The sequence below is a fragment of the Oncorhynchus gorbuscha genome, linkage group LG15, assembly GCF_021184085.1.
Source record: "Oncorhynchus gorbuscha isolate QuinsamMale2020 ecotype Even-year linkage group LG15, OgorEven_v1.0, whole genome shotgun sequence".
NCBI lineage: Eukaryota > Metazoa > Chordata > Actinopteri > Salmoniformes > Salmonidae > Oncorhynchus > Oncorhynchus gorbuscha.
Window position 1 is genome coordinate 44,963,890 of NC_060187.1, and position 54,159 is coordinate 45,018,048.

The following is a 54,159-nucleotide window of genomic DNA, read 5'->3' on the forward strand; positions in this document are numbered from 1 at the left end:
TTGATTATACTGTAAAGGGTAATGCATTGGGTTGGTGGTATGAAGGGGGTTTGGTTTATCGCTTGGGGTCATTTGCAAGGCCAAAGGTTGATTTGTTAATTGCTTTTGATAATGTGAAAAAGGGTTACTTCACAATAACCACTATATCATTTTCATTATTAAAGTACATTCTCTTCAAAGGAAATAAAGCACTTTAAGTGTTACTGTGATTGGCTGGTTTTATTTTTAGTAAGGTCAGATTTAGCAGTTTGTGTACATGTGACAGGATGAGTACATGTGTGAATGGATGTGTACCTGTATGTAGAGGTCGACCGATTATGATTTTTCAACGCCGATACCGATTATTGGAGGACAAAAAAGGCCGATACTGATTAATCGGACAATTTTTTAAATGTATTTGTAATAATGACAATTACAACAATACTGAATGAACACTTATTTTAACTTAAAATAATACATCAATAAAATCAATTTAGCGTCAAATAAATAATGAAACATGTTCAATTTGGTTTATATAATGCAAAAACAAAGTGTTGGAGAAGAAAGTAAAAGTGCAATATGTAAGAAAGCTAAGGTTTAAGTTCCTTGCTCAGAACATGAGAACATATGAAAGCTGGTTGTTCCTTTTAACATGAGTCTTCAATATTCCCAGGTAAGAAGTTTAAGGTTGTAGTTATTATAGGACAATTTATCTCTATACCATTTGTATTTCATGTACCTTTGACTATTGGATGTTCTTATAGGCACTTTAGTATTGCCAGTGTAACAGTATAGCTTCCTTCCCTCTCCTCGCTCCTACCTGGGCTCGAACCAGGAACACATCGACAACAGCCACCCTCGAAGCAGCGTTACCCATGCAGAGCAAGGGGAACAACTACTCCAAGTCTCAGAGCGAGTGACGTTTGAAACGCTATTAGCGCGCACCCCGCTAACTTGCTAGCCATTTCACATCACATCGTTACACCAGCCTAATCTCGGGAGTTGATAGGCTTGAATTCATAAACAGCAGAGCTGCTGGCAAAATGCACTAAAGTGCTGTTTGAATGAATGCTTATGAGCCTGGTGCCTACCATCGCTCAGTCAGACTGCTCTATCAAATCATAGACTTAGTTATAACATAGTAACACACAGAAATACAAGTCTTAGTTCATTAATATGGTCGAATCTGGAAACTATCTCGAAAACAATTTTTTTTTCTTCCAGTGAAATACGGAACCGTTCCGTATTTCATCTAACGGGTGGCATCCATCTGTCTAAATATTCCTGTTACATTGCACAACCTTCAATGTTATGTCATAATTACATAAGATTCTGGCAAATTAGTTCGCAATGAGCCAGGCGGCCTAAACTGTTGCATATACCCTGACTCTACGTGCAATGAACGCAAATGAAGTGACACAATTTCACCTGGTTAATATTGCCTGCTAACCTGGATTTCTTTTAGCTAAATATATACTTCTGTGTATTGATTTTAAGAAAGGCATTGGTGTTTATGGTTAGGTACACGTTGGAGCAACGACAGTCCTTTTTCGCGAATGCGCACTGCATCGATTATATGCAACGCAGGACACGCTAGATAAACTAGTAATATCATTAACCATGTATAGTTATAACTAGTGATTATGATTGATTAAGTTTAATGCTAGCTAGCAACTTACCTTGGCTTCTTACTGCATTCGCGTAACAGGCGGGCTTTAACCGTAAGGTTGCAAGATTGAATCCATGTGCAGACAAGGTAAAAATCTGTCGTTCTGTCCCTGAACAAGGCAGTTAACCCACCGTTCCTAAGCCATCATTGAAAATAAGAATGTGTTCTTAACTGACTTGCCTAGTTAAATAAAGAAATTTGCGTCCAAAATGACCGATTTCCGATTGTTATGAAAACTTGAAATCGGCCCTAATTAATCGGCCATTCCGATTAATCGGTCGACCTCTACCTGTATGTATACCTTTTGAGTGTTTGTTTAAAAGTGTAATTTTAAGGACAGTCCTTTCACCAATCTACAGATACTTATTCAATTACTCATTTGACAGATTTACATAAAAAAGTACTCACTTTAAAAAAAGTGGTCCACTGTCCATCCGATTTGGTTTATTTTACATTGATACAGAGATCAGAAATTGGCTGTTACATGACATGAATGACAAATCCGAGGTTGGTGTGTGTGATCAGGGGTCACAGGGGTCAGCCACCCGGCCGGTGAACACCATGGTGTTGATGGTGGACTCTCGGATGAGCAGGAGGAAGGGCCGGTTGGCCATAAACACCTCCTGGTTTAAGTTGATGGAGCGGCCGATGGCCACCACAGCTGTGGCAGCAACCACCTCACTGCCTTCCTCATTCACCTGCAACATTTGTTTATTTGTTAAAAATAGTTTTGAAAGTTTATGATCATTGATTTAATGAAGTTAAACAACTATATTTTATGCTTGTTAATTGTTCAATTAGGCATAGTGCCCCACCTGATGCACATTTGATCTGTTAGCAAATCGTTTTTTCCCCAGCTACTTTAAGTAATGATCCTAATGGATTTCATATGATTCTTATGGATCCTGTACATACCTCTATGAATGCTTTATGGAATGCATCTGAAATGTACAGATTATTTGCCTCGTCTTCCAGGATGCCTGAGAGGCTGGCGTCCCTGGGGCTGAAGAGGTCCTCGAGCCCCATGGCCTGAAGTTGCTCCTTCAGACTGAAGCTGTCTTCGATGCGGAAGCGTGGCAGATGCACTGACACCGCGGTCTCCCTCATGTTATCCAGCCAGCCAGTCAGCTTCTTCAAGTCCAGGTTCTCCTCCACCTTACAACAACAGCAGATGTTCAGTGTGATTGGTGGTATGGAGGATGAGTTGAAATTATCTAAATGTGTCATGAATAGCAAATTACTAAAACATGAATAACCTTGGGAGTACAATATAATTGTCAGTGAACAGTAACTGACGACAGTAGGCACCCGGGACCCACCTCAGACAAGGGTGTTCCTTTCAGTGGTAGGATCAGCACCATGGTGATGCCCTCTCCGCGGTACGGCAGCTCCAGCAGCTGCACCTTATCTTCAGTGAACCTGCCGTAGCGAAACTTGGTCTCCTGGTACATCATGGACACTGGGCATGTCTTGGACTTACTCACGTAGAAGTCGGCCTTGAAGACTTTGTCTTTGTCGAATTGGCTTTTCCACTGACCCTGTGAGACAGCAAAAAATAAGGCGACAGTTGAATGAAAGGCAATGGGTTCCTGGGTGGTGGCCAAAATGAGACTTGTTTTGGCCTGTCCATCCATAGGCAGTGCAGAACACAAAATGTGTGAGAAAAATATACTCAACACACCTTGAAATAGATGGTGTTGACCAGGACCAGCACAGTGTTGGAGTTCAGTGATCCCTCCGGCAAAGTGTTCTGAATCCTTTTTTCCGTCTTGTTTGAGATCCAATCGTTGATGGTCACCCGGGACAGCTCTGGCTTCTCCTGAAAGACCCATGTTCACAGAATTGCACTTCTACCATGTCACATGCCTTGAACTACTTTGGTAACTCTGGAATTGAATTACTCAACAAAAATAACATGTAGTAAGTAATAACTCAGTACATCTAATTCAGTTGTTCCCACCTCTGGTCCTTGACTACCCCCAACAGTACACATTTTTATTGTACCCCTGGACACGCACACCTGATTCAACTTGTCAACTAATCATCAGGCCCTCAATGAGTTGAATCAGATTTGTCTGAGGCAACAACAACAATGTGTGTTGTTGGGGGTACTCGAGGACTGGAGTTAGGAACCACTTCTCTAATTGATTACTCAACTCTGGTCCATAATAGTAACAAGTGACTTAATTAACTCTTGTACACACAGTAATTGTTATTAAAGAGTGCATAATAACACATGCAATTTGTGATGTGTGAAAGGGTCAAATTAAGCAGTAGGCTATGAAAAATGCAAGAGGGAATGACCTTGAAATTGAGTGGCATGAGTTTGGCGCCATACACCAGCTCACTGATATTCTGGTAATTCTCACTGAATGCCAGAGACTTTTCCCCGAAAAGACGGTTGGCTGAGATCAGCTCTGTCGTCTTGTCTTTCTTGCGGTACAGACGACAGTTTAGCTTGGCGAAGAAGAAATGCACTTGGTCCGACGTCTTCTCTTTGATCGTGTCAAACTCAAACACCTGAATTGAGATTGAGACAGAGGTCAGACATTGGGAGGCCTGAGCTGTTATTGGTTGTGGCTATAAATAAATAAATAAAAATCATTGAAGAAGAGCAAGACAGACTGAGTCAACACATTAACTGACATCAAACCCACATTTCTAAGTTCCTCCTGCCTAATGTGTATGAAACAAATGCTGAGTGGGTCATGCATGTAATTGTAAATGTATAGTAACAGTCTCAATCTTGATGGTTTTATACACGGAGTGTAGGAACACTTGCTCTTTCCATGACATAGACTGACCAGGTGAAAGCTATGATCCCTTATTGAGGTCACTTGTTAAATCCACTTCAATCAGTGAAGGGAGGAGACAGGTTAAAGACGGATTTTTAAGCCTTGAGACATGGATTGTATGTGTGCCATTCAGAGGCTGAATGGGCAAGGCAAAATATTTAAGTGCCTTTGAACGGGGTATGGCAGTAGGTGCCGGGCACACAGGTTTGAGTGTGTCAAGAACTGCAACACTGCTGGGTTTTTCACACAACAGTTTCCCGTTTGTATTATGAATGGTCGACCACTCAAAGCACATCCAGCCAAAAGGGGGTGCAACAAAACATTAGGAAGGTGTTCTTAATGTTTTGTACACTGTATTTTGGCCTTTTAATGCGGGTTACCAAGACCATTTAAAGAGTGACTGCCCCTAAAAACCAACTTCTCATTTTGAAAGCGGACTATGTGGCAATAATATGAGTCAGACACATTTATTCTAGTGTCCACAAAGCATAAAAAGGAGAATTTTGTCATAAAGTCGGTCTAGTCCAAAACAAGAGTTGCGAGATGATAGGAAAACTCATTGTCATGGAATGAAGGGTACCTTAACAGTTTTCCTTGGGTTGGGTTTATTTCAATCCCGCCCACAGCTGGAAGCACCCAAATAATCATCCATTTGGAGTGCAGCTGCACACGACCCGATCGTAATGCCCATGGTAAATTTGTACACAATATTTCAAAAGGACAATAGCTCCACACCTCAATGACTTACAAACTTCAAATCAACTATATATATTGTCAAAATTCATAATTCATATACAAATATTGAAAGCATTTAATGAGACAACTAAAAGATGTGCAACATGAAAATATTGTCCCATTTACATTGTGTAATTTATTGATTGTCCCTAACTAGCCCCAGAGATAGGTTTGACATCGGATAGCCTATTTTTCCACGGTCGCACACCAGCCGGCTGAAGCTAATTGGCTAGCACTACCTAGCCAACGTCAAGACACTAGACCTGGTTCGACTATTTCAAGTTATCTAAAAGGGTGAGTGACTAACTGTGTAGTGTTTTGGCAGAAGTGAATGTACAAAAGCTTGCCACGTGCGAACACACGAGACACCAACATTTCGCTTCAGACCTCTTACGTTCATAATCTGTTTGAGCGTGTTGTTGCAGGCGCCTAGTTTGGTCATGGCGAAGGCTGTGGATATGCTGATAGGGGACATGAAGATGTTGGCCTCGCTGGGTTTACCCTGGGATAGCTGCTTGAACAGGGACAAGGCGAAGCGACTGTTCGCCTTGGACAGCTCCCACACCCGGGGATTGGTGTTCTCAGGGACTTTCTCTGGTTTAGCATCCGCTGTCAAGGCTTCATCATCGGGGCTGCGGTAGACACACTTGGGCTCCAGGGGCACGTCTTTGGGCTTGACATGGCAGAAGTCTTTGAACGCCTGGGAGGTTGATAGCAAGGCGAGGAGCAGCCCCAGAATCCACACAAACTCGGACAACCTCATCCTGAGGGAGAGAAAGGGGTCTGGGTCAGGTTATATGAGGTTTATTCAATCCCTTTGGTCATTGGTCACCGGATAATTTAGATTTGGGAAACCAGCTGTCTCTGGCCAACTGATGGCATGTAAGGATCAATGAAGCACCGGGGGAAGGGGAAACTAGCAGACACTGCAGCTCACAAGGACTAGCGTTGGTATAGGCCTCAGTATGGTACTGTATACACATCTATTGTTTTAAGCTACCTTGAAATACTGGTACAAACCAGAGGAGGCTCCTTCAGGGAGGAGAGGGATGTCCTCATTTTTTTTTATAGGATGTCCTACATTAAGCCAAACCATTGGCTTAACTAGAACATATTGAAAATAACTTTCAACCTACCTCCCTTACTTTTTTAAGTCACCAGATGCCACTACAGCACACATTCTAACCAACATAACACCACTCAAAGTAACTTCCAAAGTTCAACTGTCTCTTTGCCTAGTGGGAGGTCGTTGTAATGTAGGGAAACACAAAAAATAACAAAGCACACACCGGGGCTATCTCAATGGGGAAATTCATCATTTTAAAGAGTTTCCACTCAGTTTGCTATCCGAATACGTGATATTTGAATAAAGCTTAGGGTATGTTGTGTTATCACCTTATTAGAAGCACCTTTTTTTCTTTAAATTAGTTAGTCGTTTTATTCAGCACCTGTAAAAAAAAACATTGGATGCAAGTAAAACCTCTACTTTAATGGAATTCATAACTCAAGAGTGGCCATCTAAGTATGTACAGTGGGGTCCAAAATGATTGACACCCTTGATTAATATAAGCAATAAAATAATTTAAATACTTAGCTATATTGTATGCTAACATTTTTGAAATTGTATTATTTTATACTAATACTGTACATGCTAACCTCGTTATTGGTAATCTGTAACTTTCTCACTCATTATTCATGATTCATTCAGGATGATACTTAATCATGGTAGCATCCACATTTTTATAAACATATTCTATTCTTATTTACAATTAAAGTGACTGCAAAATGAAAATACATTATTTACCATTTCATTTGGGCACAAAATAATCAGAAACACAACCAAAATTAACTACAAATGCATCCAACAAGTTTGTAGAGTCACAAGCTTGATGTAGTCATTACGTGCTAGGAATATGGGACCAAATACAAAACCTTTGACTACTTCATATGAACCTTTAGGGGTGTCAATTTTGACCCCTAGCTTTTAGAGAAAGAAAAGTATTACTTGTGACACACAATCTTTCCCGGCGCAATTGTATCAGTATAAAATAATTTGCCAATTATTTTAGGATAGAACATAGCTCAATATTTGAGATGTAATACAGTCATTATTGATCATCTTTATCAAGGGTGTCAATAACTTTGAATCCCACTGGATATGAAAGGGATTAAAATAGCAACTAGGAACCACACAATGCTAAAAGAAAATATGTTTTAAGTGCGAAGACTTACAATAGAACAACCATTTCTGTTGAGAAGCTTTGAATTTACCCGTCTGTTTATTCAGCGAGCCATTGACAAATACCTGTTGCTAAATACGTGCCATCTTTGAACATAGCATCGCCTCTTTCAACCAAACTAAACCCTATGTAACAATATTATGAATTGACAATGCCTTACCTGAGGTCTATTTTCCTTGTAAATGACTGTGTGTGTGGAACCTAAGTATCGGCGGCGAGTTGAGCTCATGAGTTCCTCATAGGGGTCAGTGTCCTGTAGCGCAAGTGGGGGGCTGGAGAAAGGAAGATTTACTCAGCTCAAACTTTGAAGTTTTGACTTTGAAGTATTGATCCGATTCAGTTGAGTTGGTCCCACGTGTTGATTGATCCAATGTTCTAAACACATCTTTAATAGTATTTGTTTATATGAAATAATACAATAATGCATCATGCCAATACACAGAGAATGGTCACAGTGAAGAATAAATAAGTACAGGCTCATTTGTACAATTGTACAGAAATACCACATACATGGTGCAATATTGATAATGAGAAGGATTTTTATTGATTTATTTCACCTTCATTTAACCAGGTAGGCCAGTTGAGAACGAGTTCTCATTTACAACTGCGACCTGGCCAAGAAAAAGCGAAGCAGTGCGACAAAAAACAACAGAGTTACACATGGAATAAACAAAAGTACAGTCAATAACACAATAGAAAAATCTATATACAGCGTGTGCAAATGGAGTAAGGAGGTAAGGCAATAAATAGGCCAATAGTAGCGAAGTAATTACAATCTAGCAAATTAACACCGGGGTGATAGATGTGCAGATGATGATGTGCAAGAAGAAATACTGGTGTGCAAAAAAAGTTAATAAAACAATATGGGGATGAGGTAGGTAGTTGGATGGGCTATTTACAGATGGGCTGTGTACAGCTGCTGCTCAGATAGCTGATGCTTAAAGTTAGTACATCTAAGAGAAAGATGTTGCTCTACATCACATTAACAGCTGTCTGCGTTATTTTTTGATCAGCTTTAATATTGCAGATTGTAGCTTCCATCAATGTAATTGTCTGCATCACTTCCAATCTCCCATTAAATACATTGTAAATACACAGTACCAGTCAAAAGTTTGGACACCTACTCATTCAAGGGTTTTTCTTTATTTTTTACTATTTTCTACAGTGCAGAATAATAGCGAACATATCAAAACTATGAAATAACATGTATGGAATCATGTAGGAACCAGAAAGTGTTAAACAAATGAAAATATATTTTAGATTTGAGATTCTTCAAAGTAGCCACCCTTTGCCTCTGACAGCTTTGCACACTCTTGGCATTCTCTCAACCAGCTTCACCTGGAATGCTTTTCCAACAGTCTTGAAGGATTTCCCACATATGCTGAGCACTTGTTGGCTGCTTTTCCTTCACTCTGCGGTCTGACTCATTCCAAACCATCTTGATTTGGTTGAGGTCAGGGGATTGTGGAGGCCAGGGCATCTGATGCAGCACTCCATCACTCTCCTTCTTGGTAAAATAGCCCTTACACAGCCTGGAGGTGGGTTTAGAGTCATTGTCCTGTTGAAAAACAAATGATAGTCCCACTAAGCCCAAACCAGATGGCTTGGCGTATCTCTGCAGAATTCTGTTGTAGCCATGCTGGTTAAGTGTACCTTGAATTCTAAATAAATCACTGACAATGTCACCAGCAAAGCACCCCCACACCATAACACCTCCTCCATGCTTTACGGTGGGAAATACACAGGCGGAGATAATCCATTCACCCACAAAGACACGGCGGTTGGATCCAAAAATCTCAAATTTGGACACCAGACCAAATGACACATTTTCACCGGTCTAATGTCCATTGCTCATGTTTCTTGGCACAAGCAAGTCTCTTCTTATTATTGGTGTATTTTAGTAGTGGCTTCTTTGCAGCAAATCGACCATGAAGGCCTGATTCACAGTCTCCTCTGAACAGTTGATGTTGAGATGTGTCTGTTAAAATCTGTGTAGCATTTATTTGGGCTGCAATTTCTGAGGCTGGTAACTCTAATGAACTTAACTTCTGCAGCAGAGGTAACTCTGGGTCTTCCATTCCAGTGGCGGTCCTCAGAATCAGTTTCATCACAGAGCTTGATGTTTTTTGTGACTGCAATTGAAGAACCTTTCAAAGTTCTTGAAATGTTCCATATTGACTGACCTACATGTCTTAAAGTAATTATGTCATTTCTGACTGTCGTTTCTCTTTGCTTATTTGAGCTGTTCTTGCCATAATATAGACTTGGTCTTTCACCAAATAGGGCTTACTTCTGTGTAAAACACCTAACTTGTCACAACTCAACTGATTGGCCCAAACGCATTAAGAAGGAAATAAATTCCACAAATTAACTTTTAAGAAGGCACACCTGTTAATTGAAATGCATTCCAAGTGACTACCTCATGAAGCTGGTTGAGAGAATGCCAAGATTGCCTTGATGACCGCTTTGCACAAAGAATCTCAAATATAAATTATATTTTGATTTAACACTTTTTTGGTAACTACATGATTCCATATGTGTTATTTTGATGTCTTCATTATTCTGCAATGTAGAAAATAGTAAAAATAAAGAATACCCATTGAATGAGTAGGTGTTCTTAAACTGTTGACCGGTAGTGTATGTAAACAAGATATTTTTACATTTGCAAAAATGTATAAAAACCTGTTTTCGCTTTCATTATGGGGTATTGTGTGTAGACTGATGTTTTATTTAATCAATTTTAGAGTAAGGCTGTAACGTAACAAAATGTGGAAAAAGGGGTCTGTATACTTTCCCGAATGCACTGTATATATACATTTTACAGACAATGTATTCTACAATAGTTGTCTTTCCTTATTTTATTTTTTTCATCCTTCAACTACCCTCAACCCCTCCCATCTACAGTTGCAAGACAAAGTATGTGAACCCTTTGGAATTACCTGGATTTCTGCATAAATTGGTCATAAAATTTAATCGGATCAAAACAATAGTCTACTTAAACTAATAACACACACAATTATACGTTTTCATGTCTTCATTGAACACACTGTGTAGATATTCACAGTGTAGGGTGAATAATTGTTTATGGTTCATTGAACAAGCATGGGAAACAGTGTTTTAAACCCTTTACAATGAAGATCTGAAGTTATGGATTTTTACAAATTATCTTTGAAAGACAGGGTCGTGAAAAAGGGACGTTTCTTTTTTTGCTGATATACAGTGGGGAGAACAAGTATTTGATAACCTGCAAAATTGGCAGTGTTTCCTACATACAAAGCAAGTAGAGGTCTGTCATTTTTATCATAGGTACACTTCAACTGTGATAGACTGAATCTAAAACAAATCACATTGTACGATTTTTAAGTAATTCATTAGCATTTTATTGCAGGACATAAGTATTTGATGCATCATTAATATTTGGTACAGAAACCTTTGTTTGCAATTAGAGATCATATGTTTCCTGTAGTTCTTGACCAGGTTTGCACACACTGCAGCAGGGATTTTGGCCCACTCCTCCATACAGACCTTCTCCAGATCCTTCAGGTTTCGGGGCTGTCACTGGGCAATACGGACTTTCAGCTCCCTCCAAAGATTTTCTACTGGGTTCAGGTCTGGAGACTGGCTAGGCTACTCCAGGACCTTGAGATGCTTACGGAGCCACTCCTTAGTTGCCCTGGCTGTGTATTTCGGGTCGTTGTCATGCTGGAAGACTCAGCCACGACCCATCTTTAATGCTCTTACTGAGGGAAGGAGGTTGTTGGCCAAGATCTCGCGATACATGGCCCCATCCATCCTCCCCTCAATACGGTGCAGTCATCCTGTCCCCTTTGCAGAAAAGCATCCCCAAAGAAGGATGTTTCCACCTCCATGCTTCACAGTTGGGATAGTGTTCTTGGGGTTGTACTCATCCTTCTTCTTCCTCCAAACACAGCAAGTGGAGTTTAGACCAAAAAGCTCAATTTTTGTCTCATCAGACCACATTACCTTCTCCCATTCCTCCTCTGGATCATCCAGATGGTCATTGGCAAACTTCAGACGGGCCTGGACATGCACTTGCTTGAGCAGGGGGACCTTGTGTGCGCTGCAGGATTTTAATCCATGACGGCGCAGTGTGTTACTAATGGTTTTCTTTGAGACTGTGGTCCCAGCTCTCTTCAGGTCATTGACCAGGTCCTGCCATGTAGTTCCGGGGTGATCCCTCACCTTCCTCATGATCATTGATGCCCCACAAGGTGAGATCTTGCATGGAGCCCCAGACAGAGGGTGATTGACCATCATCTTGAACTTCTTCCATTTTCTAATAATTGCGCCAACAGTTGTTGCCTTCTCACCAAGCTGCTTGCCTATTGTCCTGTAGCCCATCCCATCCTTGTGCAGGTCTACAATTTTATCCCTGATGTCCTTACACAGCTTTCTGGTATTGGCCATTGTGGAGAGGTTGAGGTCTGTTTGATTGAGTGTGTGGACAGGTGTCTTTTCTACAGGTAACGAGTTCAAACAGGCGCAGTTAATACAGGTAATGAGTGGAGAACAGGAGGGCTTCTCTTAGAAAATGTAACAGGTCTGTGAGAGCTGGAATTCTTACTGGTTGGTAGGTGATCAAATACTTATGTCATGCAATACAATGCTAATTAATTACTTAAATCATACAATGTGATTTTCTGGATTTTTATTTTAGATTCCGCCTCTCACAGTTGAAGTGTACCTATGATAAAAATTACAGACCTCTACATGCTTTGTAAGTAGGAAAACCTGCAAAATAGGCAGTGTATCAAATACTTGTTCTCCCCACTGCATTTATGGGACATATTGGTTGCAAGAATTTTGTATAATAATTTTAATTGAAAAAGTTTTGAATACGGTGTCGTTTTGTGTATCAGTTCATAAACCATCTGCCATGGAATCGTTACAATAGTCTTTAACCAATTTTGGTCTTTACAGTTTTTGCCGATTGCTTACACACTGGAAGTGAATGCTTTGACAAAAGCATCAAAACCTTAACTTTTGTAACCATGCCGTAAACAAAATGGCACCTAAAGTACAAACACATTTTCTGCTTTGCACTTTGTTTGCAATTAAGCAAAACACTTTCTTACATTCGACACTTCGTTCAAGAATGAAATCTCTTGCAAACATTGGGAAAACATGAAAAACATACCTGAAATTGGCAACACCCACACACAAAAACACTTATACTGTAATTGAACACCAATAAGTCTGAGCCTTAGCACTACAAATAGAACAGGTATGTCTTCAACTTTCTACACTAGACTGTACATATGTAATTGCTGCACATCATTCTGCATCACAGTACAATACAATGTAGTCCTACAATATTAGGTCTATGATCCTCAGTGAACAAAAAAACATATTGTGCTGTGAAGTACATGCAATATAGTTTTGATGTTAGTATGTAAAAAAAATAACCAAACCAATGACTGCATATTCTTGTATTTTCTACAGAACTGCCAGACGACCTCCTGTGGGTGAACGGCAACACCTGTTCACCCATGAACAGGAACTGGCCATTGTCAATCTAGTGTTGGCGAACAACACCATCCGCCTACATCAACTACGAGGGTAAATCATTACCGATCCCACAACATTCCATAATATCAAGCGTGTCAGTATGTCGATACTGTCGCATCTTGGGTCAACACCAACTTACGATGAAGCAGCTGTACAGGGTTCCATTTGAGAGGAACCGTTTCATTTTGACATAGAAGTGAGATGTTAATGTCCAAGTGTTGCTTCTTATTTGGCTTGTGTGTAGAGTTAACACAATGAGACAAATTCCACAAGTGTGTAAGCAATCGCAAAAAACTAATGCAGGGCCAACAGACAAGTTCCTTACGGTTTCCCCCTCCCACTTGCCTCTTCCATGTTTGCGGTAATGCTGCCCATTAGTTGTGTGTTTGTAGAAATACAAAATGACAGCTAAAAAAAGCATCAGTTTCACAATATTATTTAATTACAGTCCCTGCCAGTAAAGAATCACTGTTGCACATAAGTTACATTTACTTCAAACTTCCAGTTAGTTTACCCCCCCAAAGCAATTGTATTATACAAAAATGCAATCCAATTTTCACACAGTGAATTCTTTAACAAAAGAGAAATGGTATAACAGCTACATCCACATTGGAAAAATATTCTAAACATTCCTTAAGGGAGTAGAATATAAAAACAAACATGGTCTTCATCATGTTGAAGTTAAACATGTACCTTCACTTAATTAAGCAAATTCTTACAAGACAACTTGGGTCGTAGTAATCAAAAGCAATTACATTTCCCAAAGCAATTACATGTCCCAATTACAGTTCCCAAACCAATGAGTGTGTTCAGCGTGAACAAGAGAAAAAGAAAAAGAAAAGCGGTCTCTCCCATTGGGACATGGCCGCTCACATGGAAATCAACTCCCAATAATACCCATCGCCTGTCAGTGTGTGAGGTGTTACAATGTGGGTTAATGGTACATTTCATATCCACTTAAAAGTTAAGTGGTCCTGTGCTACTTGTTTGCAGCGGTGGCAACAATTAAGCAGAGGTGGGCCACCGCTTTGTAATGAATATAGGGGGAACACTGATAGGATTTGCTAATAAGGACAACTAAATCCAAAGAAGTAATTCATTCTGCAGTATTTAGTAAAAACACAATGAATAACTGAAGACATTTCCTGGACAAGAAAGTAACATTCTTGGAAAATAATTAAGTTACTCGTGTTGTCTTGGTGTATGGCTATCCTACTATCAAAATGTTACTGCGTTTACCCAATACGAGTCAATCATCATCACACACACACACTTAATTTAAATTAGGAAGCATAAAATAAAAAAAGACTACCGGGATCTTCTCTCCACAACTTCAAAAAACGGACAACCTTCTAGAAGGGTTGGAAAAATAAAAGCCCCTTGGAAACGGCAGATGTCTTTCCTCTAATCAAACACAGACCAGACAATGCTACGACAGCCCAAAATAGTTTCTTGTTTGGATGAAAGACACAAAATGGCTATGTAAACAAACAGGTGAGTTTCCCCGGTATCAATGGATCTTAAATATTAACTTGCGTTGCAATTTTACAAGTGTAGATTCTGGCACTGAACTCCTTTGTCTCAAAGGATAAAAGCGGTTCCTCGGCTCTGCATTGGCAATCAGCTGATTGACTCATCTTTGCACAGCTGATTTGTAGAGACCATTTAATATAAATGCTGACTCTTGAAGGAGTTTAATTAACAGCGGGAAGTTGATGTACTGTATAGACAAGCCTGTAGGTTTGAATCTTAAACTTTGAAATAGTCAACCTGCTGGAAAGCTCGTCACATTTCTTAAGCCTCAATCAGTGCGCTCAACAATAGAACGACTGAGAACAGACAGTATTCAAAAGATAGCAGTGGAGGTATGGAGTGAAGAGAATTCCCATTCAGACACATTAAAAGGATACATTTTCCCACCAATTTGTTTTTCGAAAGAAGCGAATACGTACATTTATAAGGACATATTTAAACATACATGTTTAAATTTTAATATTATATTAATTTGCACTGGTGCAAAATGTTCACCTTTTTTCAAACACTTAAATATGAAAAAATCATTGAGCAACAGACAGGGCTTTGAACCACAGTAGTTAACTTAAGAGGTAATTCACTTTCCCAGTGCGGGCAATGGCAGTTCCTTCTGGTTAATACCTCGGATCGAAAGCAGTTCTTAGAAACCACCACATGCTAAATGGACAAACTCCACCACTTCTCTACCTCATTTTCATCATCTCCAGCACAATACCATTGTCAACATATGTGTAAATGGTGCATTTCTACATTTTATTTTTATTTTTTAAAGTTACATTCTACCCGAATGACATCAAAAGCTACATTTTAAAAAGTGATTTTCAAACACTATGCGAGTCGCGGTGACACAGGGACCATGAAAATATCCTCCCTTGGGCTATAAACTCATTGCCGGTTTTAAAAATCAATGTTTATTTTGTTGTTGTTGTAAAAAAAAAAAAACTTTTAATCCTGCTCTGATGTCCCAGAGAAGCATTTTTTAAAGGACCTTTGTCATTTAACCACAGGTCATAGAAACGTGCTGTTTACACAATGTAGACACTGGTTTGGTAATGATCAATGAGGTAAAAAAAAAAAAAAATTAAAAGTGGTGGAATTGCCCTTTAAGAAGTAGCCTAACCCATGAAGCATGGCAATATAACAAACCATTACATTCTTTTGAACCTTCCACAAATTCTGTCTCTACAATGCATTACAGCAAGGGTTTTGTATCCAATCTTTACGATTGTTCAAATGTCAATAGCGCTTTCCCAAGAAATAGTAACACCAAAAATCAACAATAGTATAATGTTACATAGCGATTATACATAAAAAAAAAAGGTCCCACCAAAATTGGTGTTTTTAAGATGTCTCAGTTTATATTGGTCTACAAAATAGTAACAAACACATCAAATAAAAGAGGTGAATAACTGAATAAATGTACAAAGAACGTACATTATTAGTCCAATTCCTCAATAGGGAGTCAAGGCATGGTAAAGATGTACGTTGACCCACGTTCAGAGTGATCCCACAAGTTGGTAAATTAGCATCCCCTAGCGGCTAACACACCGACAACTCTCAACCAGGTCCTCAGAGGACTTTGACGTTCTCTGTAAAAAGGTGTCTGCACACCTTCAAGACAAAAAAGTGTGCATTATTAATCCACATTCAGAGAGCAATGACTCAGCCTTTTATGAGGAGACATGTTGCCTTGATGATGACGCTGATGGGAGGAACATGCAGCATGTCCAAATACATCAAGCCGTCTGATACAACCGTACGTCCAAATGCAATTGGAAGGATTGTTGGAGTTGAATTTTACTCAATGGTTTGACAGATATTAGTAAGCACTGCTCTTCAGATGACAGAAGTGACGCTCCTGGCATTAATGCAGGCTTAGTGGTACCAGTGTATTCTTGGTACGTCTCAGGGCTGTCAAAGCCACAGAGGTCAAACAGTTCAGTGTGATTTAGACCCAACTAAGCACATACATTATCAGTGTTTCCCCTGTGATTTTTTTTGCGCAGTTGTGCCAAAGTTGGGAGGGGGAGGCGATGGTATGGGACGGTCTCCGACCAAATGTTGAGGCCGTCCTCTTGGTCACAGAGATAAAAAATAATAAAAAGGTATGTTTTAACGCAAATTTCCTGCAATTCTACACATTTTGCCTTGGCTTATGCCGTATTAAATTAACATAGGGGAAACACTGCATGAATCATATATAATAGTCTTGTGATTACGCCAATGGTTGTCACTGACCACAATTTCCCCAGACATTTAAATATTTGTGTCTGTAGTTCTGTTCAGCCCCCAAACTACAGGTGCACATTTTCCACAATGATACATACTTTCTATTTTCCTATGAACTTCTATAACTACTACAACCACCACCACAATGGCTCTACACTACAACGCAATTCATTTCCCACTATGACAATAGTTTGAAGTCACATTCGTGCCAAAAACCCGATGATACAGGTGACTAAAGCGAGATAACCTAGTCATTGATAACAAACATGCATGATGCCATGCCAACTTATCATAACGATTCACAAAGGGATTGTGTCATCATATCCTTGAAAATCTGTTTTAATTTATAAAAAATACGATGAGGTATGAAGGGACCATTGGTTATGGTTAGCATGAAGAGTAACGCAAACCGCATTGAGTATTCTACATTATGGTCTGATTAACAGTCGTTTTCCGTAATATTGCTAGCTAGAATGCTAACAAACAAATCTAATGCTCTGAAATTAGTACAGAAAACGGTTAAACGAGTGAATGCTCAAAAAGATCGCAACCATTGAGGTCCAATGAATATTTCAATGTCATGTGCACAGAACGTCTATAAGAGAAAAATGGACTGAAGTCAATGTCATTGTCTGGCTTTGCAAAAAGCCAACACAGTATAGGTTGTGCACATACAGTGTAAGCTGTTTCACATCTCAAATAAAAACCTCAAAAAGTGAGATGTAACTTAAAAACATGTATAACATACTTAAATATTTCCATGAAGACAAAGACTTGATTAAAACAAGTGACTATTCCAGTCGTTGGATATCTTGTGAATTCAAATGGAATAGCCCAGCCATCATTTCACAATGAAACTTGAATTCATTTTTACCTAGAAGGCAAGCAAACTTGTTGTTCTTAATTTCATAGTCTGCGTGTATTTGACAGTAACATTATCCTCCTGACTTATTTATTGTTAAGTTCCATTTTTTAGGGATACATAAGCGGTGAATACCATTCAGTACCAGGTAGTTAACTAAAGATGTTGACTTACTTGAAATAAATGCAATAACTGGTTAGTACTATTTAATATTTCTGACGAAATTGGATTGTAGGAGAGGTGTAACCGACAACACAAAAAGGTGACTGCTAGTGTCAAACGTGACGGCACTATTCCAAATAGTTAAATATTTCGAAATATCAATTCAAATTGCAACATCAATGCAAGGGGTGCATCATAATGCACATTATCCAACTGCAAAACTTGCTGCACTTTGAATTCGTTCATATTTAGAAAAAAAACAACACTTATTTGGCAGCGACAAAATGTCACTTTGTCTCCTCCCACCCTGCTGAGGTGGTTCTGCGGTTGTTGATCCAGTGATACGAACTGCTTAGCTACCCCTAGCTCTGCCATAGCCCAGTTCAGTGGCCTGTCCCCACCTACGCACTGACCCCCCCCCATCCAGAAATGATTAACCCCTCCAGGAAAATAACAGAAACCCTTTCACTAGAGCAACTTCTTGGAAGTTAAAATAAAAACGACACAAATGTCCGCTGCGGTTGGTGGAAAAAGGTGATCAGAGGAGTGGAGTTGAGGAACTGAAATAGGAATTAGCCTTTCCTGTCATTCACCGTGTTATGGGTATGTGATATAGCATACCGTGACACATTGGTGGAGGTGAACCTCCACCCAATTCTATATTTTTTTAACTAGGAGGTATACAGTAGATTGATGAATAAAAACAGTGGCTGTTTTAACCCTGCTCTGTACATGATCAACTCTATTATGGCCTTAGGGAGCAGCCATGGCTATCTTCGACTACACATTCTTAAAACAGAATGTGGGTTGTAAGTTTTACCTTTCAATGTTATATCCATCCTCAGGATGAAAATACATATGAATAAATACATATCCCCAGTACAAACAATCCTTAAAGCTATGAAAGTGCAAAAAATACGCTTTGTAGATCAATGTCTCAAATTCTAGCCATGGTTAATGTCTGGCTTCATTCCTCTGTTTCTTTTTACTCCATCTTCCCATCTCTGGCCACCCAATCAACAGCAGACGAATGCTTGACACGTGACTCCCTCCCACCCAATCCCTTGCTGCATTTAAAATACCCCCCAAAAAGAAAAGGAAAACTGCTTGAATGCCAAGCCTAAATGTACACCGAGTATACCAAACATTAGGAACAGCTTCCTGATATTGAGTTGCAACCGGTTAAGCCCTCAGAACACCTTCAATTTGTCCGGGGACGGACTCTACAAGGTGTCGAAAGCGTTCCACAGGGATGCTGACCCATGTCGACTCCAATGCTTCCCACAGTTGTGTCAAGTTGGCTGGATGTCCTTTGGGTGTTGGACCATTCTTGATACACACGGGAAAATGTTGAGCGTGAAAAACCCAGCAGAGGTGCAGTTTTTTGACACAAACCGGTGCGACAGGCACCTACTACCATACCCTGTTCAAAGGCACATAATTTGTTTTGCCCATTCACCCTCTGAATGCCACACATACACAATCCATGTCTCAATTGTCTCAAGGCTTAAAAACCCTCATTTAACCGGTCTCCTCCCCTTCAGCTAAATTGATTGAAGTGGATTTAAGAAGTGACATCAATAAGGGATCATGGCTTGTCATGATCATGTCATGGAAAGAGCAGGTGTTCTTAATGTTTGTGTACTCAGCGCATATCCTTTTCCCTGTTTCACATCAGCCTCATCCCAAAGCATGGATGGCAGAGGCTGTAGTAAATCTCCTTTTCCAGAGTCTGAAGGCGGTTGTGGTGGTGGTGAGGGGGGGGATACCAAAAGAGGTCCAGGCCACTGAACTAACAAAGGGACGCCTTTGTCTCGTCTAGTTTGTTACAGTTTCAGCAAAATCTCAATACTTCCCAGTTGAAAAGTGATAACTCAATATCTTCAATTTGTAGCGTCTTGGCTTTATAAAACTTATTCAAAGCCAGTTGTCAACAAGTATTGTTTCTATTAAATGGAGAGCTTTTGACCAGATGTGAAAGTGCTCCTTCAACAGAGCACCAAGTATGAAATCCTCAAGTGGCAAAAGTGTGAAACTTAACGAAACGCTCTACATGTTTTGTCTGAGAATAACATTGCGACTCAGCTACAAGAACTTACAATTAATTCCAAATAGAAAGTCTGCATTTTAGAACTTGTATATACGCTAAGCACGAAGATTGTTGTTAGGGATGCTACTAAAAATGTAGCACATTGTGAAGCTAACGACAGATGTTATGTCAATGCGATTATGGGGGCCTTGTCTATTTGAAACCAAGGAACTGGCCTCGTCTTTATATTCTTCTTCTAATCAGTATTGGGTTCACGGAGCATAAATCTCAAAACCCTTGGTTTCCAAGGCAGTGAGAGATTGTATATGACAAAACATTCATCCACAGAATAACAAAAATGAACAAATGAAAAAAAATATCAAATTCACGGCAGATACTGCTTAGTTGTAGACAAACTAAAGTTGCGAGTGTGCAATTTGTGTTGTATCAAATGAAGCGCCGTTGTCTATGCAGGCACTACGTCCACATTTGCATATCAGTGGCTTTTTCAGTTACTTAAGATATTAATAGCCCTTATATCCCAAATCCCTGTAAGAAACCTAGAACGGTCTCTCACCATTGTAAGCGAGGAGAGAGACTACGCCTCTCTCCACATGTTTTGTGATGGGAGGTCAAATGCTCATAGTGGCTTCAACCAGATCTTGCAAATGTGGATTTAGGTAGGGCATACCAGACAGTTTGGAGGACCTGGTTGTGTGTTCCACTCTAAATGTTGGAAAGGTTTAAGCGTTCAGAGGATGAGGGGTTCCCCAAGGCTCTGTGTGGTTAACTGACTGGTTGGTTGTAGCAGTGGTTGTAGTACCAGACTCCAGTTGTGTGGCTAGGAACATGGGAGGACCGCGATGTTCTCCTGTCGGTCAGTTCCCCCGGTGGTGGGGAGGTCTGAGGACAGGCTGAGGGACGAGGTATTGCTGGTCAGGCAGGACAAAATGCTGCCGGCCGCACTGCCATCCAGCAGAACACAACTGGAACCGTTATAGCCCTCACTGCAGGGAATAAAAGGTCAGAGAGACAACATTATGAACAAAACATTTTGTATTATTGTACAGTATCAGTCAAACGTTTGGACACATCTACTCATTCAAAAGGTTTTAATTTATTTGTTACTATTTTCTACATTGTAGAATAATAGCGAAGACATCAAAATCATGAAATAACACATATGGAATCATGTAGTAACCAAAAGGTGTGTTAAACAAATCTAAATATTTTCTATAATAAAGAAAAACCCTTGAATGAGTAGGCTAAAACTTTTGACTGGTAGTGTCTGTGCAGCAAAGCTCCCCAATCTGACAGAGCTTGAGAGAATCTGCAGAGAAGAACGGGAGACCTAACCTAACAAAATGAGCAGGGGAAAAAAATCAAGGGGTCTGAATACTTTCTGAATGCACTGTATACTTCCATTCATTTTTGGTAACGGGGACCTTCAGACAAGTCTTGTGGGAGTCCTAGAGCAAAACAACCGACATGTTCTGTACGTGTAGCCCAAATTGTTTCCGACGCTACAGACAGAAGTTGGCAGACCGGCAGAGAACACCATCGTGTGTTTGTGAGAGTCTCACCTTTCCACAGATTGGTCATAATAGTTTCTAGGCCAAACCGTTCAGATGCTACAGACGTCGTTGTGAGAAGACTGACTTTTGGGATGTCTCATGGTCCGACAGACACGGCTCTAGCTCTGCCACCTTTCACTGCAGATGCGGAAGTGCGACATTGGCGGATGCGATGGTTTGAGACACATCCAAAGCAAAAAACTGGTTCTAGCTTAAACTGCCAGATTTTGAGGGGGATTTTTTTATTTATTATGCTAAGTAGATAGGGGGTTACGGGAGATTTATGCGGCACACTAAACGGTTCCTTATGGCACAGCAGTTGAAATAAATGACTACTAGTCTCCCAATGTGCGGTTTACCTGAGAACCAACGAGTGCTCCTCTCTCTGCATTTTGTTCTCAGTGGGCTTCAGCTTGTATGCCCCGCTCCCATCATGAGACACATGGTTCTCCTGCAAGGGGACAATGGCACCACTGTCAGTTCACCACAATAGTGACTGGGAGACTGGAAGCTTGTATGTTTTGGAGTCTACATCAATATTGTCTTGGTAGAAAAGCTTTCAGGCTTGCACCTGTTCGGCTCGCTTGTGTTTCACTCTTTGTCTTATAAGTGGGATAGCAGTAGGTGACATTAGCCCAGGGCTCGTTCTGCCCTGCTCGCAAAGCCTTTTTTTAGAGATCAAAGCAGGCTGTGTGTCTCCCTCTCCTGCTTCAGTCTGTCGCTCTTTCTATCTACATTTGGCCATTTCTGTGCCCCCTTCTCTCTCTCTCACCAGGGCTATCTGGCGGGTCCTCTTGCCAATCTCCCTCTCCACATGGTGGAGCTCCAGGCTCAGCTGTTGGCTGGAGACGCTCCCCGACGACCACTCCCCCGGGCTGGGTTGGGCCGCCTGGGCAGTCTGCTTGTTGATCTGCCGATTGACCTGCTGGAGCTCCATCGTCAGCTGCTCCCTCTCCTGGACTGGCCTTTCACTGAGGTGGGCCTGAGGGGGCTGGGTGTACGGGGCAACACCCCACCCTGCACCGTTCCCATAGGGGTAGTCTGCTGTGGTGGACAACAAGAGCAGGTCAGACTCTGACAAAAATGGAGTAAACAGAGCAAAACCCCTAAAAGGTGTGTATGTGTTCTCCCTGTACCTGTTGCAGCGGTGTGTTTGGGGTTGTTGGTCCCCTGTGGGGGGGTCACGGCCTGCCCTGGCCCGGCCATCTGGTAGCCCGTCTTGGGGGTGCGGGAGATCACCCCGAAGCGCGACACAGTGGGCAGGGAGCCGAAGGGGATGATAGGGTCGTCGTCTCTGGCCTCGGCCGACCTGCGCTGGCCCTCCGCACCTTTCCCCTCAGTGTTCTACAACACCCAGAGTTATTATGGTACCATTATAAGACGTACAGACCCACTCCACTGAAACTAGGAAAACTGTAGTTGAAAGACTTTTGTGAGCTTAACCGTGTTCTGAGTAAGTCACAGCAGTAAATGCAAGATAACCATCTTGTCCAACAACAAAAATGAAATATCACATTTTGGCCTATTACAAGCTTTTGGAAACTGTTTTGAGCTTCGTCGAGATTTGGACGGATTTGGAACTTTATTAAGTGGTCAAGATTTACACCAACAGAACATAGATTGACTCACCATCCTCTCCATGGTGTCTTTTGACTTCCCCTCCTTGCTGCCAATGTAGGAGCCAATGGTGTCACATGACCAAGGAGAGTACTGGCTAGCGTAGTCTGGCTCACGGTACTTTGCAAACACTTGGGAGTTCTCCATGTACTGGTGTTGCTGACACACACAAACACACATTATTATTAGCTAACTCTTCCTTTAAGTGACTAACTGCTGCGGTAGTACGTGGGCAAGATGCCACTGCGTACTACCATAGAAACACTAGACGAGTGTAGCCTCTTACCTCCTGTGTGTAATTGGACTCGTAGGTGTGTGGCAGCGTGGGCGAGGGGGCAAAGGGTGGGGGAGTGACCTGCTTCCTGTCCTCCAACTGGGCCATGATCTCCTGGCGTCGGCGGTGCAGGTAGTCCAGAGTGGGAGGGGGCTGGGGCCGACTGTAATCCTCCTGTACAACAGGACATGTGGACACCTTTACTGTAGTGCACTTTTTGCAGCTTTGGAAATACATTTTTTTGCAGTGGATTTATCCTGGACAGTCTTATGAGGATTTTGACCGGTGAATGTTTTTAATTTGCTGTTTTATACTCTTGTGAATTCAATGGTTTTTTCTAGATTACTTGTAGTTGTTCATGTTGTCTGTCTGTAATTTATTTTGTAATAACTTGGTGCTGCCTATCTTGGCCAGGGCGCTCTTGAAAAAGAGATTTTAAATCTCAATGAGCCCTTTCCTGGTTAAATAAAAAGTAAAAAATGATACATTCTTGACACTTCCCGATATGTAAATGTGTTTTTATTACACACGCAAGACTGTATGCTAAATGGCATATCTTGTGATAATCGGCTGAGTAATGTCACTACTCAATCTGGATAACGCTGATGACTAAACTCTTAAAAGGTAATTGCATAGGTGTTTAGAGTTATGGATATTGTGAAAGAGCCTAGTACTGCAGACGTGTTCTTACCCGTGTGGAGTAGGGCCTCATGTGGGAGCCAGCGGGCTGGTAACCCTCAGGAGGGTATCTTTCTCTGGAGGCCTCGTCCGTAGGCATGGAGGAGAGTTCCTCCCGGTGGGGATAGGTTTGTGGAGGTGGCGGCGGGTAGGAGGGGTGTCGACGGCCGTCGTAATGAGGGGGAGGTGGGTAACCATGGGGGTTGGCGTTGGAGAAGTGGGGACCCGAGGGCTGTGGGGGAGGGGGACACTCATGCTCCTGTGGGTAGGTGCCGGGGTAGGGGGACTCCGGGTAGGCAGGCGTGGCCAGGTCGTTAGGGGAAGGGGGGTTCCGAACGTAGCGGGGCTGGGGAAGGTACTGGGAGGACTGGTAGGGGTAGGGGGGGTTACCTGAGAGGACATAGAAGAGCGTGGCAACAGGATTGGTATTAGATAAGCACAATAGAACCACACTGGGAGATTTACAAGACTAATTGCTCCCAGAGAGAAACACTTCCTTTCGTCAGCAGACGCGTCATAAGCTTGAGATGCATAGGAAATCACGGGAGAAAGAGTGGTCTTTTATGCCTTACCTGGGGGGTACTGGGTTGACTCGTACTGCATTGCTGATGGTGGTGCCCTGGGCTCAGGGGGGTAGAAATGTTCACCCTGCTGTGAGGGGTACATGGGGGGCCCCCTGGGCACTGGCTTATGCATGGCCAGGTGGTCCACTGCCATCCTGGGGTGGGCCATGGACCGATTGGGCACGGGATCCAGTCTGGAAAAGACAGGGAATTTCAGTGTGTGTGTGAGTATGTGTAACAGACGCTGTGTGTGTCCATCTACTCACAAGTCAGGGGGAGAGCCGGGGGCACTGTGGCTTCCCTGGGACTGGGGCTTCCGCATAATGGGCTCATAAGAGGGGTCAGCACCGCGGGAGATGAGCTGGGGCAGGGCGGAGCCTGTGACTGATGCCACCATGCCATTGGTTAGGCCCTTGTGGGCCAGCCCCTCCATCATCCCCACCTCCTCGGGCAATAGACCCACCTCGTTGAGCTGCGTCAAGGATAGGCTGAGGGGCCGTCGGGCGGCCAGACGCTTGTTCATCTTACGATACCTTCAGAAAGGAGGAGAAATACATGGTTAGTGAGAGGTTGACATGATTGTTGACACACTATCAGAGCGGATCTGTGCAATGAACAGTCAACGTCTCATTGACATCAAAACATTAACTGTTAAGTAAAGTTGGGAATATGCCCAACGATCCCCATTGGGAGTGGCTCACGGTGGAATACTCACTTCTCTAGCTCGTCCTGAGAGTGGGCGAAGGTGCAACTGGCTCCTCGAGGACAGCCCCCCTTCTGCTTCATGTCCCGACACATGTACGTCTTGTATTTACTGTGCTGGGGAGGCTGGGGAGAAGCCACCACAAGGGCATGTTAATAATGGAAAATACAAAAGGTGCTATTACTGTTAAGATCACGAACCAGCAGACAGTCATTGACTGATATTATTAGCTTTAACAAGTATCAATCAAGATTCAAACATTGGTCATATGCATTAGGCACCAAACAGAAGGAAAAGAACCTGAAACAGGAAGGGACTACCTGGACTTGTCTAATAAGAAAAACACTCCTTACATTTTATGTCGCAAAACATTTTCAGTTGCGTTGCCCTAATGAACACGACCCTGGGATTATCAATAATTTCAGCCCTATTCCACTGATATGCTTTGGGGGGGATTGAGTATCTAGAATCAGACCTGTTGCGTGTCGCTCCCCTTCTTGCTGTGGTTCTGGATGAAGTCCACCAGGCCGTGCACCACCGTTTTCACCGCCACCAAGCCTGTGTCCAGCAGCTCCCACGTGGGGGGAGGGGAGTCTAAGATGGAGGACAGACAGGGTATTTTGTGGGGTCAAATGCATTATACTTGGAAGAGCACTGGGGACCCGGTCTAATAGGCCCTGTGAAAGTGATGGCGACTTGCTTGCACGGCAGTGTCGCTTACATTTGAAAAAACGCATACAATTTGGATTCCTTTTATTGATACATAACTTTTAAAGTGAGTGCGTTGAGGGCCAAACAAAACTGTACTGAGTGGACATTGTGCACAGACGACATCCAGGCCACCACAGTTTGGTACGGGTCGGAACGGTAGTTTGAAAAGGGTATTGATGTACTGTGAATGGACCAACCTGGGCTGGGGTCGATGTTGGCAAGCAGCTCCAGGTGTGGTCGCAGACGGTTCAGGTTGGCCGGGTCGCCTGTCCTCTGCAGGGCGATGGTCAGCTCCTGAACGCTCTGAGCAAACGACGCTGGCGTCTGCAACTGACACACACACACACACACACACACACACACACACACACACACACACACACACACACACACACACACACACACACACACACACACACACACACACACACACACACACACACACACACACTCTGTTCAAATACACAGCAACACCACTAGGGCTCACATTTAAGTTACATCAAAATACACACACACACACACCTCCTACATACCTTGTCGATGATGGACTGCATGTGGGACTTGTGCGACTGGTCCCCATAGAGCAGAGAGGACCACTGGTCAGGGGCGATGCGGAGGCCACCCTCCATGGCGATCTGGACAATCTGGGAGTCATGTTCGCGCCGCAGTGCCTCGTATGTCCGGAACTCCTCCTTCAGCTGCATCAGGGACGAGTCCTCGTCTCGCTTGGTCACCTGAAGACACGGTGACAGACAGGACATCACGGTTGTGTTCATTAGGCACCAATATGAAGAACATGCACTGAAAGGGATTTTTTGTTTCTCGGTTTCAGTTGTTACATTTACATTTACATTTAAGTCATTTAGCAGACGCTCTTATCCAGAGCGACTTACAAATTGGTGCATTCACCTTATGACATCCAGTGGAACAACCACTTTACAATAGTGCATCTAAATATTTTAAGGGGGGAGGGGGTGAGAAGGATTACTTTATCCTATCCTAGGTATTCCTTAAAGAGGTGGGGTTTCAGGTGTCTCCGGAAGGTGGTGATTGACTCCGCTGTCCTGGCGTCGTGAGGGAGTTTGTTCCACCATTGGGGAGCCAGAGCAGCGAACAGTTTTGACTGAGCTGAGCGGGAACTGTACTTCCTCAGTGGTAGGGAGGCGAGCAGGCCAGAGGTGGATGAACGCAGTGCCCTTATTTGGGTGTAGGGCCTGATCAGAGCCTGGAGGTACTGAGGTGCCGTTCCCCTCACAGCTCCGTAGGCAAGCACCATGGTCTTGTAGCGGATGCGAGCTTCAACTGGAAGCCAGTGGAGAGAGCGGAGGAGCGGGGTGACGTGAGAGAACTTGGGAAGGTTGAACACTAGACGGGCTGCGGCGTTCTGGATGAGTTGTAGGGGTTTAATGGCACAGGCAGGGAGCCCAGCCAACAGCGAGTTGCAGTAATCCAGACGGGAGATGACAAGTGCCTGGATTAGGACCTGCGCCGCTTCCTGTGTGAGGCAGGGTCGTACTCTGCGGATGTTGTAGAGCATGAACCTACAGGAACGGGCCACCGCCTTGATGTTAGTTGAGAACGACAGTTTGTTGTCCAGGATCACGCCAAGGTTCTTAGCGCTCTGGGAGGAGGACACAATGGAGTTGTCAACCGTGATGGCGAGATCATGGAACGGGCAGTCCTTCCCCGGGAGGAAGAGCAGCTCCGTCTTGCCGAAGTTCAGCTTGAGGTGGTGATCCGTCATCCACACTGATATGTCTGCCAGACATGCAGAGATGCGATTCGCCACCTGGTCATCAGAAGGGGGAAAGGAGAAGATTAATTGTGTGTCGTCTGCATAGCAATGATAGGAGAGACCATGTGAGGTTATGACAGAGCCAAGTGACTTGGTGTATAGCGAGAATAGGAGAGGGCCTAGAACAGAGCCCTGGGGGACACCAGTGGTGAGAGCGCGTGGTGAGGAGACAGATTCTCGCCACGCCACCTGGTAGGAGCGACCTGTCAGGTAGGACGCAATCCAAGCGTGGGCCGCGCCGGAGATGCCCAACTCGGAGAGGGTGGAGAGGAGGATCTGATGGTTCACAGTATCGAAGGCAGCCGATAGGTCTAGAAGGATGAGAGCAGAGGAGAGAGAGTTAGCTTTAGCGGTGCGGAGCGCCTCCGTGATACAGAGAAGAGCAGTCTCAGTTGAATGACTAGTCTTGAAACCTGACTGATTTGGATCAAGAAGGTCATTCTGAGAGAGATAGCGGGAGAGCTGACCAAGGACGGCACGTTCAAGAGTTTTGGAGAGAAAAGAAAGAAGGGATACTGGTCTGTAGTTGTTGACATCGGAGGGATCGAGTGTAGGTTTTTTCAGAAGGGGTGCAACTCTCGCTCTCTTGAAGACGGAAGGGACGTAGCCAGCGGTCAGGGATAAGTTGATGAGCGAGGTGAGGTAAGGGAGAAGGTCTCCGGAAATGGTCTGGAGAAGAGAGGAGGGGATAGGGTCGAGCGGGCAGGTTGTTGGGCGGCCGGCCGTCACAAGACGCGAGATTTCATCTGGAGAGAGAGGGAGAAAGAGGTCAGAGCACAGGGTAGGGCAGTGTGAGCAGAACCAGCGGTGTTGTTTGACTTAGCAAACGAGGATCGGATGTCGTCGATCTTCTTTTCAAAATGGTTGACGAAGTCATCTGTAGAGAGGGAGGAGGGGGGAGGAGGATTCAGGAGGGAGGAGAATGTGGCAAAGAGCTTCCTAGGGTTAGAGGCAGATGCTTGGAATTTAGAGTGGTAGAAAGTGGCTTTAGCAGCAGAGACAGAGGAGGAAAATGTAGAGAGGAGGGAGTGAAAGGATGCCAGGTCCGCAGGGAGGCGAGTTTTCCTCCATTTCCGCTCGGCCTTCCGGAGCCCTGTTCTGTGAGCTCGCATTGAGTCGTCAAGCCACGGAGCGGGAGGGGAGGACCGAGCCGGCCTGGAAGATAGGGGACATAGAGAGTCAAAGGATGCAGAAAGGGAGGAGAGGAGGGTTGAGGAGGCAGAATCAGGAGATAGGTTGGAGAAGGTTTGAGCAGAGGGAAGAGATGATAGGATGGAAGAGGAGAGAGTAGCGGGGAGAGAGAGCGAAGGTTGGGACGGCGCGATACCATCCGAGTAGGGGCAGTGTGGGAAGTGTTGGATGAGAGCGAGAGGGAAAAGGATACAAGGTAGTGGTCGGAGACTTGGAGGAAGTTGCAATGAGGTTAGTGGAAGAACAGCATCTAGTAAAGATGAGGTCGAGCGTATTGCCTGCCTTGTGAGTAGGGGGGAAGGTGAGAGGGTGAGGTCAAAAGAGGAGAGGAGTGGAAAGAAGGAGGCAGAGAGGAATGAGTCAAAGGTAGACGTGGGGAGGTTAAAGTCGCCCAGAACTGTGAGAGGTGAGCCGTCCTCAGGAAAGGAGCTTATCAAGGCATCAAGCTCATTGATGAACTCTCCGAGGGGACCTGGAGGGCGATAAATGATAAGGATGTTAAGCTTGAAAGGGCTGGTAACTGTGACAGCATGAAATTCAAAGGAGGCGATAGACAGATGGGTAAGGGGAGAAAGAGAGAATGACCACATGGGAGAGATAAGGATCCCTATGCCACCACCCCGCTGACCAGAAGCTCTCGGGGTGTGCGAGAACACGTGGGCGGACGAAGAGAGAGCAGTAGGAGTAGCAGTGTTATCTGTGGTGATCCATGTTTCTGTCAGTGCCAAGAAGTCGAGGGACTGGAGGGAGGCATAGGCTGAGATGAACTCTGCCTTGTTGGCTGCAGATCGGCAGTTCCAGAGGCTACCGGAGACCTGGAACTCCACGTGGGTCGAGTTGTGTGCCCTAAAGCAGTAGGCCCTGTAGAGGAGCTGCACCACATGGCCTATGTTGGTCTTAGAACCGTGTTTAGGTGTATGTTTGTAGGTAGTCAGACCTACCTTAAAGCAGGAGGCTCTGTAGAGGAGCTGCACCACGTGGCCTATGCTGGTCTTAGAGGCCTGGGGGAAGCGTGGCTCTAACCTTTGGACCACGAACAGCACCAAGACCTTCCTGGACAGAGCGGAGCCGTCCTCTAGAGCCAACAGCACCAGCTTCAGAGCCTCCTCCTGCATCGCTACAACAACACATGCATAATATAGCATTCATTTTCTCAGTCGTTCAGGGCGGATGTAATTGAAACATTTGTCATTTGGGCCGTGTGTGTATGTGTATGAGTGGCTTGCTCGCTATTTTGCCCGCCTGTGCTTGCGCTTCTGTCCGTTTGTATGTTACCTGGGCCCAGGAATTGGCAGCCTCTTGCTCTGACTGCAGCCCACAGGTTGGAGGAGAGCTGCTGTGGGTTCTGGTGCTGCAGAATGAGCTCAGTGACGGTGCGCTCCCCTAGGGACCTGGCCGCCCGCGTGGCCCTCACCCGGCCCTCCTCCTCCACCAGCTGACAGTGCACCAGGGTCACCAGCTTCCTCTGCATGGGCCGGCTCAGAGAGCTTTGTGCACCGCTGGTGCTCAACCCTACACCCGGAGAGAGAAGATGAGGGGTGGAGTGTGAGAGAAGGGTGGGGTTGTATCCATAGCAACTTACAACCAGTGCAACAGTAAGGGAAGAATTGTGAAACAAGTAAATACACAAGGATCAAAGCAAATGGATAAGGATGAGAGGAAAGTGTGAGGCTGTTTATACCGTATGCCAAGCTATTCCCAAAATATAGTGCTGTGAAAAATAATTCTCTATTTTTGCATATTTTTTAAAATATTTTTTATACTGAATGCAATCAGATCTTCAACCAAAACCTAATATCAGATAAAGGGAACAAATAACAATTATATACTTATTTGATTTATTTCATAAACAAAAGCAATGCGACACCCAATTCCCCTGTGTGAACAAGTAACTGCCCCCTTACACTCAATAACTGGCTGTGCCACCTTTAGCTGCAATGACCCCAACCAAACGCTTCCTGTAGTTGATAATCAGGCTCTCACGTCTCTTCCATGCAGAACTGCTTCAACTCAGCGACATTTGTGGGTTTTCAAGCATGAACTGCTCATTTCAAGTCCTGCCACAACATCTCAATTGGGATTAGGTCTGGACTTTGACGAGGCGGTTCTGCATGCAAGAGTGGGCCTTAATTTCTCCACAGCGATGCGAGAGACTTTTTTTTATTTAACCAGGTAGGCAAGTTGAGAACAAGTTCTCATTTACAACTGCGACCTGGCCAAGAAAAAGCAAAGCAGTGCGACAAAAAACAACAGAGTTACACATGGAATAAACAAAAGTACAGTCAATAACACAATAGAAAAATCTATATACAGCGTATGCAAATGGAGTAAGGAGGTGGAGAACAAGTTCTCATTTACAATTGTGACCTGGCCAAGATAAAGCAAAGCAGTTCGACACATACAACAACACAGAGTTACACATGGAGTAAAACAAACATACAGTAGAAAAACAAGTCTATATACAATGTGAGCAAGTGAGGTGAGATAAGGGAGGTAAAGGCAAAAAAAAGGCCATGGTGGCAAAGTAAATACAATATAGCAAGTAAAACACTGGAATGGTTCATTTGCAGTGGAAGAATGTGCAAAGTAGAAATAGAAATAATGGGGTGCAAAGGAGAAACATAAATAAGTAAATAAATACAGTAGGGAAAGAGGTAGTTGTTTGGGCTAAATTATAGATGGGCTATGTACAGGTGCAGACTGATCAACAACTACTCGAAATATTTGGTTGCAGTCATTGTAGATACATGTGGCATAACCAGTTAGTGTAACGGGGGAAATTACTTTTTCAACTCAGATTCCCTTTATCGAATGTTAGGTTTTGGTTGAAGATCTGATAGTATCAAAAGCATGCAAAAATAGAGAATCAGAAAGGAGGCAAATACTTCTTCACAGGCACTGAAAACTAGTGCACTAGAATAGAATGTGGATTGTCATGATACAAAGGGGGAGTGTGTGAATCTGATGCTATTAAATATGATATGTTGAGAAATTAATGCAGGGTGAATAGAAGCTTTTCACATAATTAATGAGCCATGGTTGTGACGGTGAGCAGGATGAGGTGGTGTCTGACTGACCTCTGCTGTTGCTCAGTGGTTTCAGGTACAGAGCCAGCTCCTCCACACAATCACTGGCTTCCTCATAGTGGGCTATGTCCTCTGGCCCCGTCAGCAAGGTGGTAGGCTGCCGTTTGGGCACCTGGGAAGGCAAAACAGACACACCATGGTCACAACACAAACGTTTAAATATCATTTCCATTGTGTGTGTGTGTGTGTGTGTGTGTGTGTGTGTGTGTGTGTGTGTGTGTGTGTGTGTGTGTGTGTGTGTGTGTGTGTGTGTGTGTGTGTGTGTGTGTGTGTGTGTGTGTGTGTGTGTGTGTGTGACACTGCATATAAATGGACTGAATTTAAGGGACAAAAAAAATGATACACTATAATGTTTTGATTAATAAAAGTGTACAACCATTCCAATGGGTGTATCCTAGTAGGCAGTAGGAACAAATCATCTGATCAACCACTTGGTAGATGCAAGGTGGAGCATAGGGCAAACCACACCAGTAATGGTGGTGCAGGGGCCAGACGTGATGAAAAAAAATCTAAATGGAGGATAGATGGTGTGATGGGGCCAAACGCTCCTTCAGACCATTAAACGATCTGGAAGAGAAGCACTGTCCTGCACACTGTCCTTCACAAACATCTGACACGTGATCGAAAGAACAGTCTCTTGCAACTTGATACACAAGTGCAAATTACCACTGTCAAAAGAGTGGAGCGATGGATGGAGGAATAGGGAGACCTTCAACTAGAGGTCGACCGATTCATCTGCGTTTTTGGATGCCGATTGCGGCCGATTACATTGCACTCCACGAGGAGACTGCGTGGCAGGATGACCACCTGTTACGCGAGTGCAGCAAGGAGCCAAGTTAAGTTGCTAGCTAGCATAAAACGTATCTTATAAAAATGATCAATCTTACCATAATCACTAGTTACCTACACATGGTTGATGATATTACTAGTTTAACTAGCTTGTCCTGCGTTGCAAATAATCAATGTGGTGCCTGTTAATTGATCATCGAATCACAGCCTACTTTGCCAAACGGGGGATGATTTAACAAAAGCACATTAGTTGCACGAATGTACCTAACCATAACCATCCATGCCTTTCTTAAAGTCAATACACAGAAGTATATTTTTTTCAACCTGCATATTTAGTTAAAAGAAATTCATGTTAGCAGGCAATATTAACTAGGGAAATTGTGTCACTTCTCTTGTGTTCATTGCACACAGAGTCAGGGTCTATGCAACAGTTTGAACCGTCTGGCTCGTTGTGAACTAATCTGCCAGAATTGTACATAATTATGACATAACATTGAAGGTTGTGCAATGTAACAGCAATATTTAGACTTAGGGTTGCCACCCGTTCGATAAAATACAGAACTGTTCTGTATTTCACTGAAAGAATAAACATTTTGTTTTCGAAATGACAGTTTCCAGATTTGACCATATTAATGACCAAAGGCTCATATTTCTGTATTTATTATATTAGAATTACCTCTAGTTTCAACCTGGTCTCAAGAGTATTTTGTATTATTCTGTACGTAAATCCGATACATTCCATTTAGTATGATATGTTACATTTCGAATGGTATGTATTCATGTGTATGCCCATCACCAATTTCAAATATGTTAAATTACAAATCGTATCATATGTTACAAATGTAAGTATGATATGTTATGAATTCTAGCTTGTCGAATAGCATTAGCTTGCTTGTTAACGTTAGCTAGGGTAGTGGTTAGGGTTAAGTTTAGGAGTTTGGTTAAAGGATTAAGGTTAGGGTTCGGTGAAGGGTAAGCTAAAAGGGTTAACTTCTTATGGCTGCGATCAACATCCGGGAAATCAACATCGGGATCAACACCCGGGGAAATTTCAGAGCGACAAACTAAAAATACAACGTCGTAACATTAAATATTCTTAAATTCAAGTGTCTTACATCCTTCAAAAGATTAGAATCTTGGTAATCAAACTGCGTTTTCCGATTTAAAATAACTATTAGAGAACAAATGCCATGCTTTTGTTTGAGAAGAGCGATCAACAACAAACCTTTTCTGCCATGACAGTTTTGACACATTCACATCTGAAGGTAAAATTATGACTTACATTCTGATATCTTGCTCTTATTTCTCCACCTAAGGGTCCCATTGATCAAATGAAGTGCCGTTTCCTTTGATAAAATCAATTTTTATAGCCTAACATGAAACATTTTGTAAACCGCTTGTGTCGTGAATTCCATCTCTATCAACTTTTGACAAAGCATTCAACGTAATTACACACAGTAAACAATCGTTTATCTAGTCATGGTTGGTTTCATTGCAATCCTCTGGTTGTTTGCAACACAGCCAAACTTGATTGTTTTTGCGAGGCGTATTGACTGAAATTAACCGATTTGAAGACAACAACCAAAGACCAAAGATTTTTTGCTTTATGAGGGGAAAAGCAGTTTTGCGACCGGTAAGGGACCTTATTATTTTTTTTGTTGATTGACTGTATTTCTGCACAATGACTACTGATCTTCTTGAAATCTAGCTTGGTAGATAGCCAATGAGCTGAGGTAAACACCAGTATGTGATGGTTATGGGTTGAACCACCATCCCTTGTTTGTAAACACACGCGTAACGAACTTCATTCGCCATTGGTGATCAGACTTGTTGCAGTCACACTCGTTACGCACAGCAGTATTTTGGAAGGTGTTTTTTCGACTATTTCATTGAAGACATCATGGCGAATAAATCAGGAAAAGCGAAGTCCAAGTAGAGAGATTTGCACCAGATTACAGAAGAAATTGATCGAGAAAGTGAGACAGATTTGTTGTTTGAAGAATCTTTGAGTGAGCATAGTTATGATTCAAACACTGAGGAGATGTTTCTGCAAGGAGAGGACATAATTATGGACTGGTAAGTGCTAATGCTGTTATATATATATATATATTCCATGTCAGATATATGAATTAGCCATTGGGTGCTGTTGGGGGAGGGCAGGCCCACAACAATGGCAGGAATTGAATGGAACAGCACTTCACCTTAGTGACTGTTCCCTCTGCTCTATACAATACATATGCTTATTTTACGTGATGATAAAAGGCTCATGCATAACAAATATTTTTGCAGTGTTTTCTTTCACAGTGATAGCGACTCCGACTGGGAGCCCCCGGTGCCAAGGTGCCCACCCCCTACAGAAGCGGGTTCATCCAGCCCGACCCCTGCTGTCTCCGGCTCCACACCTACCCCCACCCGGCCATCTAGAGGTGTGAAGACACTAACACAGAAGCGGAGGAAGGGGAGTGTGGAACCTGCTGGCAGAGAGGTAGAGGGGCAATGGCACTCTGTGCTGGAGGAGGGTGTGGAGCCACGTCTTCCAATATTCAGACCAAAAAGGCCACCAGGACCTCAGCTGGACATGACCTCAAAATACAGCCCCATGCAACTTTTTCAACTGTTTTTCACCCCAGCAGTTGTTGATTCATTCGCTGGTGTGCAATACAAACAAGTATGGGGCTAGGAAGCCAGCAGGAAAGAAAGAGGCATGGAAGCCCATTTCCATGTCAGACCTTTTCTGCTACCTTTCACTTACATGGGGCTGGTGAAGTTTAAAACCCTAAAGGATTACTGGAAAACATCCCCACTCTATCAATTGCCTTTCCCCCCCACTGTGATATCCTCTAAAAGGTTTCTAAATATCTCACAGGCACTTCACATCAGTGACCCAGAAGTTGATGGGGAGAATGACAGGAGGAGAGGCACCGTAAGGTTTGACAGGCTCTGCAAAGTCAAACCTCTCTACCCCAGCATGGTTGAGGCCTGCAAGATCCATTTTCAGCCCGCCCAGAACTTGTCCATAGATGAGGATGGTAGCCTCAAAGGCCAGAATTGGCCTAAAACAATACATGCATAACAAACCAACAAAATGGGGTTACAAGCTGTTTGTTTTGGCTGAAAATGTGCATACACATGCAATATTTTGGTTTATGAGGGGAAAAGCAGTTTTGCGACCGGTAAGGGACTCAGTTACGATTCTGTGATGGAGTTATTGGATTTTCAACTGCTGGGAAAGGGCTACAAACTATTTGTGGACAACTTTTATACAAGCCCTACCCTGTTTGCAGATCTGAGGAAGCTGGAGGTGTGGGCTTGTGGCACCATTAGGACCAACAGAGTGGGCTTTCCGAAGACAAAGGTAAATGACATGAGGGCTGAGCAGGGTACCATGCGATGGATCCGTGAAGATGGCCTGCTGTTTGTGAAGTAGATGGACACCAGAGAGGTGGTAATGTGCTCCACTATCCACAAGTCCTTCAGTGGCGATCACATCCTCAGGTGTGTGAAGGACGCTACTGGGGCATGGACCACCAAAAATGTCCCCATTCCTGCAGCTATCAAGGACTACAACAAGAGCATGGGAGGTGTAGACCTATCAGACGCACTGATAGGGTACTACAATGTTCTCCATAAGACAAAGAAATGGTACAAGACATTGTTTTACCATTTCATTGACATTGCTGTGGTGAATTCCTTCATCCTGCAGAAGGACATGGCGAAGAGCTGTGGACAGCCCCCCATATCACAGCTAGCCTTTCAGGGAGCTGCTCATCCAGGATCTTGCTGGCTATAGCACGAAGTCCACTACATCACATTCTGCCCCTCTACCTCTGCCCCCTACCTCCAGTGGTGTTCATATGCCAAAGTTCATAACTGCAGGCATGAATGTGCCTCAGGGCCAAAAGGGCACAGCATGGAGGAGTCGTTGTTTTCTGTGTCGCATGAAGTCCCCCATCACCTGCACCACTTGTTCAGTTTGCCTCTGCTTTACAGCAGAAACAGACTGCTATGGGACATGGCACCAGCAGCAAAATATTGTGTAGAGAACTGAGGGTCTTCCAAAGGGTCTACCCCCTTTTTTTCAACAACAAAAAAATTAAAATATTTAAAACATTTTTATAAAAACATTTGTGTGTTAGAATTGCCTTTTGATATGTTCTATATAGTTATTTGCACTGTTCTATATAGTTATATCATTTCACCAATTCGGCCACTTGGGTACATTTGGGCAACTTGTGTGGGACACCTGGGTGACCTCATGCTAAATGTCATGTAGCTCAACCATTCCTGAAGTTAACAGTCTGAAACTTTGCACAACTACACTTACCCTCTTGTGTTATCCATCAAAATTATCCCCAGCATCCTATCTGACTGTGTGGCTATTCTAGTACATGTGAAAGATGATGCTACAACAACAAAACAGAAAACGTATGCTCTTTCTTTCTATTTTCTTCTATCAGATCTATTGTTATATTCTCTTACATTCAATTAACATTTCCACAAACTTCAGAATGTTTCCATTCAAATGATACCAAGAAAATGCATATCCTTGCCTCTGGGGCTGAGCTACAGGCATTTAGATTAGGGTGTCTCCAGGCGGAAATTGAGAACAAGGGATGCAGCCATAAGAAGATAAGGACAACAAAGTCAAGGCATTGGAGCGGCCATCACAAAGCCCTGACCTCAGTCCTATAGAAAATTTGTGGGCAGAACTGAAAAAGCGTGTGCGAGCAAGGAGGCCTACAAACCTGACTCAGTTACACCAGCTCTGTCAGGAGGAATGAGCCCAAATTCACCCAACATATTGTGGGAAGCTTGGGGAAGGCTACCCGAAACATTTGACCTAAGTTAAATAATTTAAAGGCTATGCTACCAAATACTAATTGAGTTCATGTACATTTCTGACCCACTGGGAATGTGATGAAAGAAATAAAAGCTGAATGAAACATTTCACATTCTTAAAATAAAGTGGTCATCCTAACAGACCTAAAACAGGGAATATCTACTAGGATTAAATGTCAGGAATTGTGAAAAACTGTGTTAAAATGTATTTGGCTAAGGTGAATGTAAACTTCTGACTTCAACTCTATGTGTGGAATTATTTATTAATTCAGAATGGCCCTCCCAAAAAACAACATCCGTAGCTTGCTCTCGAATAGCAAATAGAGGAGAGGGTACGTGCGGTGAAATTTACGAATATGCCTGGTAGGCTACACCGGTTGTAAAGCGGATTCATGTGCTTAAATTTAAGAACTGAGCAATCAATAGCTGCACGAGACCTCTTTTAAACTGTGGCCAGTCAAACTGGTTTCTAACGCGATTGTGCAATGACTGGGCTTGTAAGGACACGTTTCACTAGGCTCTGTAGGCGTTGGGCTCTCCAACTCTGTCCCAGGAGTTCTAGGCCTATAGGCTATGCTTAGAGTTATTTGGATACTTTAGTTGGGATACAAACCTTATCAAAACATCTAGGCGTATGGGCTAGGCTACGTGATGCATTCAACTATTTAAACAGCACACGCTGTTTCTTACCACACACTGGGCATCAATATTAATATTCTCACCCATCAGACCATTCTCAATTTAATCTAGTCTATAAAATATACTACATATTATGTGTGAAATTAGTTTTGATTTAGAACGGGCCATTATCATGCACCTGTCAGAACAGGGGCAGGGGGAAAAAATACATGTAATCTGTATGCACTTGAGTAGCGAATGGATAAAGCTTTTCTCGCGGGTCATTTTCATGCCAGCCAGGTAGGCTACTCCAGTTGTAAGCAATGTGCTTAGTATTAGGAAAGTTTTAAAATAAATATAGTAGGCGTAGCCAATGGAAAGCTGATGGAATCTTATTTTTAATAGAGGCCATCAAATTTGTTTTATCACACAATTGCATCACATTACCTATAGAAATGTTGTGCAACATGGGCTTATAGGAACACTTATTTCATTCCATGCATCAACCTGCTATGAGGAGTTGGCTCTCGTTTTACAACAGGTGATCCTATCCCGCTGAAACGCATTGCCAGGGCTCTCATGGAGTGTTTGATTTGATCGCATTTGCATTGCTGTCAGAGTGATAAGAGGGACAATAGAGTGCTGAGTACCAGGCCATTAGTGACCGTCCGTTAGCAAGTTTGGTCGTCTACTAATGATGGTCATGACTCGGGACTTGCCAGTGTGGCACACACCCACCCTTTCCCTCTCTCCCGCTCCCTTTCCTCAATCCATCAGACCTCTGATGTTTGGCAGCTGTAAAGAGGAGTAGTGCCGGGGGAGCAAATGAGTATCACCTTTTTTGCTGAGTCATTGGGTTTGCCAAGGAAGAGGAACTCTGACACACACACACACGTGCGTCATCCCTCCCAACATGACATGCAGGTCTCCACCAAGCACTCCCAGCTGCAGGAATGTTCTAGATCATAATTTCAGCAAACCCTTAACCAGCCGCAGTTGCTGGCTGTGCCTGCTCCCATTTTGAAATCCAAAAGCCCCCTTTCTATTTATAGATATATATTAATGTGTACACATTGTGTAGGCCTACTTTTAGTGAATTCATTCATATCCCATGAGTACAAAGAGCAGGATCTGGACTGAGGACTCTAGAGAGTAGCAAAGGCAAGGAGTTGGCAGTAAGGCAGTGTTTTCTGTGTTTACATAACATCTGTCACATACTACCTCTGCCAAAGCTATTTGGGCCATAATAACACAGTATTTTTCCTTGTCACATGGAGATAGTATGCTGAGTGCCTTCAACACAGGGCAAACCAGCACTTCATTTAAACATCCTATGGGAACTATTATCAACCCATGAGGAAGTGAGGCCAACTAGCATGGTGGTTGATTTATGAAACATGGTGGCACACCCTTTTACCAGAGGTTACATTTCTTTTTTTGAGCTACATCTCTTTTTGAAAAGTAACTGGACCCCAAACAAACAGCCTTCGAACTGGAGATCAAAGGTTTGCTTTCAGTTTCTCTGCAAACAAGTGCAGTTTCATGCAGACACACACTCCCATTCTAAAAGGCAAAATTTGCATTAAAAGGGGAAGGGGTAAAACTTTTTCCAGTCAACTGCTGAGGGTGTAAGACTTCCTGTGTATTTGTTTTAGTTGAAGGGTAATACTTTTTAGCGTGTGTTTGGGTCAGTGTGTGTGTGTGTGTGTGTGTGTGTGTGTGTGTGTGTGTGTGTGTGTGTGTGTGTGTGTGTGTGTGTGTGTGTGTGTGTGTGTGTGTGTGTGTGTGTGTGTGTGCGCACGACACGTACAAAAGTGTTCTCTTTCAGTCGACATCTCACTATTGGATACGCCCCTTGTGTCCTATTTGCAGAAACCTTATTCAACCACTTCTAATAGGCCAATCAGAACTTTGTAGGCGTGAACCCCGCATATCTATATAGCATCCGCAATGCTCACGCAACCCGACTTCAACTGTATATTATTAGGCCGTGTGTAAAGACAAGATTAAATTAAGAATATATTACCAAGTGCTTGTCAAATTGTGAATGAGAGACTGATGAACTGTGTGCATGCCTTTCATGGAACTTTAAAAAAAATCATCATTAGTCACATCATGTAGCCTTAGTTTCTATTTCTAATACAAACCATAGGCCCTAAGAATGTATCACAACTAAAGTTGCATGAATAACTCTAAATTAAGCATATGGGAGGACATGTTTCAAATGATCACTTTGTTAACTGCTCAACACAGAATAGCCGCATGTGCGCATTACTTTGTAAATCGTTTGTGGGGGGGGGGGACTTTCCATTTTATTCAGCTATGTTCAATTATATTATTTTACTATAAAAACAGAAAAAATAATGCCACAGGAATTATAAGCAAATATTGTCTGTTAAATTAACTAGTGCAGCCTAAAGCCATATGGCATAGCCAGATCAGGGCCTAACTTAAGGACGACTCAGAATTTGCTATTCGGTTCTTCTAAAATAGGCTACATTTTCTTTACATCATAATGTTTCTTTAGACCTGCCTAAAATAAATAATGGCTTTATTGTGATGGTGTAGGTTATATTAAATGGATTCATTATACTTTTTAGAATGTAAAATGTTCCAAAAGGTCCGCATCAGTGGCTTGTATTTCTGATAAAATCTCACAAATATGATAGTGGTATTGTAATGAGCAGTGGGGATTCAATGACTGTTTGTGCATGACAGATATTGATACATCAAACAGATATCATCATGCAGAAACTGATAGATAGCATGTGACAGAATATATTTTTGTGGCCCTGAAAGACAAACTGAGAAATGGTTTTGACAATGTTCGGCTTCAATTTGTACAGGAAAAAAAAACTGACAGTGCATTCGGAAAGTATTCAAACCCCTTGACTTTTTCCACATTTTGTTACATTATAGCCTTATTCTGAAATTGATATTTCGTCTCTTTTTTTATTTATTTTTTATCCTCAAATCTACACACAATAGCCCATAATGGAAAAAGCCAAAACAGGTTTTTAGAAACTTTGGCCAAAACCCCCCAGAAATACCTAATTTACATAAGTATTCAAATCCTTTGCTATGAGACTCGAAATTGAGCTCAGGTGCATCCTGGTATCATTGATCATTCTTGAGCTGTTTCAACAAGTTGATTAAGAGTCCACCTGTGGTAAATACAATTGATTGGACATGATTTGGAAAGGCACACACGTCTATACAAAAGGGCCCACAGTTGACAGTGCATGGCAGAACAAAAACCAAGCCATGAGGTCAAAGGAATTGTCTGTAGAGCTCAAGAGACAGGATTATGACAAGGCACAGATCTGGGCAAAGGTAACAAAACATTTCTGCAGCATTGAAGGTACCCAAAAACATAGTGACCTCCACCTTTCTTAAATGGAAGAAGTTTGGAAGCACCAAGACTCTTCCTAGAGCTGGCGGCCCGGCCAAACTGAGCAATTGGGGGAGAAGGGCCTTGGTCAAGGAGGTTACCAAAAACCAGATGGTCACTGACAGAGCTCCAGAGTTATCTGTGGGGATGGGAGGACCTTCCAGAACGACAACCATCTCTGCAGCACTCCATCTATCAGGCCTTTATGGTAGAATGGGCAGACGGAAGCTACTCCTCAGTAAATGGCACATTACAGCCCGCTAGGAGTTTGCGAAAAGGCACCTAAAGGACTCAGACCATGAGAAACAATATTCTCTGGTCTGATGAAACCAAGATTGAACTCTTTGGCCTGAATGGCAAGCGTCACGTCTGGAGGAAACCTGGCACCATCCCTATGGGGAAGCATGGTGGTGGCAGCGTCATGCTGTGGGGATGTTTTTCAGCGGCAGGGACTGGAACCAGTCAGGATCGATGCAAAGATGAAAGGAGCCAAGTACAGAGAGATCCTTGATGAAAATCTGCTCCAGAGCGCTCAGGACCTGACTGGGGCGAAGGTTCACCTTCCAACAGGACAACAACCCTAAGCACACAGCAAAGACGACGCAGGCGTGGCTTTGGGACAAGTCTCTAAATGTCCTTAAGTTTCCCCAGCTAGAGGCCGGACTTGAACCCAACCTAATATCTCTGGAGAGACCTGAAAATAGCTGTGCAGCGATGCTCCCTATCCAACCTGACAGAGCTTTAGAGGATCTGCAGGGAAGAATGTGAGAAACTCCCCAAATACAGGTGTGCCAAGACTCAAGTCTGTAATGGCTGCCAAAGCTGCTTCAATGTACTGAGTAAAGGGTCTGAATACTTAAGTAAATGTTATATCAGTTCAGTTTTTGCAAAAAAATATGAAAACCTGTTTTTGCTTTGTCATTATGGGGTATTGTGTGTAGATTGATGAGGGGGGGAAAAACAATTGAATACATTTTAGAATAAGGCTGTAATGTAACTAAATGTGGAAAAAGTCCAGGTCTGAATACTTTCCGAATGCACTGTAGCTCTCCCACAAGACTCAAAATATGAACCCTTTAAGACTTAGGTACAACAGCCAGAATAAGATAAAGACAAGTGAAAGTTATTTTGTCTCTAAATGTAATGGGAAAATTGCATTGACTGGCAGAATAAATCTGTCCCAATCCAGAATCGGGTAAACTGCTACTACACAAGATAAATGAAAGAACACCAATTTCCCAAACCAGATATTTTGTTTCTCAGTCATCACCAGTCCATGTATGAGCATAAACAATTGAGTACCGTTCCCGCTCTACATTAACATAACCTACATCAAGTGATACAAACTGTCATTAGGAGAATAGGGGAGAGAATAAGGGGGGCAATTGTCCCCACATTTGCGTTGGACCTATCCCAACAGTAACAATATTCATAATCTTATGAATGTGAACGTGACATTGAGTGAGTACCTAGCCTGGCATCTCATCTGAGTAGCACCTACCTAGCCTGTCTCACCTAATTAGTACCCAAGTTGTACCTGCCTAGCATCTCATCTAAGTAACACATACCTAGCCTAGATTATGTCTCACCTGTCCTCCCACCAGCTGCAGTAGAGCAGTGTTGACAGGCAGCAGCTCGATGTCGGAAGCGATGGCCGTCTGGTCGAAGGGGCAGGCCTTGCGGTGCAGCTTGTTCAGGCACATCTTGCAGACGGTGTGTCCACAGCCCAGGCTGATGGGCTTGCGGACGCTCTCCTCGAACAGCTGGGTGCAGATGGGACACAGCAGGAATTCCGTCCATTGCGGCGCTTGTACAGGCATTGTAACCCACAGAGGTCACTAGGGGAAGCACAATGGCTTCGACAAAAAACGCCTTCCCTTTCAAATAAAAAGGTAGATCCTTCAGTGCGTTTTCTTTTCGAAAACAAAGTGACGCAAAAGATGTGACAAATTCCACTGGAATCAAAAACTCTTCTGACCATCAATTTTCTTCTAAATGTTCAGACATCATGAACATTCAGTACATGGTATGACCTGAAAAGACAAAGAACAGTCAACTGCATACACCAAACCCAAAGAGCAAACAGATTAATCCCGTGGGAAGAAAAAACATCAAAATTTGCTTTAACTACCTAACTATGCTATGCTATGGCCAGCTAAAAGCAGCAAGGGTGCAGCAGATTCACCTGTCTGCCCTTTCAGTAAAGGACAAAACCAGCAGGACGTCAATGAGACTCCCCTGTTGTCTTCACTGAGGTCTGGGAGCGTTGGGATATCCCCCAGCAGCAGTCGTGTTCACTAAATGCCAGCAGGCTGATGAGTTACTTAGTGGCTATTTTAAGACCCTTCCTCTGTCCAATAAAAAGCGCTCATCTGAAAACAGGAAGTTTGGGGCTTCAATGGGGAGAGACTGCTTCTTGTTGCTGTGTACGAACAGGTTACCGTAAGTGAATAGCCACATTTCAGCTGCAAAAGTGAAACCCTGGGCGAGATGTTATACCATTATTGATGCGTAACGAGTGGAAAGAAGCATAATTTCGACTGTCTCATCACATACCAAAGGGAGTTTCACATGATTAATATTAGGCAAACCTTATGCAACGTGAGCATGACTATCAGGAAACAACCAAATGGTTCACTCCAATAAATCATTGTCTTTATGTAATCACGTGGCGAACTATGATTCACTTCACAAGCATGTCTGAGCCTGTAGACAAAAAAAAACACTTCTATTCCTATGACCCATTAGTGCATATCAACTCTTCTTTTCCATTAGAAATGATTTGAATATCAAGATAGATGCCAATACAAAAGTCTGCTGTGTAAACCTCTCCTATACAAGCAGTGCTCTCAAACGCATCGAAACAAGACAACCCAACCAACAACAAAAAAAGACTCACCACAAGAAGTATGGATGATATGATGGAAATGCATCTGTTGCAACATGAGTGGACAGACAGAGAGGCTAATCACTTCTTAGTTTGTTGCGGATTTCCAGAGTATAAGATAGTCAACTCCATGATGCTGGTACTGGTTAGCTAGTCTGCAGAGATAGAAACACTGTGCGCCTAGTCTTGCCACTTTCTCACCTGACATGTGAAAACAATGAGGAAGAGGTTCTCAGTTGATTTATGCTCCCGGAAACAAAAACAAACCTAACAAAGTAGTAATTAGAATTTGCCTAAAATATCCTAAAATATCCTGCACGTATCCTTGCATCTGATTCAAGATGGACGTGTGTAACATTCAAATGATATATTTTGTTCACATACGTGCCCGTGCCACCACCGGCCCGTCACTAAGGCATAATTTGGTCTTGTGGCCAGTGTCAAAAAAGTCACAACCGATGTCTTCGACCCGAACAAGGATTTCACAGGATGAAAATAGCCAGAGGGGTGTACTCAGTGGGTGAGTTACCAATCAGAGTAGGGCTGTGGCGAATGTAGCAACATACGCCACATGAAATAGGAGCAGGAAACACTCTCACAGTGTTGCTATCTCTGGGTTGGTGCCCCCCCTTGGGTTGTGCCGTGGCGGAGATCTTTGTGGGCTATACTCGGCCTTGTCTCAGGGTGGTAAGTTGGTGGTTGAAGATGTCCCTCTAGTGGTGTGGGGGCTGTGCTTTGGCAAAGCGGGTGGGGTTATATCCTTCCTGTTTGGCCATGTCCGGGAGGTGTCATCGGATGTGGCCACAGTGTCTCCTGACCCCTCCTGTCTCAGCCTCCAGTATGCTGCAGTAGTTTATGTGTTGGGGGGCTAGGGTCAGTTTGTTATATCTGGAGTACTTCTCCTGTCCTATCTGGTGTCCTGTGTGAATTTAAGTATGCTCTCTCTAATTCTCTCTTTCTCTCTCTCTCTCTCTCTCTCAGAGGACCTGAGCCCTAGGACCATGCCTCAGGACTACCGGGCATGATGACTCCTTGCTGTGCCCAGTCCACCTAGTCGTGCTGCTGCTCCAGTGTCAACTTTTCTCCCTGTGATTATTATTATTTGACCATGCTGGTCAATTATGAACATCTTGGCCATGTTCTGTTATAAACTCCACCCGGCACAGCCAGAAGACTGGCCACCCCACATAGCCTGGTTCCTCTCTAGGTGTCGGCCTTTCTAGGGAGTTTTTCCTTTCCACCATGCTTCTACACCTGCATTGCTTGCTGTTTGGGGTTTTAGGCTGGGTTTCTGTACAGCACTTTGAGATATCAGCTGATGTACGAATGGCTATATAAATAAATTTGAATGGCCCAGGATATGAGTGTGTGTTAAGCCTGGGAATTGGCTGTAACAGGTGACAATGGAACAACAGGGGCTTTTCCTCAGTCAGTGTTTGACAGACAGCGGGAAAGTACCCTCTTATAAATTCAACTATATACTAATCTACACCAAGAAGATAAATATTCCTATGTGTTTCTGGGAAGGCTGATCGACATTGCGTTCACTGCCTGGGACTGCTCTGGTTCCACTCAAAATGCAGTAGCAGAAGGCCATCTGTCATTTCCTTTAATACTTCTGGACAAAACAAAATGGTGTAATAGGTAGGCTATGTCTGCATGTGATCTAACAACACAAGACCTAATAGATAAGTGAATCCAGTGCAGCCTTGTCCATAAACTACAACTACTTGAAATAGGGCAAGTGAGGGAAAGGGGATACCTAGTCTGTTGCACAACTGATTCCATTCAACCGAAATGTGTCTTCTGCATTTAACCCAACCTGAATCAGAGAGGTGTGGGGGGGCTGGCTTAAATCGACATCATCGGCAAACAGGGAGCAATTGTTGTTGGGGGTCAACTGCCATGCTCAAATGCAGAACGGCAGATTTGTCCACCTTTCCGGCTTAGGGATTCAAAACAGTGACCTTTCGGTTACCACTCGGCTACCTGCCGCCCTTCCGAGGTCAACTTCCACACAAATCTTCCATTGACATCAATAGTTAGGTTTCCATCCTATATGCAACAGATTATCATGCAAATATTACAAAAGTCCACTTTATTTTTTTAATATGCACGTTTTCCCACAAGAAGTTTGTTTCCACCAAGCTGACTTGCTGCGGATACAAGGCTGTGTGTGATGACGTAAAGTTAGTACACATTTAAAAAACGAATTCAATGCATTTCTATAGCATTTTTCACTATATTGATGGTTTTGTCACACAAACTGTTGCAATAAATGACAACAAAACTTGTCCAGTCTGGTTTTCACGTATGCCCTCTAGACAACAGTTTGCTGGTAAAGTGGACACTGGATAGGTTAGGTTATATGATGAGTTGGAAAAGAGCAAGATCATGTGTATTTGTTAATTGGCAGCTAAGCACTGATCATCATGTTACTAGCATACAAATTAACACTCTGGATATTTATTGGAAAAGAGCATCAAGCTCATCACCGTGCACTTTCACCACCCTGTGAAGTTCATTATTATTTGTAGCATCTGTAGCCTAATAAACTGGGCATGCTTTTTCAAGTCGTAGTGGGAGGGCCACACAACATAGCACTGCGTGACTGCAAATTTACCTCAACATGGTTATTCTATCAACAATTGCGCAGAAAATCGCTTCCACCGCAATTTGTCACATAATTCAGTTTACCGACACAAAAAGATCCCACCATGTCGAACTTGTCTGAAATTTTCTGTCAACATTTATAAAATTGCATCGGCACTTCCTGATTCCATCACCATGAGCGTGATTTTTTTGTTGTTGTTGTTGGTATGACTTTACTCACATAATAACAGGACATTGGAAATATGGTTACTGTAAGACAAGGCACAATAGTTTGAATTACATGGAACTCAAATCAGAGATTTAAGGTCTACGCTTTCATCTTTCACCCTCATCGCAGACTGATGCGACACATCCTGCAGTGACTTCTAGCCTAGACAAAATACAGCCTCTGTCTTAGCTATGACTCCTTCACCGAAGTGAGGTTACAATTACATGACTAAATTTACACCCAACTCCCCCTGACCGTCTGGCTATTATAGCCTGGCCTACATACTGTGTGGTTACATTTCACACAGTATTTAGGCCAGACCCTTTTACTCACATCTAACTTACGCAATTGTGCATGTCCCAAATGCCATATAAATCATGATGTGACACTCACAGATTAATGTTCACTAGCTATCCTAATTGCTGGTCTCTTTATAACGTTCCCTTTATAGCCAATTTCAACTAGACAGGAACTAGTGTGATTTGCTATCCGGCTGACTGTATTCTATCAGTCCCAAACAAAGTCAAGTAAGGCCTAGGCCTAAATCATAGTGGAAACTGTGGCCACTGCAGACATACAGTCATGATGAGGATGCAGATCACTCACAGCTACCAAACCATTTTTTTTACCATGACTCATAATAGCTAACAATAAGGAACTGCATATAGTCTTACACAACCACTACTCACAGGCCTATTAATTACCCTACACTAAATCAATTCAATCCAGACCAGTATCTGTGATGCATTTTACAATGTTATCATCAAAGCCACCATTTTTCCTGAATATGTAAAAAACACTATAAGTAACAAGTAGTTGCATTTTTGTTTTGTTTCACTGTTCACTCTAGTTATGCTGTTGGATATATGAATACTACAACCTGGGAACTCAGTTTGAATAGCATGGGCACTTCCTCTGTTTTCCACTTTCACAGCAGTAAGATCAAAAGTTGTTAAGTTGTTAGGCCTCTGAAAATGTATTAGTTAAAAGCATTTAAACATAGCAAGCAAATATATCACTACGGTGCAATGGAAACAATGCAAGAGTAGCTAGCTAGCTACTGAGTTACTTCAAATTAGGCTAGTTAACGTTACTAGCTAGCTAAAAAAGGTACCCATCGCAACATTTGGCAAAAGCCCATATAACCTAACTATTTGACTAGTTATAACGCTGTGTCTATCTAGCCCGTTCGATCTAGTTTGCTTTAGCAGAAATACTAGCTACAGAGACCTTGCTATAAGGGTAAGGTAGTAATGCAAATTCAGTGGACACATGTAAACGTTAGCTAGGATAGCTAACTAACGTAGCTAAGTTACGAGCAAGCTAACGTTAACGTATTGACACGGCCAACCAGTTAAGTAGCTAGCTAGTAATCACAATTACAAGTTAATATTTTTTAATCTACTTCATGCACCTAAGGTCCTCAATAAACCATGAACAATATCTAGCTCGACAGCTAGATTGGACGGCTATCCCGGTTAATTAGCTAACGTTAGCTTAGCTGCTAGCATAGCTAGACGTAAATTTGCCGCAAAAATAAAACATGTCGAACATAAACCTTAGCTAGCCAACGTTAGCTGTTTATAGCTAATGTACTCCCGCCGGCAGAATATACTTACAATTTCCAATAAAATGCCATCAATCTTCAGCTGTTTCTATGATAATAGTGTTGTATTTCCTCGGTGTAGCTGGAGCCTGGCAGTAACGAGCAAGCGAGTTACTATCTTTTAGGTAGGGTGTGTGTCAGACAGCACCCAGAACAGTAAGGAAAGGTGCAAGACCTGAGAAAAAAAATTGTAACACATAGGCAGGTTACTATAACACAATTTCTAAAAGGAAAAGGTTGCAAATTTGCTTTACTGTAATTTACATAATAAAAACATTTGCACATGCATATCACTTTTGTTGTACAGAATATTTTGCTGGAAATTGCACTGATTGGTTATTGAAAGAGCCATGCATAGTCCATCCCAGCCTCCACAAAGCATATCACTTGTTGAACAGAATATTTTGCTGGAAGGTGCACTGATTGGTTATTGAACGAGCCATGTATAGTCCATCCCAGCCTCCACAAAGCATAGTCATATGACTGTTAGACTGCACTGTTACATGCTCAAAGTTATTAAAATGTATCAAATACAATGATTTTACTGTTTAACCAATTGGAGAGAACTTGCTTTGTGCATAGGCCTAGCCTGTTTATGTTGACCATCTGTAGCACACACAACAGCTACTGTTATTTTATTGTTGACCCTTAATTACTTGTTATTTTTCTATTTTTTATTTATTTTATTTTAGTAAATACTTTCGTAACACTTTTTTTCTTAAAACTGCATTGTTGGTTAAGGGCTTGTAAAGTAAGCGTTTCACTGTAAGGTCTGTTGTTTTCGGGCATGTGACAATTACAATTTTATCTGATTTGACAACTGGGAGGAATGTCATTTAAGACATCAAACAACTGCCTCAAGACTATTGCAGTGTTGACCATAAAGATAGATAGAGGACTCATCTTTATATCTGTGCCATATAGCATCTGTGACAGCATGGGCAGCACCATTGAGGCTACAACCCATAGGAGCCCCAACTAGTGGACTACATTGAATACTTTAAAATCCGGGTTAGGGAGGGTTTGGTAAGGGTAGGCTGTCAATGTAAATAAGAATTTGTTCCTAAATTACTGACTTGCCCAGTCAAAATATTTTTTTTCAATATACACAGTGCATTCGGAACGTATTCAGACACCTTGACTTTTTACACATTGTTACTTTAACCTTATTCTTCAATGGATGAAAAGAACATTTTCCCTCAATCTACACACAATACACCGTAACGACAAAGCAAAAACAGTTTTTTCATTTATTTTCGCAAAAAAAAAAAAAGAACAAATTAACACATTTGCATAAGTATTGAGACGATTTTCTCAGAGTCATTACAGACTCGAGTCTTTCTTGGGTATGACGCTACAGTGTTGGCACACCCATATTTTGGGGAGTTTCTCCCATTCTTCTCTGCAGATCCTGTCAAGCTTTGTCAAGTTGGATGGGGAGCATCGCTGCACAGCTATTTTCTCCAGAGATGTTAGATGGGGTTCAAGTCCGGGCTCTGGCTGGGCCACTCAAGGGACATTCAGAGACTTGTTCCGAAGCCACTTCTGTGTGATCTTGGCTGTGTGCTTAGGGTCGTTGTCCTGTTTGGAGGTGAACTCTCCCAGCCCCTGCCACTGAAAAACATTGATTTGACCATGCCTCGCTGTAGGGATGGTGCCAGGTTTTGTCCAGACGTGACGCTTGGCATTCAGGCCAAAGAGTTCAATCTTGGTTTCATCAGACCAGAGAATCTTGTTACTCATGGTATGAGAGTCCTTTAGGTGCATTTTGGCTAATGCCAAGCGGGCTGTCATGTGCCTTTTACCTAGGGGTGGCTTCCGTCTGGCCAGTCTACCCATAAAGGCTTAATTGGTGGAATGCTGCAGAGATGGTTGTCCTTCTGGAAGGTTCTCCCATCTCCACAGAGGAACTCTGGAGCTCTGTCAGAGGGACCATCGGGTTCTTGATCACCTCCCTGACCAAGGCCCGTCTCCCACGATTGCTCAGTTTGGATGGACGGCAACTCTTGGAAGAGTTTTGGTGGTTCCATACTTCTTCCATTTAAGAATGGAGGCCACTGTGTTCTTGGGTACCTTCAATGCTGCAGAAATGTTTTGTTACCCTTCCCCAGATCTGTGCCTCGTCATAATCCTGCGGGACCTGATGTAGACATGTGTGTGCCTTTCCAAATCATGTCCAATCAATCAAATTTACCACAAGTGGACTCCAATCAAGTTGTAGAAACATCTCAAGGATGATCAATCATGCACCTGAGCTCAATTTCTATTCTCATAGCAAATACTTCTGTAAATAAGGTATGTCTGTGTTTTTTCTCGCTTTGTCTTTATGGGGTGTTGTGTGGAGTTTGATGAGGAAAATGTGTTTTAAATCCATTTTAGAATAAGGCTGTAATGTAACAAAATGTGGAAAAAGTCAAGGGGTCTGAAACATTCCGAATGCACTGTGTATATATATACAGTACCAGTCAAAGGATTCTACATTGTAGAATAATAGTGAAGACATCAAAACTAGGAAATAACACATATGGAATCATGTAATAAACAAAAAATTGTTAAACAAATCAAAATATAATTTATATTTGAGATTCTTCAAAGTAGCCACCCTTTGCCTTGATGACAGCTTTGCACACTCTTGGCATTCTCTCAACCAGCTTCATGAGGTTGTCACCTGGAATGCATTTCAATTAACAGGTGTGCCTTGTTAAAAGTTCATTTGTGGAATTTCTTTCCTTTGTAATGCGTTTGAGCCAATCAGTTGTGTTGTGACATGGTAGGGGTGGTATACAGAAGATAGCCCTATTTGGTAAAAGACCAAGTCCATATTATGTCAAGAACAGCTCAAACAAGCAAAGATAAATTTACAGTCCATCATTACTTTAAGACATGAAGGTCAGTCAATCCAGAACATTTCAAGAACTTTGAATGTTTCTTCAAGTGCAGGCGTAAAAACCATCCAGCACCATGATGAAACCTGCTCTCATGAGGATCGCCACAGGAAAGGAAGACCCAGAGTTACCTCTGCTGCAGAGGACAAGTTCATGAGAGTTACCAGCCTCAGAAATTGCAGCCCAAATAAATGCTTCACAGAGTTCAAGTGACAGACACATCTCAACATGAACTGTTCAGAAGAGACTGCGTGAAGTAAAATTCTGAGTATGTGTAAATGTACTTGGTGATTAAAGGTGATTCTGATATCCTCAACAACACTTCCCTTTCAATTTTACTGAAAGAGGTGTGATTGGCAATATGGTTTGACAGTAGGTCCAGTTCTATGTTGAATGAATAACTAGATTTACAAAATGATTAGAAAAATAAATGTGAATAGTGATTAGGGAAATTGTCTGCTAAGTTTTGGAATTAAATACAGCTACCAAGACTTGAGGCTTCTCGGGGCTCCGCATCCACCTGGTGCGTGAGGTCACATATTTGTGAATAACTGGTCTGTGGAGCTACTGAAATAACAAGAGCAGATAAGAGAGAATAACTTTACAACCGTTAACTCAAAATAAGAGCCTGTCAAGCTGTTTATAATGATGGATAGATACTGCCTATTGTCATAAAACATCTAATCAAATGGCTACCCAGACTATTTGCACCCCCCCCCCCCATTATACGCTGCTGCTGTCCTCTGTTATTATCTATGCATAGTCACTTTACAGTTTTTGTCAACTGCTTTGTCTCAATTCTCGATTGAGAATATATTTTTTCAAAACAACAACTTCAATCTCTGAAATGTTTTTTTTTTTTTGTTCACACCAGATTTGAATTTCTTATTCATTTAAGCAAATTGCGTGTTTTGGCACGTGTGCAAAAGAGCAAGTACAATTGTCTACAATTTACACAATATCTACATGCACATGACTTTCTGACCAAAAGTGATGAGTTGATTCTCAGTGAAATGATCATACTCTTCACAACTTCTAACCATTCCTTTCATCGTGTGAGCCGTCACTTGCAAAATGATCCATTCAATTATCAAAATCAGTCAGACATACATGTATATGCCATATATATCTATGACATGGAATGGTTGTGATGTCTGCTAAATTGGCAAATGACCTGCCAGGTGACATAGTAATGAAATAGGAATCACAATATTACCAATCAACCAATCAAGTTTGGAAGCATACATACGGAGCTTGCCCACAGCACAGTCACTACATTTTTTTTCAACATGGAGGAACATCACAACCATGAACAGCAGCTACATGCTTGTGGAATAGAAATAAGAAGATGTGTAAGGATGCGTGGTGGTGGTATTAGGGGAAGACACAATAGAGGAAGAGGCAGAAGGCAAAGAATAAGAGTCCCTGATGAAATCAGATCCACAATTGTGGACCGTGTCATAAACCACGGTCTTACGATGGAAGAGGGATGGTCGGAGAGTACAGCCTAATATAAACAGGTCCACAGTGTCATAAACCACGGTCTTACGATGGAAGAGGGATGGTCGGAGAGTACAGCCTAACGTAAACAGGTCCACAGTGTCATAAACCACGGTCTTACGATGGAAGAGGGATGGTCGGAGAGTACAGCCTAACGTAAACAGGTCCACAGTGTCATAAACCACGGTCTTACGATGGAAGAGGGATGGTCGGAGAGTACAGCCTAACGTAAACAGGTCCACAGTGTCATAAACCACGGTCTTACGATGCAAGAGGGATGGTCGGAGAGTACAGCCTAATGTAAACAGGTCCACAGTGTCATGTATTGTATTGTCATGTCTTGTCCCTGTGCTTTCTCTTCTCTTCGTTTCCCCCTGCTGGTCTTATTAGGTTTCTTTCTCTCTCTCTATTCCTCTCTCTCTCTATCGTTCCGTTCCTGCTCCCAGCTGTTCCTCATTCTCCTAACGACCTCGTTTACTCTTTCACACCTGTCCCCTATTTTGCCCTCTGATTAAGTCTCTATTTCTCTCTCTGTTTCTGCTTCTGTCCTTGTCGGATTCTTGTTTGCTGTTTGCTGTGTTCTTGTTCCGTCCTGTCGTGTTTTGTCTTATCCTCAGATGCTGCGTGTGAGCAGGTGTCTCTGTCAGCTACGGCCCGCGCCTACCCGAAGGGACCTGCAGTCTGTTGCCGCTTATCCTGCAATTCCCCTCTACAACTAGAGGATTTCTGTTTTCCCCGTTTGGACATTTCCTGTAAAGGATTGAGGATTATGTTATTTCTGTTTGGACTTAAATAAACTCAGTTTCTGTTAAGTCGCTTTTGGGTCCTCACTCACCTGCATAACACACAGTGTCATAAACCACGGTTTT

The 54,159-nt window shown here is 42.7% G+C and overlaps 2 protein-coding genes across 5 annotated transcripts; both read right to left on the reverse strand.

Moving 5' to 3' along the window:
- Positions 1–2,072: 2,072 nt before the first annotated feature.
- On the reverse strand, positions 2,073–7,731 carry LOC123997368 (antithrombin-III-like). Of its 2 annotated transcripts, XM_046301513.1 has the most exons (8): positions 7,579–7,687; positions 6,574–6,626; positions 5,573–5,942; positions 3,953–4,168; positions 3,330–3,467; positions 2,968–3,186; positions 2,564–2,803; positions 2,073–2,346 (listed from the first exon to the last, which is right to left on the reverse strand). In XM_046301513.1, exons 3-8 carry the CDS (start codon positions 5,939–5,941, stop codon positions 2,170–2,172), a joined length of 1,359 nt encoding a protein of 452 aa, XP_046157469.1. In that variant the 5' UTR covers position 5,942; positions 6,574–6,626; positions 7,579–7,687; the 3' UTR covers positions 2,073–2,169. The 2 variants fall into 2 exon arrangements, with proteins under 2 accessions (XP_046157469.1, XP_046157470.1); XM_046301514.1 differs by lacking the exon at positions 6,574–6,626 and having other exon boundaries at positions 7,579–7,731.
- Positions 7,732–19,251: 11,520 nt separating this feature from the next.
- LOC123997369 (roquin-1-like) lies at positions 19,252–49,044 on the reverse strand. 3 transcript variants are annotated; one of them, XM_046301516.1, is made up of 18 exons: positions 48,919–49,044; positions 43,181–43,624; positions 31,946–32,066; positions 30,144–30,380; positions 29,810–29,985; positions 26,416–26,616; positions 26,080–26,212; positions 25,647–25,765; positions 25,184–25,296; positions 24,735–25,001; positions 24,478–24,662; positions 23,919–24,295; positions 23,240–23,401; positions 22,966–23,112; positions 22,473–22,680; positions 22,109–22,380; positions 21,696–21,787; positions 19,252–20,769 (listed from the first exon to the last, which is right to left on the reverse strand). In XM_046301516.1, exons 2-18 carry the CDS (start codon positions 43,409–43,411, stop codon positions 20,604–20,606), a joined length of 3,207 nt encoding a protein of 1,068 aa, XP_046157472.1. In that variant the 5' UTR covers positions 43,412–43,624; positions 48,919–49,044; the 3' UTR covers positions 19,252–20,603. The 3 variants fall into 3 exon arrangements, with proteins under 3 accessions (XP_046157472.1, XP_046157473.1, XP_046157474.1); XM_046301517.1 differs by lacking the exon at positions 48,919–49,044 and adding an exon at positions 43,777–44,023; XM_046301518.1 differs by lacking the exon at positions 21,696–21,787 and having other exon boundaries at positions 20,633–20,769.
- Positions 49,045–54,159: the final 5,115 nt, after the last annotated feature.

What these genes read in the sequence shown, in the direction of transcription:
- LOC123997368 (XM_046301514.1), bottom strand. Translation starts at nt 5,941, where the DNA reads ATGAGGTTGTCCGAGTTTGTGTGGATTCTGGGGCTGCTCCTCGCCTTG. An exon ending in CGCTCAAACAGATTATGAAC is followed by an intron (nt 4,169 to 5,572) that starts GTAAGAGGTCTG and finishes ATCTCAATTCAG; the next exon opens with GTGTTTGAGTTTGACACGAT. An exon ending in TCAACACCATCTATTTCAAG is followed by an intron (nt 3,187 to 3,329) that starts GTGTGTTGAGTA and finishes GCTGTCTCACAG; the next exon opens with GGTCAGTGGAAAAGCCAATT.
- LOC123997369 (XM_046301516.1), bottom strand. Translation starts at nt 43,411, where the DNA reads ATGCCTGTACAAGCGCCGCAATGGACGGAATTCCTGCTGTGTCCCATC. An exon ending in TGCAGTCCATCATCGACAAG is followed by an intron (nt 26,213 to 26,415) that starts GTATGTAGGAGG and finishes TGTGTGTGTCAG; the next exon opens with TTGCAGACGCCAGCGTCGTT. An exon ending in TGAGGCCCTACTCCACACGG is followed by an intron (nt 23,402 to 23,918) that starts GTAAGAACACGT and finishes CCTGTTGTACAG; the next exon opens with GAGGATTACAGTCGGCCCCA.